At 48.3% G+C, this 60,993-nt stretch overlaps 1 protein-coding gene across 1 annotated transcript; it reads right to left on the reverse strand.

Moving 5' to 3' along the window:
• Positions 1-24,163: 24,163 nt before the first annotated feature.
• On the reverse strand, positions 24,164-46,555 carry umodl1 (uromodulin-like 1). The gene is made up of 18 exons (XM_042333997.1): positions 46,357-46,555; positions 43,618-43,718; positions 42,504-42,690; positions 41,050-41,190; positions 39,027-39,143; positions 37,769-38,026; positions 36,052-36,180; positions 34,757-35,014; positions 32,443-32,565; positions 31,578-31,835; positions 30,666-30,794; positions 30,094-30,351; positions 29,225-29,347; positions 28,210-28,467; positions 27,071-27,417; positions 26,145-26,284; positions 24,846-25,076; positions 24,164-24,368 (listed from the first exon to the last, which is right to left on the reverse strand). The coding sequence occupies exons 1-18, from the start codon at positions 46,553-46,555 to the stop codon at positions 24,164-24,166; spliced, it is 3,462 nt and encodes a 1,153-aa protein (XP_042189931.1).
• Between the last annotated feature and the right edge of the window lie 14,438 nt (positions 46,556-60,993).

Consider the following 60,993-nt stretch of genomic DNA (forward strand, 5'->3'; position numbering starts at 1 on the left):
AGCTTAAATCACTAGATGTGGAAATTCTTGGGTAAGATAATGCCGATATTGTTGATGACACTCAGCTAACTGATAATTCAGCTGATGTGGAAATATGTGTTGATGAGAATAAGGTGATTATTTTTGTTTTTGCAGTTGACAGTGTTTGGCTGGAGGTTGAATGAACAACAAAAACAACAAAATTACATTTGTATAGCGCCTTTCAGATCGGGAGGGCATCCCAGACACTAGACCATCAGTATTTTGAACCCAAGCTGGGAGTCGAAATTGGAAATATGGAGGGCAGGGGGGCGTGCAGAGTGATCGAATGCAATGTCATTGCGGAGGCGTCTTAAAGAGGTGAGGGAGGGGCGATACAGATGGACTGTGAGATGTATTTCCAGAGGTTGTGGGCAGAGTGGCTGAAGGCTCACCAACCATTGGTGGGGCAGGCGATGTGGGGAATATGAAGCAGGCCGGAGCCCACTGTATTTAGTGAGTGGGCAGGTTGTTAGGGGGATAGGAGGTAGGGGGAGAAAGGGCATGGAGGGCTATAAACTATTGAGGATATACCTAAGGTCAGGGTAGTAGATGAAGAGACATTTGTGGCTGTTTCTGAGGATGCTGAAGATACTGAATTAGATTTGACCTAGTAGATGTACCTTCATTTGCTGTAGATGAAGCTGAGGAAACACTCTCCGTAGATGTTGACCCAATTGATGGAGAAGTACTGGCTTCTACTGAGGATGCTGATGTGGTGGTACTTTCCCCAGATGTACTAGTCTCTGTTGATTCTGTGAAAGAATGACATTTTGTTGAAGCACAAGGTTTGCTAACAGGAAGAGAAGTGACTGGTATCATTACTGAGTATGTGAAAGATTATTGAAAGTGGACAGCAGTATTTCTATATCAACCCAGTTGATGGAGAAGCATTCACTCCTGCTGTAGATGGGGATACGGTAGTACTTTCTGTTAATGCCAATTCACAGTGTTTGGCTGGAAGTTCAATGAACTAATGAGGAATTACCTGAGGTCACGGCTGTTCTTGAGGACATTGAAGATATTGAGTTAGATGTTGACATAGTAGATATACCATTATTTTCTGCGGATGATGATGAGGAAGCACTTGTTGTTGATGTGGTGGGCGTGGCAGTGCTAGGGGTGTCGGTGGTGGGAGTGTAAGTGGTGGGGGTGTAAGTGGTGGGGGTGCCGGTGGTGGGCGTGTAACTGGTGGGGGTGTAACTGGTGGGGGTGGTGGGGGTGTCGCTGGTGGGGTTGTCAGCTGTGCTTCCTTCGGTTGATAAACTGCTTCCTTGTGCAGGTGTGGAAGCCTCTGTTGGAGAAGTTGTGCTCACTGAGGCATTGGATGATACGTTGTTTGTTTCTTCCGTTACAATAGATGTTATTGCATTTTGTGTTGTACTTTCTTGCACGGTTGTGGAGCCTGTAACAGAAAGTCTAGGTCTTTGACCATTTTCAGCACTGAGGTACACTTTAGGATTCCCTTTATATTGTAATAATAATCCTTGCCTTAGATATAGCGCCTTAGCACATCTTTGAGAAGTCTCAAAGTGCTTCACACAATATACTATAAAGTATACTTGGTGGGCGAAATGTGGCAGTGACCCACAAACAGTCATGGATTGAGTGACCAAATCATTATTGTTTTTATGTAAGAAAATTGCAAGCGATTATGACCCCTGGAAAAGTGATGCACCAACCAACTACCAATTGATTCCTACTTACTGCTATGTAAACAGAACAATGTGGAGTAAGGAAACTTGCCCAACATTTCGCCCTGCCGGGAATCGAACCCAGGTTTCTTGCTTGCAAGGCGACTGCTCCAACCGTGAACTTTATCTATCTTTCTTTTAATCAATCCTATTGATTCCGCTTACCTGAGTATCCTCTTGCTGGGGCAGATTATTCCGGTTGGTAGAATTCTTTCCTTGGAATAGGAAAGTTGTGGGTTCAAAACCCATCGCCAGGACTTGGAGTCTACGTTGACACTCCAATGCAGTACTAAAAGTTGTATTACATTTTTGGAGGTGCCTTCCTTTGATTGAGACCCTAAACCTCTGTGTCTAGAATTGCTTCCTGACCTTGGTTTTACCCATCTGATTTTTCAGCCAATGCCCCATTTTGTAATGATCTCTCTACCAGAGGGAAGAGTCTTCCACTGTCTAGCCTGTTGATTCCCTTCATTAAACTCCTTTATCAGATCACCTCTTAAACTGCTCTTCTTTAAGGAATATAACCCCAGTCTACCCAGTATCTCATCGTAGACCTCTTCAGCCCAAGTATCCTCCTTGGTCAGGAGGTAAGCTAGGTCTTTTTGGAGCAGAACTGGTTCCAAGGTAACATGCCTAGCAATGGAATACTGGAATTTAGTCAGCCTTCTGTGGTGATCTCGATAGTCCGGTTCCTGAGCCAGCACTCCAGGGCACTGCTGATGACGACCTTACCAACCTGCACCGAATACTTTCCGGAATTAGGTAAGCAGGATGCATTAGGAATTAGGTAAGCAGGATGCATCCCTCCAGAGAGAGAGAGAAAGAGAGAGAGAGAGAGTGCACATTCCATTCCAACAGTGACCAAATTATTATTATTTTTTATTTGATGGAAAAACCTCAGTTCCCCTCTGTGCTTGTTAAAGTGGGTATTGAAGATCCCACTGCACTACTTGAGAATAGAAAGAAGTTTCAGTTTCAATTCCAGTCTATCGCTGGAATTTCCATGTAAAGGTGGGATACACGGAAATCTCAGTTTGGTTTGGATACTCTTAAGCACGGGAAGGGGTTTCTGCATGTGTAAGTCACCCGGCTGACCAAAAGAAAGCCCAAGTATTAATCAATTCTATCGTATCAAAATAATGTTAAAATGGTAACAATCGTTGAATTTAATATAGCACCTGATCACATCATTTAAACTTCTCAAAGATCTTCACGCGATTTACTGAGTGACCACGTATGTTACAGGCAAATGCAACAGCCAATTTGAGCATTTCAATGTCCATGAAGTGAGTGACTAATTTTATTTGACAGATTGTTGGCCAGAACAGTGAAAGAAACTTCTTTCTATTCTCAAGTAGTGCAGTGGGATCTTCAATACCCACTTTAACAAGCACAGAGGGGAACTGAGATTTTTCCATCAAATAAAAAATAATAATAATTTGGTCACTCAATCCACGAATGTTTGTGAGGCATAGCTGTGCCATGTTTTGCCCGCAAAATATATGGTCAATTCACTTCACAGTATATTCTGTGAAGCACATTAAGATGCCTTGAAGACATGACAAGTCGCTATATCAAATGCAAAGGATTATTATCTCATACAAACAACAGCACCTCTGACAATTCAACGTGTATTGCTTATTATGTATTGGAGTGTCAGCCTAGCTCTAGATTATGAGTTCAAAGTCCCAGAAGCTTCTGACTACCAACGGAGCCAGGCAGACACCAACCAGTCAATACAATCTCATCAAACAATGAAAATCAGTGGTTAAAAATCCAATGCAATCTAATTAAAATATGAAATCAACATTTAAAATCAGAACAATCTCATCAAAAACTATCACATCAGATATTAAGTTTCCTTATTCCACACGACTCTATTAACTTAGTAGTAAGTAGAAACCCAGTTGTTATTCGATTGACATATCGCTTTTTGGGGGAATAATAATCCCTTTTTTAAATTAAAATAATAAATAATAACAATTTGGACACTTAATCCACGACTGTTTGTGGGACACTGCTGTGCTCAATTGGCTGCCACACGTTGCCCAGGAAATACACGGTAAATCCACTTTCAATATACTCTGTGAAATGCTTTCAGACTTCTTAGCAAAGTGATAATGCAAGAACTATATCAAATGCAAGAATTATTATCAATAATAAAACAGACAATATAGATAGAGACTCACATAAGTTCAGCAAGGCTAAAGTTAAGTAGGTAAATGTCTTAAGTCCCATCATGTTCATCTTTGAAGTTTCTCACTACACTGACTCTTCTGATTGCTAAATTGTTTGGTTAAACTTCTTATTTAAATATCAGGTTATCTCATGAATAATAAATACTCTCATAACAGATGCAGAAATTGAATGCAACTTATTCCGATAAGCAACAAAACCAGTTTCATCAATTGGAGTTTACATACCTGAAGGGCGTAGAGCATTTGAGACGAAAAATGCTCTGGAAACAAATGCGAAAACAATGTTTCATTGTGCTTTCAACTCACAATCTACTCACAATCAACTACAATGAAGAACATTGTAATTGATATTGCACTTCATCATATCAGCCAAATGACTCAAAGCATTTCACAGAGTTTTTCTGCAAAGTGCAATGAGTGTGCATTTTTGCAATCAAATTTGACAGCGAATTTGCATACAACCCGTGTCCCACAAACTACCATGAAGTGATTTAATTTGGGGGGATTATTGACCATCCCCCAAATGGAGTCCAGTGGCATATTGGTTAGAGCACTTTCCTCGCAAGCGAGAGGACCCGGTTTGATTCCCGGACGGGGCAAAACATCAGGCAAGTTTACTTATTCAACAACAACGAGAAGTTGCATTTATATGACGCCCCTCATGCAGGATAGTGTCCTAGAACACATGAAAGTGGCGGAGCACGACCCGAGCCAGGGGGGAGGAGGAGGTGACCATAGGCGTGGTGGAATAGGAAAGTCTTCAGGCGCAACCTGAAAATGGGGAAGGAAGGGGCAAGGCGGAGGGATAGAGGAAGCGTGTTCCAGAGATTCGTGGCTGATTGCTGAATGCGCGGCCACCAGTGGTGGAACGGAGGGCACGGGGACATGCTGAAGGCAGAGCCAGTCGAGCGGAGGCAGCGGGTTGTGGGTTGGGGGGTAAGCAGGTCGGAGAGGTAGGGAGGTGCTCGTGCATCAAAGAATTCAAAAACTAGTATGAGGATCTTGAAATTGACGCGTTCGGTGATGGGGAGCAGTGGAGCTTGGCTGGAACTGATGAAGATATGGAGTTTAGGTTGGGTGAGTATGGTAGCGGCAGAGTTTTGGATCAGTTAGATCCTGTGCATGGAGGATCTGGGGAGACCAGCAAAGAGGGCATTTCAGAATTCCAGTCAGGAGGTGCCGAAAACATGGACGAATGTTTTGGCTGCGACCGGGGTAAGGCACGGTTGGAGTTGGGCAATGTGGCAGAGGTGGAGGAAGGAAGGACTGCTGTGGGTCCGCAGCTGACGCCTAGGTTGCACACTGGTTTGGTAAATCTGAGGGATAGGCCGGCGAGGTTGAGGAGGTCAGACCCGGAGGATACAAGACATTGATGAAAACCAATAAATACGGCTTCTGTCTTGTCAACATTGAGTTGTAGAACATTTTCGCTCGTCCAAGTCCTGATGTCCACGAGACAAGCAGAGAGAACATCGGTGGACCTGGAGTCACAGCTGAATGAGGAGAAGTAGATTTGAGTGTCATCCGCATACATGTGGAAGTCTGCGGATGACATTGCCAAGAGGGAGATGAGGACTCCACATGCCTCTGTTTACCTAGTAGTAATTAGGAACTGTTTTTTAGTTGATTGGAAATCGCTTTCCGGGAATAACAATCCTTAAAAAAAAATTATCTGGTCAATCAATCCACAACTCTTTGAGGGACACTGCTGTGTGTAATTGACTGCCACATTTTTCCCACAAAACAGAGTCAATTCACTTTACAGTATATTCTGTGAAGTGCTTTAAGACGTCTCGAAGACGTGACAAGGTGCTATATCAAATGCAAAGAAGGAAGGACCAGGACACTGGAAAGAAATGCCCTTCTCTTTTCAAATTGCGCCTTGGGATCTTTAACATCCGCCTAAACAACAACAACTTGCCTTTATATAGTGCCCTTCACGTAGGGTAATATCCCGGAGTGCTTCAGGCAGTGGGGACTTGGTTTAACGTCTCATCCAAAGAATGGCATCTCCAAACAATACAATGCTCCCCTCAGCACTGCACTGGAGTGTCAGCCTAGACTGTCAGTTCAAAATGCTGATTTGAGGCTTAAATCCACAACCTTCTGACTCAGAGGCAAGAGTACTGACAACTGAGTCAGGGTGACATTTCAGATTTATAATTGCTCTCTGTTTCTCACTTGCTCCTATAACTGCTCGGTCTCTCTCTCACTTGCTCACTCAGTTAAATGTATTTAACGAACACGTCAAGAAAGAATTAGGGTGATGACAATCAATGTTCCTTAACAGATCTGAACTGGGGGAGAGTCTGGATTCACTTTATTTATGTAGTATTTCAAAGCATGCAAAATTGGGCAAATTGTTGGAAAATGGAATCCGCACTCTCTCCCCAGAGGGACTCATCTGCAAGGGGGCTATACTGCTTCATTCACTTGGCCCAGCTCAGAGTTGGTAGTAGTCTTGACTCGGAGTCAGGCACTTCCATCAATAACAAGTCTGCACTGAGAGAGGTGTGTAAGGCACTCTGGTCACTCTCTGTTCAAGAACAACAAGGTTCCAATACAGGTTGGAAAGCTATGACTCATAAGACATCCAAACAATTCCCCTTCATGGCTCCGAGCTTCTGAGCATGGAGTAAAAGTGTTTCTTTTGGCCCATGGCTAAAATCTGGAACCAAGCAGTGAGGTGGATTGTGGTAAACATGGGAAGTCATTGGCTCCAGCTAACACTAATTTATTCCATTTATTATTCTAAAGGGATTAGGTAATGCAGACCATGATAAGCTGTTTTATCTTGCACTGAATAATAGAACCAGAGTTCATGACCTGCGATTGAAGGAGGGTAAATTCAGAACAAATCTGCAGGAACACTACCTCAGTGAGCGAGTAGTAGCCGTTTGGGACAGACTCTCTAGGGAGGCAGTGGAAGCAGAAAGTGTTGATTCTTTCAAGAACAAATTAGATAGATTTCTGTTAGGAAATAATATCTCAGGATACAATATGTAGTTTGCAACATGACATGTACATCGGACTACCAGAATGGTGGAGGCGAATAGGTTGGATTTTGGTCGTCTTTCGTCAAAGTAATTCTTATGTTTTAATATACTGACCTATAGGGAGAGATAGCTCCAGTCTACGCTGAATTGTCATTAAGCAGCCTGGAGGTGGAATTGGTTTCACAGTGGACACATCTATTAGCCAAAGCCCCTCACACGACGATCTGCATTAAATAGTTGGTGTTGAGTAAGACTGGTATTGGAGTTGGATTTCTGCTTCATCAAAGTGGCTAGGTCCTGTTAACCATTGTAAACCAAAGTGTGGTGGTAGGTAAACAAACAGTGGGAAAGCTTGTCAGGCAATGCTCTCAATGGCAAGCTATCCGTTTTTAGCTAGGTAAACTCTAATGCCCACTCTGGGATTCCCAAGTCTTGGTTCTCAACAACCTACGCCTGATACTCTCTGGGAGTAGATAAAAACAAACCGCATTTGTACAGTGCCTTTCATGTTGGGAGGACGCCCCAAGGCATTGGGCAGTCAGGGATTTGGAACTGAGCAGGGGGTTGGGATCAGGAGCGGTGGAGGGCAGGGAGGGTACGGGTAGGAGGGTGATTGAAGGCGCGGTCGAAGAGGAGGGTAAGCAAGATGCATCTTTGCAAAATGCAGTTCATTCCAGACACAGGAAGATTTCCATGTTGTGGGTACACACGTGAAAATCGGAGTCTGGTTTGAATGCTCTTAAGCACAGTGATGGCATGTGTCAGGTCACGTGTCTGACCCCCAAAAATTCAAGGATCATTATTTTTGAACTGTGATGAGTTCTTCAATCCAGTTCTAATTTGGAAGCCGGTTTCTTTCCAAAAGGTGGTGTAAATGGGCTTTTTCATATAAGGATGGAATTGAAGGATTTTTCCACAATGGTGAAAAGAAGTCAGGAACGCCAAAGAAAAATACATTTTATCGAAAGATCTTTGGAAAAGGAAAATCTGTTTAATAATAATAATAATCCTTGCATTTGATATAGCGCTTTTCACATCAGGAGGACGTCCCAAAGTGCTTCACAGAACACACTGTAAAGTGAATTGACTGAATATTTGTGGGCGAACGCGGCGGCCAATTGCGCACAGCAATGTCCCACAAACAGTCATGGATTGAAAATGACCAATTTATTATTGTTTTGTTTTGGAGGGATTATTATTAGGCTCTGTGTGGAGTAAGGAAACTTGCCCAAGGTTTCGCCCTCTGCCTGGAATTGAACTCAGGTCTCTCGCTCGCAAAGCGAGTGCTCTAACCACTGAGCTACAGGACTCTACGTTTAAAGTCAGGCTTTGTCGCTTGTGAAATGAATTGAAGTAGTTCAGCATCCTTTACCAGTGATCTTGCATTTTAAGATGAGATGGTCTCAAATGTTAACAATAACAACAACAATTTTCATTTATACAGTGCCCCTCAAACAGGATAGCATCCCTGAGCACTTGCCAGTGGCGGGGCATGATTCCCAGCCGGGTGTGGGGAGGGGTGAGGTCAAAGAGTCTTCAGCCACGACCTGGAGATGGGAAAGGAGGGAGCAAGGCAGAGGGGTTGAGGAAAAGTGCTCCAGAGTTTCAGGGCATAGTGGCTGAAAGTGCGGCCACTGATGGTGAAGCGGAGGGCATGAGGAACAAGCAGGAGACCAGAGCCAATCATGTATTCTTTTGAGTCTCTGCGTAGGAATAATAAGGTATACACAAAAGGCAGGGCAGTGAGGAGAGATGGAAGGCTATGAATAACACAAATGACCGATGTGACTCAATCATATCGATATATTTTGCATGCAACAGAGATTGACGTAGTTTGACTGTAAAAATATCTCATGAATCTTTTTTGCCCTTTGCTTCTTTCAATATGATTTCCCTTTAAGATCTCTTGATAAAACATTTTGGCACTTGTTACGTTCCTTGAGATGCCAGAGATTGAGGTTGATTCTGACATATAGCCAAATGCAGCTAAAAAAAAACAGCTAACCTGTCATTAAACTGGTTCCGCCAAACAAGATGAAATCTGATTCTTTCGGTTGGATAGGCGTTGCTGGTGGGGCAGGAATGGAGCGAAATTCCTTCACTTTCATTTTGCAAAGCTGAATGTTCAAAAGCAATAATAATGCAGTAGTAATAACAATCCTTGCATTTGATATGGAGCCTTATCATGTCTTCGAGACATCTAAAAGTGCTTCACACAATATACTGTAAAGTGAATTGGCTATATATTTTGTGGACAAAACCTGGCAGCTAATTGCACACAGCAGTGTCCCACAAACAGCTGTGGATTGAGTGACCCCAATTTTGTTTTAAAAAATTTTTTTGAAGGGATTATTAGCCGCGGAAAGCGATCTGCCAATTGACTAACAACCGGGTTCCTACTTGCTAGGTAAACAGGCGTATGGACTAAGGAAACTTGCTACGGTTTTGGTTTGCCCAGGAATTGAACCTGGATCCTCTCGCTTGCGAGGCGAGCGCTCTACATGACTCCACAAGCAACACCAAAATGCAGTCATTGTAGGCGTTCACACAGTCACCCCACCATTGGCGGGCGGGCCTTCAGTCACTCGGCCCCCACACTCTGGAACTTCAACCTGCAGTCCCTCCTCCTGACTCCCTCCCTTGCCTCGCCCCCTCCATTACCTCCTTCAAGACCCTCCTCTTCGACCGTGCTTTCGATCACTCTCCTTCCACCCCTGCCCTCCACACTCTCCGATCCCGACCCCCATCTTGGGTCCTAAACGCTGATTGTCCAGCACCTTGGGACGTCCTCCTGACGTGAAAGGCGCTATACAAATGTCATTTTGTTATTGTTGTTGCAGCATTAACAGGAGCTGAAGGGGCAGATTCGCTGCTCCTTGTGAGCCGTTTGCCATTCTGAATCAGAAAGCTGTTGGTTCAAGCCCCGCATCAGGACATGTCGTGCAGATGACACTCCAGCGCTGTGCTGGGGGAGCGTGGGATTGTCAGAGATGGTATCTTTCAAATGAGACATTGAACCGAGGTCTGCCTGTTCACGTGGATGTTAAAGATCCTACGGCATTATTCGAAAAGAGAAAGAAATTTCACTCTCCCATTATCCTGGCCAACAATCCCCCAAATAAAAATTGGTCACTTGTTCCATGACTGTTTGTGGGACATTGCTGAGTACAAGTTGGCTTCAGTACCACTTGCTGATATTCTATCAGATGCAAGGATTATTTTTAGTATTGTTATTGGGGAACGCTATACAAAAAGCTCTCAGTAAATTCAAAACCTTGAACAACACCAACTTCTACTTATATAGCGCCCTCCACACAGGGTAGCGTCTCAGAGCACTGAACAGTGGCGGAGCCTGACTTCGAGCCAGTGGGGGGAGGTGACCGTAAGCACGGTTGAAAAGGAAGGTTTTCAAGCAGGTGTTGAAAAAGGGGAGAGAAGGGGCAAGGTGGAGGGATTGAGGGAGAGTGTTCCACAGTTCATAAGAATTAGGAGCAGGAGTAGGCCATTCGGCCCCTCAAACCTGCCCCGCCAATCAATAAGGCTGATCTATTCTAACTCCATCTACCTGCCTTATCCCCATATCCCTTAATCCTTTTACCCACAAGAAATCTATCAATCTCAGTCTTGAATATGTTCAAGAACTGAGCATCTACAGCCCTTTGTGGCAGAGAATTCCATAAATTCATGGCCTTCCCAACTCCTCCCTCCACAGGCTGCAGATAATCCAAAATTCTGCAGCCCGTGTCCTCTCCCGCACCAAACTCCGTGACCCCATCTCCCCCACTCGACTCCACTGGCTCCCTATCCTTCAGAGGATCCAGTTCAAGATCCTGGTCCTCACATACAAAGCCCTCCATGGCCTAGTCCCACCCTACCTCTGCAACCTCCTAACCCTCTACCAACGCGCCCGTTCCCTCTGCTCAGCCGTCTCCGGCCTCCTCCACGTCCCCCGACCCACCCGCCCCACCATTGGCGGGAGAGCCTTCAGCCACTCTACCTGCAACCTCTGGAATTCCATTCCCCAGTCACTCCGCCTCGCCCTCTCCTTAGCCTCCTTCAAGTCCCACCTCAAAACTCTCATCTTCGACCATGCCATCGGACGCCCCCCTTCCCCTCCCCTCCCTTCCCTTCCCCCCCGAACCCCAGCTCGGGTCTGAAATGTTGTACTCTGTCCAGCGCCTTGGAACGTCCTCCCAACGTGAAAGGCGCTATACAAATATAATCATGTTGTTGTTGTATAAATTCACTCCCTCTGAGTGAAGAAGTTTTTCCTCAACTCATTGCAAAAGGGCTTACCCCTAATTTTAAGACTGTGACCCCGGTTATAGTTCCAGGGCATGGTGGCTGAAAGAGCGACCTCCAATAGTGGAGCAGAGGGTGTGAGGGACAAGCAGGAGGCCGGTGCCAGTCGAACGGAGGGGCTGGGTGGTGGATTGGGGAGTGAGGAGGTCGGAGAGGTAGAGAGGTACCAGGAAGTGAATGGATTTGAACACGAGTGTGAGGATCTTGAAGTCGATCTGTTTGGTGATGGGGAGCCAGTGGAGCCTGGGCCAGACCTGGTGAGGTGAGGGTATGGAATTCGATCTGGATCAGTACACTGGCAGCAGAGTTTTGTATGTGCTGGATTTTTTGAATAGTGAAGCTGGGGAGACCGTCGAGCAGTGCGTTTGAATGATCCAGGTTAACCTTAGTCTTATTCCTTTAGCAAATTCTTATGTTCTTTTCATAATAATCTGTGTCACGCTTCCTGATATCATTCTGCCTCGCCTTTTAAAAGTATTCAAATCACTTTGATTGCTGTCCACAAAAATCCCCGTCCATGCTGTTGTATTTCAATTGACTCATTTATGCAAATATGCCTACAAATAACATTTGTATAGCACCTTTCACATCAAGGTCCTGGACAGTCGGGGATTTGGACCCAAGCTGGGGGTCGTGACTGGGGAGAGTGGATGGCAGGGAGGGTAGAAGGGTAGTCGAAGGCGCGGTCGAAGAGGAGGATTTTGAGATGCGCCTTGAACGGAGCACGGGAGGGAGCGAAGTGAAAGGATTGTGGGATGGAGTTCCCTAGTGTGGGGGTAGAAAGGCTGAGGGCCCAGCTGTCAGTGGTGGGGTGGGCTGGGTGAGGGATGTGGAGCAGGCAAAACAGGCTGCTGAGTGGAGGGAGCGGACAGGTTGATATGGGGTCAGCAGATCACAGAACTAGGAAGGGGCAAGACCGTGGAGGGTCTTGAAAGTGAGGACGAGGATCTTGAACTTGATCCTCTGGGGGATGGGGAACCAGTGGACTCGGGCGAGGGTGAGAGTGATGGGGTCCACGGAGCCTGGTGCGTGAGAATACATGAGTTGCAGATTTTTGGATGATCTGCAGCTTGTGAAGGGAAGAGTTGGGAAGGCCGATGAGGAGGAAGTGACGAATGCGTGGGTGAGGGTTTGGGCAGCCTGAGGGGTGAGGAAGTGGCGGAGTCTGGCAATGTTGCGGAGGTGGTGGTAGGCAGTGCCAGTCATGGTGCGGATGTGGGGGAGAAAGGACAGTTCAGGACCAAACAAGACACCCAGGTTCCTGACTGGCTCAGTGAGGTTGAGTGTATAGCCGTGGAAGCTGATGCTGCCAGCACCTGAGGTGCGGAGGCGCTGGTGTGAGCCAATCAGGAGGGCCTCGGTCTTGCTGACTTTGATTTGGAGAAAGTTGGCCCTCGTACAGAACTTGATGTCGGACAGGCAGTCGGACTTGATGTTGGTCAGGACGCCAGTAGACAGGAGGCAGAGAGGTAGAGTTGGGTGTCATCCGCATAGATGTGAAAATTTACCGCATGTCTACGGATGATGTCACCAAGGTGGAGCATGTAGAGAGTGAAGAGGAGGGGACCGAGGACAGATCCCTGAGGAACACCATACGAGACGGTGTGGGGGCTGGAGGAGAAGCTGTTTGCTGCGACAAAGTGGAGGCGGTTTAGAACCTGAACCAGAGCCATAATAACAATAATAATAATCCTCGTATTTGACATAGCGCTTCTCATGTCTTCTCGACGTCTCAAAGCGCTTCACAGAATAGACTGTAAAATTGAATTGGCCGTATATTTGTGGGGGAAACGCGGCAGCCAATTGCGCACAGCAGCGTCCCACAAACAGTCATGGATTGAAAATGACCAATTTATTATTGTTTTGTTTTGGAGGGATTATTATTAGGTGTGTGGAGTAAGGAAACTTGCCCAAGGTTTTGCCCTGCCGGGAATTGAACCCAGGTGTCTCGCTTGCAAGGCGAGCGCTCTAACCACTGAGCTACAGGACTCCACAGATCTCCACTCTACAGGTCTCCACTCTACAGGGCAGCACAGAAACCCGATTGGAAGAGTTCATGGAGGGAGTGAGAGGAGAGAAAAGAGCGAAGCTGGGAGGCAAGGTCCTTGAATAGGAAGGGGAGATTTGGGATGGGCCGATACGTCTGGAAACGAATGAGGGATTGTTTCCCCAATGGAAGGTATTGTATTGCATATGGCATTAATTTTCCAAATAAGGCTGATGTGACTGATTTAGGGTGTACAATTAGTATTGTCAGTGTTTTTTCTTCCGTGGTGTTACAGCATTTCAGTTTGATGTATAATTAATGCTGTGTAATTAGGTTTTATTTGCATCTGCAGAAATCTGTACTAAAACTTCAACCTAACCCTGGCCATGGATTCAATGAACCATAAACTGGAGCCTACCATGCCCTGTGGGGAATCTCAACACTGTTAAACATTACGATTTAAGGTCTGATTTTCTGGTGAAGAATCTTAACTGGCACTTGTGGAGTCCTGTAGCGTAATGGTGAGACCGCTCGACTCGCAAGCAAGAGGACCCGGGTGCGATTCCCAGGCAGGGCCAAACCTTAGGCAAGTTTCCTTACTCCACACGCCTCTGTTTACCCAGCAGTAAGTAGAAACCCGGTTGTTAGTTGATTGCCGGATCGCTTTTCCGTGGGTAATAATCCCTGGGCTGGGCGAACGCGGCAGCCAATTGCGCACAGCAATGTCCCACAAACAGTCATAGATTGAAGATGACCAACTTATTATTGTTTTTGGTTTTGGAGGGATTATTATTAGGCTCTGTGTGGAGTAAGGAAACTTGCCCAAGGTTTCGCCCTCTGCCTGGAATTGAACTCGGGTCTCTCGCTTGCAAAGCGAGTGCTTTAACCACTGAGCTACAGGACTCCACTGATGGGGCGGTGGCTGGAGATTAGGGATGGGTCCAGGGAAGGTTTTTTCAAGATGGGATTTTTCTGATTTCCTACTAACTAGCAGTTAGCAGGAAACCAGTGGTTAATCGATTTGAGTATCATTTTTCCAGGGGTAATAATCCATTCAAATTTTTTTTAAAATAATAATTTGGTCACTCTATCTACGACTGCTTGTGCGATACTGCTGTGGGCAATTGGCTGCTGCATTTCGCCCTCAAAACATGCAGTCAATTCACTTTACAGTATATTCTGTGAAGCGCTTTGAGACGTCTCGAAGATGTGATGAGGCAATATATTGAATGCAAGGATTATTATTATTATTATGATTGCATTTGCTGGCAAATATAGTGATTACATTTTACAGTGAGTGCTTTGAGCATTCTTTGCATTTGTTATGTTCTGGATTCACTGGGATGGCTCAAATGCTACAGCCATGTTAATTTAGCTCGTCACTGAGAGATTTCGGAAAGGAATGTCTGTAATTATAATTACGTTTCACTTCCTTAAAGTTACGGGAAAAGGTTGCAAAACGTAACCCAAGGCTTGACAATTAGATTCTTTCGTAGATACAGCTCGTGATGGAGAGCAGAAGAATTTGCAGTCACATACGTCAGAAAAAGTCAGAGATTGCACAGTATACGACTTTGTTTTCAGGACTGGTGTTGTCAGATCTGGCCAGACATGAGAGCAAAGGGAACGCAACTACTGAACCTAAAACATAACATTATGGGCTGTGGAGGGGATTGGAGTTAGGGAAATAAAATTTACCCTCTGCAGGTCGACGATCTGACACAGCAATAGCAATAATTGTTGCATTTACAAGACCTCAACACTTCGAAGTGCTTCACAGGATATTATAATAATAATCCTTGCATTTGATATAGTGTACCCCCCGACCCCAGCTCGGGTCTGAAATGCTATACTCTGTCCAGCGCCTTGGGACGTCCTCCCGACGTGAAAGGCGCTATACAAATGTAATCTTGTTGTTGTTGTTGTTGTCTTAACACGTCTTCGAGACGTCTCAAAGCCCTTCAAAGAATATGCTGTAAAGAGGATTGACTGTGTGGTTTGTGATTGAGTGACCAAATTATGATCTTTTCAAAAAATTTTTGAAGGCATTATTACCCCTGAAAAAGCTATTGAATTAAACCTCTTGAAATGCAGCAAGGTATTGCACACAGCAGTGTCCCACAAACACTCGTGGATTGAGTGACCATTTTTTTTTCCTTTTGGAGGGATTATTATCCCTGGAAAGCGATCTGCCAATTGACTAATAACTGGGTTCCTACTTACTGCTCGGTAAACAGAGGCATGTGGGGTAAGGAGACTTACCTAAGGTTTCGCCCTGCCCGGGAATCAAACCCAGGTCCTCTCACTTGCGAGGCGAGCGCTCGAACCACTACAATACGGGACTCCAAGTGTGTAGTGATCTGCGTTGCAAGATCGGTTTGGGTGAATAGGGATGCCATCTGTGGTAAGTATCTCTCCAGAACACACATTACAACAACAACAACAACAAGATTCCATTTATAAAGCGCCTTTCACGTCAGGAGGACGTCCCAAGGCGCTGCACAGTTGGGTCATGACCCGAGCAGGGGGGAAATGGTCAGGGTGAGGGGAGGGAAGGGAGGGAGCGAGGAGGGGGAAGAGAGTCGAGAGGGGAGCTGAAGGCACGGTCAAAGAGAAAGGTTTTGAGACCGGCCTTGAAGGAGGAAAGGGAGGAAGCGGCGAAGGCACTGGGGGATGGAGTTCCAGAGCCTGGGGCTGAGAGGCTGAAGGCCCGACCACCGATGGTAGGGCGGTTGGGGCGGGGGACGTGGAGCAGACCGGAGCCAGAGGAACGGAGGGTACGGGCAGGTAGGTAGGGGGATAGTAGGTTGGAGAGGTAGGAGGGAGCAAGGCCGTGAATGGCCTTGTAGGTGAGGATGAGGATCTTGAAATCAATCCTCTGGGGGATGGGGAGCCAGTGGAGGCGAGCGAGGGTGGGAGTGATGTGGTTCCGAAGCCTGGTGCGGGACAGTACACGAGCTGCAGAGTTCTGAATGACCTGCAGCTTGTGGAGGGAGGTGGCGGGAAGGCCGGCGAGGAGAGAGTTCCCATAGTCCAGCCTTGAGGTGACAAAGGCGTGAACCAGGGTTTCAGCAGCGTGAGGGGTGAGGTAGTGCCGTAGTCTGGCGATGTTCCGGAGGTGATGGAAGGCGGTGCCAGTTGTGGTGCGGATGTGAGGGAGAAAGGACAGCTCAGGGTCGAACAAAACGCCGAGGTTCCTGACTGGCTTTGAGAGGTGGAGAGTGCAGCCTTGGATGCTGATGGTGTCAGCGCCTGAGGTGCGGAGGCGCTGACGTGAGCCAATCAGGAGGGCCTCGGTTTTTCGCACGTTGAGCTGAAGAAAGTTGTCTCTCGTCCAGGACTCGATGTCGGACAGGCAGCTGTCAGGACATCGGTGGTCGTGGAGTTGAGAGTAGAGGAGGAAAGGTAGAGTTGGGTGTCATCCGCATACATGTGGAAGTTAACTCCATGTCTGCGGATGATGTCACCAAGGGGGAGCATATAGAGGGGACCAAGGACAGAGCCCTGAGGGACACCACATGAGACAGTGCGGGGGGTGGAGGAGAAGCCATTCGTCGAGACAAAGTGAAGACGGTGAGAAAGGTACGACCTAAACCATTCAAGGACAGTGCCTTGAAGGTTGAGGTGGGAGGACAAGCGGTGGAGTAGGATAGCGTGGTCGACCGTATCGAATGCTGCCGATAGGTCGAGGAGGACGAGGAGACAGAGGGAGCCCTGGTCACAGATGGTCAGGATATCATTGGTGACCTTGACCAGGGCAGTTTCTGTGCTATGGGCAGCACGGAAACCTGACTGAAGGGGTTCGAAAAGAGAATGGGTGGAAAGGAAAGAGCGCAGTTGGGAGGCGACAACTCTTTCCAAGACCTTGGAGAGAAAGGGGAGGTTGGAGATGGGCCGGTAGCTTGATAGCTGCGACGCATCAAGGGAGGGTTTTTTCAGGGTGGGCGTGATGATGGCAGTTTTTAATGGAATGGGGACAGAGCCAGAGGAGAGGGACAGGTTGATGATGTCAGTGATATGTGGGGCAAGAAAGTGGAGCTGGGAGATAAGGAGTGGAGTGGGGATGGGGTCAAGGGAGCAGGTGGTTGGTTTTAGGGATAGGATGAGTTCAGTGACAGAGGGTGGGGAAACGGGTACGAAGGTGTGTAGGGGAGGATGGGTAGGAGTCGGAGTGTGGGAGGGAAGGGGTGGGTGGTGGGTGGAAGTTGGAGGGGAAGTGACCGCGGAGCGGATTCCCTTGATCTTGGATTCAAGGAAATCCAGCATCTCCTCGCAGTGAAGGTTGGAGGAGATGACCTGCGCGGGGTGGCGGGGGGGACGGAGGAGTCGGGTTGTGGTGGAAAACAGTAGCCTGGGGTTGTTCTTCGCCTCCAGGATTATCCTGGAGTAGAAGGACGACTTGGCCGAGGCTAGAGTGGAGCGGTAAATTTTGAGGAGGTCCAGCCAGATTTGTCGGTGGACCGTTAGGCCAGATTTGACACAGGTGCGTTCAGCAGCCCGCACCTGGCTTTTCAGTGAGCGGAGGTGGGTGGTGTACCAGGGGGAGGAGCGGGAGTAGGAGACAGTGCGGGAAGTGATGGGGGCAAGAGTATCGAGTGTGGAGGAGAGGGTATTGTGGAGGAGGGAGAGAGGAGAAGAGGGGTCGGTGAGGGTTGAAGGCCAGAGGGAGAGGAGTTCAGAGGACTCCAAGGCATCGGTTAGGGATTGTGGGGGTAACTTCTTCCAAGGGCGGTAGAAGATGGTGGTGGGTCTGGTGGAGGTGGGGAGGGGGGTGGAGGTGGTGAAGGAGATGAAGTAGTGGTCAGAGATGGCCTTGTCGGTAATAGTGACATCCGAGACACTGAGGCCCCGGGTGATCACCAAATCGAGTGGGTGGCCGTGACTGTGAGTGGGGGAGTTTATGTGTAAGGAGAGGTTGAGTGAGGAGAGCAGGGAAGAGAAGTCTGTGGAGATGGAGCAGGAGGGGGTGAAGTGTAGGTTAAAGTCGCCCAGGATGATGAGGCGATCGGAGCAGAGGCAAAGAGATGTGAGGAGTGTTGAAATGTCAGAGATGAAGGTGGGAGAGGTTTTAGGGGGCCGGTAGAGGAGGAGGATTTTAAGGGAGAGGAATGAGGGGTGGGAGAGGGTGAGGTGCTCAAAGGAGGGGAAAGAGCCAGTGGAGTAGGGGGATAGGGCAAGTGGTGTCCTTGAGATAAGGGCAACACCACCGCCACGGCGGTTGGGGCGGGGGATGTGGTGGGAGGTGTAGCCGGGTGGCGTGGCCTCCGTGAGGGGGAAGGTGTCGCCTGGGGTGAGCCAGGTTTCTGTTAAGGCCATGATATCAACGTTCTCATCAAGGATGAGATCGTTGATGACCAGGGCCTTGTTGCAGAGGGAGCGGACATTTTGCAGTCCGATGTGGAGGGAGCGGTTGACAGAAGGGTGTGTGGGAGGGGAGGGGGTCCAGGTTGTGAGGCAGGGGTGGGGGAATGGGGATGAGGGAGGAGAGGTTGACTCCCCGGGTCTGTGTCCGGGGTGGGTGGCGAGTGTGGTGGGGAATGGGGCAGTCGGTGTGGCTGCTGCTGGACAGCCAACGCCGAGTGCCGCGGTGAGCCCGGCGGAGGATTCCCAGGCTGGAGCAGAGGGAGGTTGTGGGAGGGTCAAGTGGGGATAGAAGACGAGAGGGACGGAGAGAGAGGAGGAGAGAGCGGGAGAGATGCAGAGGGGGGAGGGTTTGGGGGGAGAGAGGAGGGGGGCGGGAGGGAGGGGGTGAGGGGGCTCGGTTCAAAGCGGCAGCCATAGTGCGCACGCGGGGACCAGGAGCGAGCGGTCAGGTGGATGGCATTTCTAGTTCCTCGGAACATTACTAGTTCCTGGGACGCTCCCCATCCCACCCCCTCACCCCTGATAAACCTGTTCTGGCTATCTCGATGCATCTGAAATTATTGTTCTGGGTTCACTTTTTCCAATGCCTCAAAGTGCTTCGCAGGATCTTATGTAAAGTGTAGTGACTATGTATTTTGTAGGCAAAATAGGAACATCGGAACAGGAGTAGGCCAATCAACCCCTGTTCTGTTATTCAATTAGATTATGGCTGATCTCCAATTACTCGCCTTTGCCCCATGTCCCTTGATACCCTGACCTGACAAACATCGGTCCACCTCAGTCTTGATCCAGCATCCACAGCTTTTTGGGGGAGAGAGTTCCAGATTTCCACTACACTTAGCGTGAAAAACTGTTTCCTGATTTCACTCCTAAATGGCCTGGCTCTAATTTTAAGATGATGCCCCCCCTTGTTCTGGATTCCCCCAATAGATAGAAATAGATAGATGTTTGAGGAGTTAATCTGAAATAAGTGATAGTGAGCGTGGGAGATGTGAGCGTGACAGTGGGATTAGACCAATTGATGTGAAGAAAAATGACACAAATGATTTTAATTAGAATTTAATTAGAAAAACTCCCTGTGTGTCTGTCCTGAAATTGTCCTTTGCAACTCTAAACCTGTGCCCGTTTCTTCTACAGTGAATCCTAAAGTACTGATTCAGGTTTACTTTCTAGGTTCAATCCCATATAGAATGTAATACACCTCTATGAGATCCCTTCTTGAATCTGTTGAAAAAAAACAGGATTTTCACCCCCAAATTGCAAATGGGAGCATATCTCCTGCCCCCATCCTCACCCGTTGCCCCACCACCAAATCGCCCAGGAATATGTTGAACAGAAAATATGATTCAAAATTGATCTTACAAACTGCAACAACAACTTGCATTTATATAGCGGCCCCTCACACAGAGTAGGGTCCCAGAGCACTTGACAGTGGCAGAGCCTGACGTTGAGCCGGGGGAAGAAGGAAGATCACCATAAGCAACGGTCAAAGAGGAAGGGCTTCAGGCGCGACTTGAAAATGGGGAAGGAGAGGGCAGAGGCGAAGGGATTGAGGGAGAGAGTTCCTAGCGGCTGAAAGCGCGGCCGACGATGGTAGAGCAAGAGGCATGAAGGACAAGCAGGAGGCCGGAGCCAGTTGAGCGGAGGTGCGACCCGAAGATGGGGAAGGAAGGGGCGAGGCAAGGCAAGGAGGGATTGAGGGTGTGGGTGGATGCGGGAAGCATAAAGGAAACGAGTGGAGCATTGGCATATCGGTGTGTGCGTTGGTACACATTGCTGCATTGAGTAGCGGGCACGTTGCGATTTCAGTAGTTGTCAAAGGCGTGGTAATTCTGCTGGTCAGGGTGGATGATGAAGGTTCGAACCCGCTTGGTGTGGACGGTCATCAGGACGAGGACTACTATCAGCAGCACAATGCTCAGAAAGACTCCCAGCACGAATAGGGCTGTCATTGCCGAGCTTTCCTCCTTCTTGTCGACCACTGGCATCACACCTGTTGTAAGACATAAACCGTGAGGATTCTAGCCAGTTCCTTTATGAATCATAATCATCACCCGATTTGACGATGATGATGTTAAAAATAATAATAAATAATAATAAATAATAATAAATAAATAATCCTTGGATTTGATTTAGCGCCTTATCACGTCGTCGAGACGTCCCAAAGCGCTTCACAGAATATAATAATGATAATAATAATCCTTGCATTTGATACAGTGCTTTTCACCTCTTCTAGACATCTCAAAGCACTTCACAGAATATACTGTAATGCGAATTGACTGTAAATTTGTGGGCGAAATGCGGCAGCCAATTACGTACAGCAGCGTCCCACAAACAGTCATGAATTGAAGTGACCAATTTAATTATTGTTTCGTTTTGTTGAGGGATTAATATCAGGCGTGTGGAGTAAGGAAACTTGCCTATAGTTTCGCCCTGTGGGGAATCAAACCCAGGTCTCTCACTGGTCTCTAACCACGGAGCTAGAGGACTCCTACTGCAAAGTGAATGGATTGTATATTTTGTGGCTGAAATCCTGCAGCCATTGCGCACAGCAGTGTCCCACAAACGGTTGTGGATGGAAGTAACCAAATTATTTTTATTTATTTTTGGATGGAAATCTGCCAATCGCTTAACGATCAGGTTGCTGTTGAGACACCGTCCGGCGTGGAGGGCGCTATATAAATCCAAGTTGTTGTTGTTGTTGCTGCTGTTTACTGCTGGGTAAACAGAGGCATGAGAGTAAGGAAACTTGCTTAAGGTTTTTCCCTACCCAGGAATTGAACCCAGATCCTCTCGCTTGCTCGGCGAGTGTTCTACCCAATATGCTACAGGATTCCACCATTAATATTAATAGATTTCAACTGGTATGAACATGAACCAGCAAAAGTGACATCAAGAAACAAAATCACAATAATCTGGGATTCACCAGTCCATACAGACAGGACAATCAGCTGTAACAGAACAGATATTATATTAGAGAATCAAATGGATTGTACATGGGGTGTTATTGATATGGCTCATTTCAAGTGATTACAATGTGAACAACAACAACAACAAGATTACATCTGTATAGCGCCTTTCACGTCGGGAGGACGTCCCAAGGCTCTGGACGGTGTACAGCATTTCAGACCCGAACTGTTAATTTAAAACAGACATTGTTCCTATGCGTAGTCATACTTCTTGGCAATCTCAAACCATACCCTCCTTGTTCTGCTGACACGATGTGACATAGAAGCGATGTTCTGGGCTTAGTCTCTTAATCTTGAAATCTTGTATACACACCTTGTATGACTCCTGAATGAGGGCCAACTTTCTCCAACTCAACATCAGCAAGACTGAGGCCCTCCTGATTGGCTCGCTCCAGCACCTCCACACCTCCACGGCTGCACACTCAACCTCACTAAACCAGTCAGAAACCTGGGCGTCTTGTTTGACCCTGAACTGTCTTTCCTTTCCCACATCCACGCCATGACTGGCACTGCCTACTACCACCTCCGCAACATTGCCAGACTCCGCCACTGCCTCACCCCTCAGGCTGCCCCTCAGCCACACATTCGTCACCTCAAGGCTCGATTACAGGAACTCCCTCCTCATTGTCCTTCCCAACTCTTCCCTTCACAAGCTGCAGATCGTCCAAAACACTGCAGCTCGTGTATTCTCGCGCACCAGGCTCCGCGACCCCATCACTCCCACCCTCGCCCGACTCCACTGGCTCCCCATCCCCCAGAGGATCGAGTTCAAGATCCTCGTCCTCACCTTTAAGGCCATCCATGGCATTGCCCCCTCCTACCTCTCTGACCTGCTGACTCCCTACCAACCTGCCCGCTCCCTCCGTTCATTGGGCTCCGGCCTGCTCCATGTCTCCCTCCCGACCCGCCCTACCATCGGTGGCCGGGCTTTCAGCCTCTCTGCCCCCACACTCTGGAACTCCATCCCACGGTCCCTTCGCCTCACTTCCTCCTTTGCCTTCTTCAAGACCGGTCTCAAGACCCTTCTCTTTGACCGTGCCTTTGGTCTCCCTCCCACCTCTCTGCCTTCCCTCACCCCTACACCACCCCTCCCCCATGCTCAGGCCCCCGACATCTGACTGTTCAGTGCTTTGGGATGTCCTCCCGACGTGAAAGGCGCTCTATAAATGTCATTTTGGTGCTGTTGTTGTATACAATACAATACAATACATACTTTATACAGTGCCTTTCACATTGGGAGCTTGACAATTCTGGCTGGGCACCGGCACTAAGAGTGAGAGCAGTGAGAAGGGAAAGATGACCGAAAAGCATGGTCAAAGAAGTTTTGAGACGTACATTGAAAGAGGAGGGAGGCAGCAAGTCAGAGGCATCTGAGAATAGAGATCCAGAGAGCGGGTGCCAAGAAGCTGAAAGTCCGTCTGCCGAGGGTGGGGCAGATCAAGTGGGGGACGTGGAGTAGGTCAGTGCAGCCGAACGAATGGAACGACCGAGTTAGTAGGGGTGAAGGTCGGTGTGGGGGTAGGGGGAGGGATAGAGATAGAGTAGGGGCAAGGCCTCGGAGGGGTGTAAAGTTGAGAATGAGCACCTTGAACACGATCCGCTGGGGGATGGGGAGCTGAGCAAAGATATGGGGGTGATAGGCTCGCAGGCTCTGGTGCAGGAGAAGACACGGGCTGCAGCCTGTGCAGCGGGAGAGTTGGGGAGTGCACAGTGTTAGTTGGCATAGTCGAGGCCGGTTGTAATAAATGAGGGTCTCGGTTGCCCAGGTTGATAAGAGGTAGTGGTGGAGGTGTCTAATAGAAGGAAGGTGCCCTCTGACACGTCTCTTTTTAAGTCCAATAAGCCCAATAAAAATCACTCGTCACTTACCATCATTACCCAGGCAACGAAGAGGCCCAAACGTCACCTCGCTTTCTGCCACGACATCCACTGCATTCTCCAAGGATCGCAGACCGCTGCACACCTGTTCAGACACAGAATGGTGTTAAATACAACAGCTTTTATTAATGATAATAATTGACCAGTTGATCAAAACTGGTGGGGTCCTGTAGCTTAGTGGTCAGAGGACTCGCCTCACAAGCGAGAGGACCTGGGTTCGATTCCCGGCAGGGCAAAACGTTGAGTAAGTTTCCTTACTCCACACGCCTCAGCTTACCTAGCAGGAACCCGGTCATTAGGCGATTGGCAGATCGCTTTTCCTGGGGTAATAATCCCTCCAAAATAAGAGGTAATAGTTTGGTCATTCAATCCACACCTGTTTGTGGCACACTGCTGTGCGCAATTGGCTGCTGCGTTTTGCCCACAAAACAAAACAATCATTTTATAGTATATTCTGTGAAGCACTTTGATACGTCTCGAAGATTAGGTGGTGATGTTGAACACGATAAGTAAAGACTGATAGAATGATTCAATGGGCTGTGGTCACATGTGTATTCTCAATCGCACAATAACAGAGCTAAATTCAAGTGCCTGTCTGACCGACCAGAAATATGTGGACAAACATGATCTTGTAGACTTTCAGAGTCTGGGCTTGCGCATACCTATGCCTGATAATCTCTGGAGTTAGGTAAACAGGGTGCATCCCTCAGGGAGGGAATTTGGAATGCTCAGTCTTGTCCGGATACACTTACCCACATCAGAAACCCTTCTGACAAGAAAAAACTCTCATCGTCATACATACTGGTTTGCATGTGGCATTGTTGGTTTCTAAGCAGATCTGAGCCTTGCAGTGTAAGTAGCAGAAAGGCATCTGAACGACCGAAAACATTTTCAGACTGAATCTCGCTGAGGTGGAGTTTCCGTTTTCAAGTACCATCGCCTGTGTCTCTGGAACTGGGCACCTGAGAGGAGAAAAGGGGAAAAGGGACAAGTTACAGGGGAAAACATTGGCAAATATTGTGGGAAACAGGACATCCGCAAAACTGGAAAAATTTACCATCCTTTGCTCCAGTCGACCTTCTGTGTTTGATTGCTCGTTGGTCACTTTGGGCTTTCTATCCCTTTCCTATCCTACCGCTTTGAAACGCTGATGCGTTTCATATCAAAGGTGTCATATCAAATACAAGCATAATTATTAATAAAATTATTTTTAAATTTGGAGTCCTGTAGGGTATTGGTTAGAGGACTCGCCTCGCAAGCAAGAGGACCCGGGTTTGGACCCGGGTTTCGCGGGGCGAAACCTTAGCCAAATTTCCTTGCTCCACGCACACACCTCTGTTTACCTAGCAGGAAGTTATAACAACAAGTGATAAGGAGCTACATCAAATGCAAGGATTATTATGATGATTATATTGTTCTCCCGAAGCCGTGCGTCTTACCTGTTTCGAATCAGAGCATGTGTGACCTCATTGACTGAATCATTGGCCGGGGATGTCCAGCACTCTGCCAAGACCAGCCTGGCCCTGCTGTCCGAAGCCTCGGTGGACAGATGAACGACCAACTCCTTGTTCGATGTCAGGATGGAATCATTCGCCAGCGGTCGGTTCCCACTGAAGATCTGAACGTGGGTCACGTAATTCCCCCAACCGTGCACATCCATTACGTTCATCCTTTGAACAAAAGGTTCCAGCCGTTAAAGTGCTTCGCTGCCTGAAATCTAAACCTTGAAAGGCATGAGGGAGCAGTGGGGATGGAGGTCGTTCGGGAGAGCGGAATAGGAGGGACGCGGCTTGTGCAGTGTATAAACACCGGCAAAGACTGGTATGGCCGAGTGGCTCGTTTCAGTGCTGCAACATCCTATGTAACTCCAGCGCCCTCGCCTCGCAAGGGAGAGGACCCGGGTTCGATTCCCGGGGTGTATGAAATCCTAGACAAGTTTCCTTATTCCACACAACTCTGTTTAGCTAACAGTTAGTAGCAACCCGGTTGTTGGTCGATTAGCGGAACGCTTTCTGGAGGTAATAATACCCCAAAAATTGTTCACCCAATCCACAACTGCTGTGTGACTGCTGTGTTTTGCCCACAAAGTACACGGTCGATTCACTTTACAGTATTTCCTGTGAAGTGCTTGGTGACGTCTCAACGACGTGATAGGGCACTATGTCAAATGCAAGGATTATTAGTCTCATTATTATGAGGATGGAGGAGGTCATTAGGTGCTGTAGTTTCTATGTGGTATGATGGCGGCGTGAATATAGCGGCATAAAAAGAGGGGAATGTTTCGATGACACAGAAACCCAAAGTGCGCAAATTTAGCTTTCCCCACGTAACCTCGCAATGTCTGTAGTGGGGTAAGATGTACAGCATTTCATACCCCGTTAGGCACAAGGAATGCATTACGAAATGTTGCAAACTTCGCCCCGTTCATGTGCATCAGAGTTCCTCATGTCTGCATAAAACCTACTGAGATGGGGCAGCGTGAGCAGACCAGGCCAACCCATAACAATGCAACTCGGTTGATAATTCCACTGGACATTTAAGCCCATTTGACCTCCCCTCTTCCCTCCTACCCAACTCGCCCCCTGCCCTTCATAGTATCAAGCTGTCTATTGAACCATGCCTGGTACCATGTTTTGGAACTCTCTCCCTCAATCCCTCTGCCCCCTCTTTTAGATCACGACTGTCGACCGTGCTTACGGTCATCTCCGCCCTCCTCCCAGCGCGGCATTGTGCTTTACCTCTTCTGGTTGTCGTTAGCAGACAAGAGGTTGTTGTCAAACATGCACATCACAGGCACCTGGAGGTCACCGCCAGCAGATGAGGCGTCCGAGGAAGGAGCGTTATGCAGTGTGGTTCTTACCACTGTGTGGGTGCCATTCTGCAATTAACACACGTCAGCGACGTGAGTAAACCCGGAATAATACATGCTGAACAATACCTTTCGCCCAGAAAATACACAGTCAATTCACTTGCTGGCGAAAGGTTCATTGACCTGAAATGTTAGCTCACTGTGTTCTCTCCATAGATGCTGCCTGACTTGGTGAGTGTTCCCAGCGACTTCTGATTTCATTTCACTTTCCACTGTACTCTGTGAAGCGCGTTGAGACGTCTCGAAGATGGGATATGGCGCTACACCAAATGCAAGGATTATTATTTATTTTACCAACCCGTCCGCACCCTCTGATTGGCGGGCAAAGCCCTGCTCCATGCCCCCTCCCCCCTCCCACCGCCCTGCCCGCCCACCATTGGCAGACCGGCCTTCAGCCTTTCTGCCCCGATCCTCTGGAACTCCATCCCGAATCCTTCCACCTTGCCCCCACCCTTGCCTCCTTCAAGGCGCATCTGAGTACCCTCCTCTTTGACAGTGCTTTCAGCCACACTCCCACCTCTACTTTCCCGACCCTCCAATCCTCTTGATCCCAATCCCCAGGTCGGGTGCAAACCAGTAACTGTCCAGCACCTTGGGACATCCTTCCAATATGGAAGGCACGAGATAAAGTTGTTGCTGGGAAGGGTGGGTGAAGCCTGGACGCTGGGACTCATTTCAGAAACATCTTGATGCTGTGATGGGAGAACAGTAGGGGTGGGTGTCACATACATGACATTCCTACTTGGGAGAAAGTCCCACAATGTCCCGCAATAGGTCATGAAGCGAGCTCTTTACCTGGAGGATAGCTGGCCTCGACACAGGGATAAAGCCCCCGATAGAAAGTAGGGTCAAAATTCTGTTTGAAACAAAGCTGCTTACGTCTGATAACCGAGTGGCACAATCGGTCCATTCCACTCTGAGGGCCACGTGGGTCAGGTTAGCGACGCTGTGGTTGCACGGCGGCTCCCCCAGATACAGAGAGGATTCGGGGATGTCCATCTCCTCCAGCCACCATCTCGGCACCGAGACCGAAATCTCGTGGGCTTTGCAGGTCACCGTCACCGATCCCACGACCAGTTTCGCAGCAGCTGGCTCGGACGCCGAGGTCTTCGTGCCCGGCAGTGAGGGAGGAGCAGAAGGTTCTGCGGAAATAGCTTGTTAGTTCTACACCATTCTTTAGTTCTGACCATTATTTTTGTCTGACACATGTCAGACCCAGAGGTTAAGAGTATCCAAACCACACTGAGAATCCCTTGCATCCCACCTGCACATTGGAATTTCAGATAGTTGGAATGGATTGCACTCTCCCTCTCCCTGGAGGGACACATCCTGCTTACCTAATTCCGGAAAGTATTAGGCACAGGTTGGCAAGGCTTGGGGGGGACCCCAGAGTGTGCGCTGGGGTAACTGCTGGAGTCTAACCAGCTAAAACTGCTTAGCTTGCCATTGAGAGCACAGGCAAGGTTCCCAATGCTGTCCAGCTAGGACCACCCGACCCATTAGGACTTTGGCTTGCAGGGTTAACAGGAGCTGAGTGGGATGACTCCTGGCCTCCAGTGACTGGTCTGCCCTCCCCAGGTCCTGCCAATGAGCCAGGCCGGGGCTGTGCTGTCATGCGCAGTGCCCCGGAAATACTGCGGACCCAGCCGGCTCATGAACAAGACTATCGAGACCGCCACAGAGGGCTGCCTCGACTCTGACACTCCGCTGCCCGATATGTCATGTCGGAGTAAGTTCAGCTCCAAGGAAACTCGGCGAAATTCCTCTCCCTCGTGCAGGAAGGGACACGAGCTGAGGAGCTCTGAATGGTGCGCGGCTTGTGAAGGGAAGAGGCGGATAGTCCAGCCAGCAGGGAGTTGACGTAATCTTGCTTGTCTGCGGCTCCTTTCTGTGTGCCACATCGGCGGAAATGTTTCTTGGCCCTGCCCTGTTACCTGTTGTCACGCTGAGCTCTCTGGCCGCGCTCTCCTGCTCGCACGCTCCGGAGGTGACGCTGACCGTGTACTCCGTGCCCGGCTCCAATCCTGACACCGCCCACTCCAGCTCGGGGGTTTGTGTCTGGCTCACCGCCCTGCTGCTCGCTGACACCCGCACGGTAAAAGTTCGCTCTTCCCTGGTGTCTGTCGTCCAAGTGACTAGAAACCCTCTGCTGGTGACAGCGGACGCTGTCAGGTTTACAACCGGGGATGGAGCTGCGGGGAAAGACCAGCGAATTAATGAAATGGGCGCTCAGCGCAGGGCAGGACAGGGCAGGACAGCTAGGATGGGCAGCTCAATTTCTAGTGTGAAGAGCAGAGTCTAGCACCCTCTACCCCCCGACAATAGTATGTGACAGAAAAATGGGTTGATATTATAATATATAATATAATAATCCTTGCACTTGATATCGCGCCTTAGCACGTCTTTGCGACGTCTCAAAGCGCTTCAGCTTCACAGAATGTAATGTAAAGCAAACTGACTGTATATTTTGTGGGCGAAATGCGGCAGCCAATTACGCACAGCTGTGTCTCACAAGCAGCCGTGGATTGAGTGACCAAATTATTATAATTTTTTATTTGGAAGGGATTATTACCCCAGGAAACGCGATCCGCCAATCAACTAACAGTTGGCTTCCTCCTTACCGCTAGGTAAACAGAGGAATGTGGAGTAAGGAAACTTGTCCAAGGTTGCGTCCTGCCTGGAATCGAACCCAGGTTCACTTGTGAGGCGAGCGCTCTAACCACTGAGCTACAGGACTCCACGTGAAACAAGCGCTCGTTTGAATCCTCAAACATTTGATTCGGAGGCGAAAGCGCTACCAACTGGCTGACACACAAATGTTAGGTGGACGCAATGAAACTAAATGCCAGTCCTCACGAATGGGGGGGATAACAGCAATAATAATAATAATAATAATCCTTGCATTTGATATAGCGCTTGTAACAAGATACAATGCACATCATTACTTACAGCACGGAGGCACCTCTGTATATGGAAAGGTGGCTTGGAATCCAAATTTGTTCAGGTAGACGGTCATTGTAGAGACAGGTTCAGCGTTGGATGCTCTGGCTGTGCTGCTACCTGGAGTGGGTTCTGTCCAAGTATACATTTGACAACATTAGGTGGCTGTTTACAGGACTGGCTAGCAAGGAATAATAATAATAATAATAATAATAGTTGCATTTGATATATCGCCTTATCACGTCATTGAAACATCTCAAAGTGTTTCATGGGATATACTCGAGTGCTCCAACCAACACGCTACAGGACTCCACAAACTCTACGAATCCAGAGGACACCCGCTCTCACATCAGTCAATAGTAGCTGCTGCGTCAATCATGAGGTGGATGGGTTATTGTGAGATTCTATCACACATTTGTTAACTAGGAGTGCTGTAGCATAATGGTTAGAGCACTCGCCTCGCAAGCAAGAGGACCTGGGTTCGATTCCTGGATGGAAAGATTCCTTACCCCACACGCCTTTGTTTACCAAGCAGTAAGTAGGAACCCGGTTGTTAGTCAATTGGGGGATCGCTTTCTGGGGGTAATAATCCCTTAAAAAACATATATATATATGTATATGAATATAAAAAATTTGGTGATTCAATCCACGACTGTTTGTGGGACACCGCTGTGCGCAAATGGCTGCCGCGTTTCTCCCACAAAATATACCGTACATTCTGTGAAGCACTTTGAGACGCCTCGAAGAGGTGAAAAGGCGCTCTATCAAATGTAAGGGTTATTATTATCATTATTATTATTATTTTCAATATAGATCTTAACTTATTTGTCTGTGTCGATCCTATCACAACGTAAATATCCCGAGCCCTGCCCTGTTACCTGTTGTCACGCTGACCTCTCTGGCTGCGCTCTCCTGCTCGCACGCTCCGGAGGTGACGCTGACCGTGTACTCCGTGCCCGGCTCCAGTCCTGACGCCGCCCACTCCAGCTCGGGGGTTTGTGTCTGGATCACCTCCCTGCCGCTCGCTGACACCCGCACGGTAAAGGTTTGCTCTTCCCTGGTGTCTGTCGTCCAAGTGACTAGAAACCCTCTGCTGGTGACAGCGGACGCTGTCAGGTTTACAACCAGGGACGGAGCTGCGGGGAAAGACCAGCAGGTTAATGAAATGGGCGCTCAGGGCAACACAGCATGATGCCACGGTCATCCCAATCACATGAGAAGGGCAGATGAAGAAGACCCTTTGGCCCATCTAAACTCATCCTTCCAGAATACCTGCCCTCCGACCCTCCCAATACAGCATCGAGCTGTTTCTGAAATGAATCCACTATCACGGCCAATGCACTTTACAGAATATTTTGTGAAGTGCTTTGAGACGTCTCAAAGACGTGATGAGGTGCTATATCAAATGCAAGGATTATTAATAAATATATATATATGATAAAGCACGTACAGCAGGGAGGCTCTTCGGTGTATGGGAAGCCGATGGGGAACCTGGAAGTGTTGGGGTAGATGGTCAGAGTGGAGACTAGACTTGACCTTCTCGGGCCCGACGCACCAGTTACAGCCTCCATTGTGATTTCTGCCCAAAACAAAAACAAAATGGGTTAATTTACCCCCGAACTCATGCTTATTATTTATTAGAATTATTAGGATTATTATTGAGTCTAACACAGCACCTTTCAAGCTGGGAGGACATCTCAAAGCTTTCACTGTGAGGTTGAGTGACCTCGTATTTACTGGGCCAACGGACACAACAGCCAATCTGCGAACAGCAATGTCCCCTCAAATAGCCGCGAAGTGAATAACTAAATTTTATTTGGGAGATTGTTGGCCAGGACACCGGGAGAGAGAGAAACTCCCTTCTCATTTCGAGTAGCGCCGCGCGATCTTTAACGTCCACTCGAACGGTCAGACGGGAACCTCGGTTTAACGTCTCAACCGAAGGACGGCACCTCCGACAATGCAGCACACACCGCCATTGGAATACGAGCGTAGACTCTAGGAGTTCCACGTAGTCTGCATCCATACAATTGTTTTACGAACGTTTTCTTTACCTCTTAATTTGCATAATTCATTTTAATCTCTTAATTAATCTTAATCTCTTAGTTTATATTACATTCGATTCATTTCTTAATTTCCTTTTCGACCGGGCCTTCGGTTTCCCTTTCCCTGCAAACCTCCTGAATCCCAATCCCCAGCCCGGGTCCAAATCCCTGATCCCCCCCCCCTCCCCAGCCTGGATCCAAATCCAGCGCCTTGGGACGTCCTCCCCACGCGAAAGGAGCTGCGTAAATGTAACTTGTTGTCGCTGAACATCGAACGTCAATCGCTCAATCTTCCTCAACGCTGTACTCTTTCTTACCCGTTGTTACGATCACTTCTGTAGCCGCGCTCTCCTGCTCGCACGCTCCGGAGGTGACGCTGACCGTGTACTCCGTGCCCGGCTCCAGTCCTGACGCCGCCCACTCCAGCTCGGGGGTTTGTGTCTGGCTCACCGCCCTGCCGCTCGCTGACACCCGCACGGTAAAGGTTTGCTCTTCCCTGGTGTCTGTCGTCCAAGTGACTAGAAACCCTCTGCTGGTGACAGCGGACGCTGTCAGGTTTACAACCAGGGACGGAGCTGCGGAAGACAAGGAGTTGTAAAAAGGAAGGCTTGTGTTTATACAGATGTGGAGTCCTGCAGCTCAGTGGTTAGAGCACTTGACTCGCAAGCGAGAGGACCTGGGTTTGATTCCCCGGGCGGGGCGAAACCTTGAGTAAGTTCCCTTACTCTTCACGCCTCTGTTTAAGTAGCAGTAAGTAGGAACCCGGTTGTTAGTCAATCGGTTTTCCGGAGGTAATAATCCTTTAAAAAAGATTCAATTAAAAAGGATAATAATAAGTTGGTCACTCAATCCACGGCTGTCTGAGGGAGACACTACTGTGCACAATTGGCTGCCGCGTTTCGCCCGCAAAACATACAGTCAATACTTGACAATATATTCTGTGAAGCGCTTTGAGACGTCTCGAAGATGTGATAAGGCGCTGTATCAAATGCAAGGATTATCAAGGATTGTTAAACACTGTGCTGGAGCGTCAGCCCACACCTTGGGTTCAAGACCCCACTTGAGACTTGATGCCGCAACCTTCTGACCCAGCAAGGAGAGCGCTACCGATGAAGCCAGGCTGAGACAGACGTCTGGATGAGCAGCAAGAATGTCCGTGTAAACACAATCACTGGAACTTACAGCATGCGGAGTCAAAGCCAGCTGGGAACCTGGAGCTATTCAGGTAGATAGTCATGGTGGAAACAAAGCCAGTGCTCGACAATCTGGAGCTGGAGATGGATGTGAGGTGACTCACGAAGGTTTCTGTCAAGAAAATAAAATCAGAGAGTTTTACTGGTCATTTACAAACCAACAAATGTTCACACAATCACAAGAGAGTGGAGTTTTGTGGCGTGTTGGTTGGAACACTCGCCTCGCAAGCGAGAGGACCCGGGTTCGATTCCCGGGCAAGGCGAAACCTTAGGCAAGTTTCCTTACTCCACACGCTTCTGTTTACCCACAGTAAGTAGGAACCCGGTTGTTAGTTGATTGGCAGATTGCTTTTTTGGGTATAATAATCCCATAAGAAAAATTTGGTCGCTCAATCCATGACTGCTGTGCGCAATTGGCTGCTGCATTTCGCCCACAAAGTATACAGCATATTCTGTGAAGTGCTTTGAGACGTCTCAACGATGTGATAAGGCGCTATATCCAATACAAGGATTATTATTCCAATGTAGCGTTGAAGGAAACACTGCATTGTTGGAGGTGCCATAACATGACCATCTGAACTGACTGCAAGGTGACATACTTGGCAATGGAATGTAGGAATGGAGACAGCCCTCTGTGACGTTCTCTAGTCCGGTTCCTGAGCCAGGAGGATTTGTAGTATCCCAGGGCACTGCTGATGACAGCACAGCCCAGCCTGGCTCATCGGCAAGACTTGGAAGGGCAGAGCAGTCAATGGGGGCAGAGAGTCATTCTAGACCCCTTTACCACCCATTTGGGCTTTGGCTCGTAAGGTGCTGAGCGGGAAGCTTCGCCCAGTGTTCATCACATTGCTTTGGATTGGCACTGGATCTCTTCCCTCATTGCTCCCACTGAGAACTCCCAACATCAGCTACAACCAGGCGTCGCCTACCGGTCGATCACCGCTCGGTGGCGCTGTCGAAAGTGGTCAAAAAGACCAGAGGAAGGAGCAATAGAATTGTATAAATATTTAGCCCCATTGAGAACGAAACCAGATTCACAAAGTATTTCATGTATCTGGAAATAAAAATATAAACGTTTCTGTTTAAACCGCAGTAAATCCTGCATCGGTCCTTCTTGTTTTTATTGAGCACATGTGAGATGTCTCCTCGCGGCGATCGACCAGTTGGAGGCCCCCGAGCTACACCGTCACTCGGGAATCCCGTAGTGTAGTGGTTAGAGCACTCGCCTTGCGAGCGAGAGGACCCAGGTTCGATTCCCAGGCAGAGCGAAACCTTAGGCAAGTTTCCTTATCTTCCCAAATCTCTGTTCACCTACTAGTAAGTGGGACACCGTTTGTTAGTCGATTGGTGGATCGTTTTCCAGGGGTGATAATCCCTCAAAAACAAATTGGTCACTCAATCCACGACTGTGGGACAGTGCTATGCACAATTGGCTGTCACGTTTTGCCCACACAATGCACGGTCAATTTACTTTACATTATATTCTGTGAAGATCTTTGAGACGTCGCGAAGACATGATAAGGCGCTACATCAAATGCAAGGATTATTATGATTATTTTCACACAGAGGCTGCCATGTATACTCTCTGTGGCAACTCACCAAATCATGTGCCGAATTTGAGATAGTGCCTTTGACATCCAAATCTCTCAAAATGCTTAGCGGCAATTACTTTCACGATTTGTGGCGATTTGTAGGTAAACATAGCAGACAATTTGCATACAGCAGTGAGGTCCCGCAAAAGCTATGCTGCATTCTCCTATGTTGCCAAAGGGATCTTTGGTGTCAGCCTCAACAGGAAGATGGGACTACAGTTTAAGATATCAGCTGAAGGATGGCACCTCTGACAATGTAGAGCTGCTGACAAAGCATCTTAGGTTCCCCAACATATCTAATTAGTTGTTCTGTTCGGTTACCTGCTCCTGTGAACCCAGCAAGCCAAAGCGCTGACAGGTAAGGTGGTCCTAGTGGGAAAGCTTGCCAGACAGTGCCATCGATGGCAATTATGCGGTTTTAGCTGGTTTGACTCCAGCAGTTACCCCCAACGCACACTCTGGGGTCTGTCCCCAAGCCTTGGTTCTTGTCAACCTGCGCCTAATACTTTCTGGAATCAGGTAGGCAGGATGCATCCCTCTGGGAAGAGAGAGAGAGAGTGTGCATCCCATTCCAACAATCTATCTCTGGGTTTTCCATGTGTAGGTGGGATGCATGGAATTCCCAGTTTGGTTTGGAGACTCTTAAGCACGGTGATGGGTTTGTGCATGTGTCAGACGTCTGACCAAAACATTTCTTTTTTCCCTTGTTACCTGTTGTCACGCTGAGCTCTCTGGCCGCGCTCTCCTGCTCGCACGCTCCAGAGGTGACGCTGACCGTGTACTCCGTGCCCGGCTCCAGTCCTGACGCCGCCCACTCCAGCTCGGGGGTTTGTGTCTGGATCACCTCCCTGCCGCTCGCTGACACCCGCACGGTAAAGGTTTGCTCTTCCCTGGTGTCTGTCGTCCAAGTGATTAGAAACCCTCTGCTGGTGACAGCGGATGCTGTCAGGTTTACAACCGGGGACGGAGCTGCGGGGAAAGACCAGCGAGTTAATGAATTGGACGCTCAGGGCAGGACAGGGCAGGGCAGGACAGGCAGGACAGGGCAGGACAACTAGGATGAGCAGCTCAGACATCTCAAAGTGCTTCACGGAATATACCGTAAAGAGAATTGACTGTATATTTTGTGGGTGAAGCGCGGAAGCCATTAGCCCACAGCAGTGTCCCACAAACAGCCATGGAGTGAATGATCTAATTTGTTTTAAAAAATTGGGAGGGGTGGGAGGGGGGGTAACATAACCTCCGGAAATCAATCCTCGGGAATATAACAAGCGGTTTCCTACTTGCTGCTAGATAAACACACAATTGGAGTAAGGAAACTTGCCTAAGGTTTGGCCCCGTCCAGGAATCAAACCCAGGTCCTCTCACTTGCATGGCAAGTGCTTTTGGGACTCCAATCTTATTCCCAATATATACATCATGCTGAACTTCCAGCTGTGCTGTTGTTCCAATCGAGGGAACAGCTGACGAATGACAGACTCAAGAGCTTCCCTCTATTTTGTAGAGCTGGGCTCAAATATTCATCTGGAATGGTCCGCTTTCAGAGACCATCTCAAAACGACAGGACCCGTGAAGGGCTGCTGTTCATTACCAGTGGTTCACGTTTGCACCTCACTCACCACAGGATCTGTCAGGTTGAGGTAAGACAGGAGGAAAATGACTCCGTGGTATTGAGTTTGATGACACCTTGCTTATCTCAGTGTAAGGCGTGGAACTAGTGGGCAGCCCTCCAGGTGGGAGAATTTTGAGACCTGGCACTTTGAGGCCACATTTGAGGCTTGTGGCCACATTTTTTCTCATTTTTCACGTTCTTTCAAATTGTGACACAATAATTAGAATTTNAAAATACTCGCCCTTACAATTGATCACAGGATTTCCTGTAAAGTGTAGTGACTATGTATTTAAAGGTTTCGTCCCGCCCGGGATTCGAACCCTTGCAAGGCGAACGGGCGAAGCTCTACGCTATGGGACTCTGATTAAATAAGATTAAATAGACTATTACATACAGCATGGAGGCACGTATAAGTATGGGAAGCCGGGTGGAAATCTGGACGTGTTTAAGTAGACGGTCATAGTAGAGACAAGGCCATTCTTGGACGTTCTCTGGCTGGAGGGAACAGCATTGGCTGCAGATTCTGCAATAAATATACAGGAGGCTTTAGATGCGGTTATACGATTCAACAAGTGGGAGAGACTAAATATACTTATTGCACTTCAAACAAGATTGAGGCCAGGACTCTGGAACTATTTTTTTGGACAGTCGGACACATGCGGAAACCCATCAACCACAGCAATAACAAAAGTACATTTGTATAGCGCCTTTCACTGTGCTTAACAGTATCCAAAACAAACTGAGAATTCCATCCGTCCCACCTGCACATGGAAACTCCAGCGATAGATTGTTGGAATGATATGCGAACATTTTCCCTGGACGGATGCATCCTGCTTACCTAATTCCGGAAAGTATTAGGCGCATGTTGGAAAGATGTAAGACTTAAGGACCCCAGAGTGTGCGTGGGGGTAACTGCTGGAGGCTAACCAGCTAAACCCACATGGCTTGTCACTGTCTGCACTAGTTGAATAAACAGCTCAATACTGCAAAATTATTCAACAATAACAAATTTATCTAGCGCTTTCTACATCGGGAGGACATCCCAAAGCGCTGGATCCAGGAAGGGCTAGGATTAAAGCTGATATCGGAGATGAAAGGATATAGCTGTGAGGAGAGGCTGAAGAGCATTAAAACTCTTCCCATTGGCACAGAGAACATTGGAGAGTAAGGTGATAGAGGATTTAAGATTATGAAGGTGAATGCAGAAACCCGATTGCACACAGCAATGTTTCACAAACGAATGACCAATTTTATCTGGAGGGTTGTTGGCCAGGACACTGGGAGAGAAACTATCTTTTTTTTTTTGAGTAGTGCCATTAACAATGCAAACCACCCTCCCCCACTCCACCAACCTCCACCCCACCACCCACCATTTTACTGAAATGTCATCTTAGACTATGTGAGTTCAAGTCCAGCTGTGGGGTTTGAACCCACAACCTTCTGCCTCAGAGGCAAGAGCGCTAACCACTGATTTGCTGTGAGAGCAGCCAAATGGGGGACATTTCACGGAGAATTGGACAACAGAGGAAGGAGATCTAAGGGGACGGTGATAGAATTGGGATTAATCCAAGAAGCCAGGCTTCTTGGAGGAACATAACCCAGGCACAAAATAATGGGTTTAGATAGCTTCCTACTGTGTCATTGATACCTATGGTTTCTCAATGAGCCAAAGGGCTTTCTTCATCAGTAAACAATGTATAAGAATGTACGAATTTGCTAGACGAAGCAAGACTGAGGTCCATCGAGTTCGCTGTCCACCATCCTGGCATGTCATGTCCCAAACAATATACTGTATCCCGAGAAATTAATCAATCTAATTTGCTCTTGAAAGAATTGACACTTTCTGCTTCCTCCGTCTCCCGAGGGAGACTGTTCCACACGATTACTACTCCCTCACTGAGGCAGTGTTTCCGCAGATTTGTTTTGAATTATCCCCTCCCGCTTTCAATCACAGGCCGTGTCTTCTGGTTGTAGTGTTCTGGGCAGGACAGAAGAGCTTGTCATGGTCTACGTTATCTATAATCCCTTTAGAAACTTAAAGACCGTAATCATATCGTCCAGAAGTTTTGCATCCACATCGGCGGAAGTGTTTCTCGACCCTGCCCTGTTACCTGTTGTTACGCTGAGTTCTCTGGCCGCGCTCTCCTGCTCGCACGCTCCGGAGGTGACGCTGACCGTGTACTCCGTGCCCGGCTCCAATCCTGACACCGCCCACTCCAGCTCGGGGGTTTGTGTCTGGCTCACCGCCCTGCCGCTCGCTGACACCCGCACGGTAAAAGTTCGCTCTTCCTTGGTGTCTGTCGTCCAAGTGACTAGAAACCCTCTGCTGGTGACAGCGGACGCTGTCAGGTTTACAACCGGGGATGGAGCTGCGGGGAAAGACGAGTGAGTTAATGAAATGGGCGCTCAGCGCAGGGCAGGGCAGGGCAGCTCAGTCAGGAGCGTGAAGAATACAGCGTCAGAGGGAGTTCCCTTTACTACGTGACAATATTGAGCAAAACAGACATATGGCGTGCCATGCGATATTTATCACCAGTGACGGTCATCACTTCAGGTGCTATAACCACAATTTCCACCTTGAACTGCAGTCACAACATCTGAGCATTTCTGGGGAGTTTCAGGGTGGCTCGAAAATACCTCCTACCCACCCCCCAACTGGGACCTAAGGACGTATTGGTTAGCACAATCGTTCCACAAGCGAGAGGACCCAGGTTTGATTCCCGAGCGGGGTGAAACCTTAAGCAAGTTTCTTCACTCCACACGCCTCTGTTTACCTAGCAGTAAGTAGGAACCTGGTTGTTAGTCGATTGGCGGATTGCTTCCTGGGGGTAATAATCCCTGATAATCCAGAATATAAATAATAATAATAATTTTTTTAAGGGATTACCACCGGAAAGAAGCAACTCAATCCACGACTGTTTGTGGTCGCTGCTGTGCTCAATTGGCTGCTGCGTTTCACCCACAAAATACACAGTCAATTCACTTTACTGTATATTCTGTGAAGGGCGTTGAAATGCCCTAACAATGTGAGAAGGCGCTAAATCAAATGCAAGGATTATTATTATTTTAATAATAATAATTATTATCTTAATAATAATAATCCTTGCATTTGTTACAGGCTTTCACATTGGGAGGATGTCCCAGAGTGTTTTACAGGATTTCATGTGCAACAGAGTATTTGTGTTTGTAAATACGCAGTAAATAAATACTAAGTAAATAAATACCCAGTGTTTGCAAATACCCAAAAACTCAGTTTGGCTACAAATACAACAATACAAGACCCTGAAAACAAACCCAATACATAAATCAGATTCTGTGACAGTTGCACAGAAACAGAGTTGAGGAGAGGTAGACAGACAGGTCACGTACTGCAGCCTTGTTCAGGTGGAGCAAAAGCTGGAGACCTTTTCAATTCAATGAGGGCTGAGGTAATCCCATCCTTGCTAGATCGTGTTGTCTTAGAAGGCGGGACTGTTGTGCTTACATCTGCGAAAGAGAAAGACAAGGATGATCTGGCCAAACCCCTTTGCCTGAGACGGATTAAATACAAACGGTAGAGTCTCAGAGACCCAAATTCCAGCTACTCTTACCATGCAGCACCTTTTTTTAAAACCATAATAATATTAATAATAATAATAGTCCTTCCATTTGATACAGCGCTTTCCACGCACAGAGGGCGTCTCAAAATGCTTCACAGGATTTACTGCAAAGTGTAGCGAATGCGTGTTTTCCATGCAAACGCGGCAGCCAATTTGCAAACGGCAAAGTCCCACAAATGGCCAATTTCATCTGGTGGTATTCTTTTGGGGGGCGGGTGGGTGGGGGTCAGCCGGGTGTCTGACACATGCCGAAATCAATTACCGTACTCAAGAATATCCAAACCAAACTGAGATTTCCATGCATCCCACCGACACATGGAAATCCCCGAGATAGATTGTTGGAATGGATTGCGCACTCTCTCCCTGGAGGAACGCATCCTATTTACCTAATTCCGGAAAGTATTAGGCGCAGGATGGCAAGAGTCAAGGCTTGGGGGTTGGGCTGAGGAGGTGTTGTTGACAAGGACACCGGGAGAAACTCCTCTTTACAGATTGCGCCACAGGATCTTTAATCTCTACCTGAACAGGCAATACAGGGAACTTTAGTTTTGAAGTCTGATCCAAGGGTCGGCATCTCTGTCAATGCAGTGCTCCCACCAGGACTGTACTGGAGAGTTCAAAGTTTTGATGCGGGGCTTTTTGCATTCCAGCTTTAAGGTGGTGGAAAGTTGTGGAAATTGTGGAAAGTCCTTCAAATCATGTCTCGTTCCCCCATTGTACACGTACACACACACACACACACACACACACACAGAAAGCTACGCACTCTCTAGGGGTGAAATCAATAAGTACTTTTTCACATAAAGGGTAGTGGAAATCTGGAACGCTCTCTGGATCCATTAAAACTTTCAGCACTGAGATGGATAGATATTTGTCAGGTCAGGGTATCAGGGTATATGGGGGAAGGGCGGGTAATTGGAGTTGAGGTACAGATCTAATAGAATGGCGAAACAGGCTCGTGGGGCTGAATGGCCTACATTGCATTGGCACGTTGCCCAAATACACTTCTATGTTTCTCTAGTGAAAGGATCTAAAATAAGGATCATGTACTAAAGCAGTGTATTAGGGCAACACCTTAAACCCTAACCCTAAATAATCCTTGCATTTGATATACAATACAAAATTACATTTGCATCGCACCTTTCACGTCGGGAGGATGTCCCAAGGCGCTGGACAGTCGGGGATTTGGACCTGAGTAGGGTGGGGGAGATTGGGTTAAGGGATCCGGAGGGCAGGGGAGATAGGAGGGTGGCCGAAGTCACGATCTAAATGGAGGGTCTTGAGACATTCTTTGAAGGAAGCAAGGGAGGGAGAGAGGCAAAAGGAAACTAGGATGGAGTTCCAAAGGCTGGGGGCGGACAGGCTGAAGGCCCGATCGCCGATGGTGAGGTGGTGTAGGCAGGAGCCTGCTGCCAATATGGAGCGGACAGGTTGATAAGGGGTTACCAGATCACGGAGGTAGGAAGGGGCAAGGCCGTGGAGGGCCTTGAATGCGAGGATGAGGATTTTGAACTCTCTCCCCTGGGGGATGGGGAGCCAGTGGAGCCGGGCGAGGCTGGGATTATAGCCCCTAATCACGCCACTGAATATACTGTAAAGTGAATTGACTGTGTGTTTTGTGGGTGAAACTCTGCAGCCAATTCCGCAGAGCAGTGTCCCTCAAACAGTCCTGGGTTGAATGACCATTTTTTGGGGGGGAGGGATTTTTACCCCCAGAAAGCGATCCGCCAACCGACCAAGCCTTCTCCTGTGCTGTAAGTGACTGCGGATCTGTTATCTCTGTGAATACTGACCTGTGCATTCCCTGCCTCTGCTGGAAGGCTGCCTGACTGTGAAACCCTCCTGGCACGTGCAGTTGTGAGAACCGTCTGTGTTCACACACCTCGCTCCCCCCGAGCACGAGTTCAGGGCCACTTCGTCACATTCGTTGACGTCTGCGGATCAGATCAGGCGGATCAAGAATCAGCAAACAGGTTCTCCCCTGGCACCAAAAGGTGTGTTTGTGGGTGTGTGCCCCCGCGCGTGTGTGTGTGTGTATATGAGTGGGTGGGTGGGGATGTAAGGCGGTGTTAGTTATGTAACAGAGAGTCTCATTTGTGATATTTCTTAATGGGTTCCTTAATGACAAAGTGTCGGAATAGGGTTCCCATGGGCCGGGGGACGGTGGTGGGGAGGGGGGAATCAAAATGACGGTGGTGACAACGACGACAAAAACCTGCAGTTATACGGTGCGTTTCACAGGATAGCGTCTCGGAGCTCTGTACAGTGGAGGTTGGATGGCGAGCAAGAGAGAAGGGGGAGTGAGAGGCGACCGTAGGCGCGGGAGAAGAGCGGGATTTAAAAATAGATGGACGGTGCAGCGAGGAGCGGTGGACATCACCAGGAGGTCCAGAGATTAGGGCATAGTGGCTCGTGGAACGACATGATGAACGTCTACTTAATGGAATCAATCATTATCATCGTCTTCATTCCACCTCCACCCCCCAATGCCCCCCCACACTCCCCACCCCTCGATTGGAGGGGTTCATAGAGGGAATGGCAGGAAAGAAAAGAGTGAAGCTGGGACGCGACAACTCGTTCCAGGGCCTCGGAAAGGAACGGGAGTTTGGAAGTGGGGCGATAGCTGGCGAGTAGTGATGGATCCAGGGAAGGTGTTTTGAGGATTTGGGTGATGACAGCTATTTTATAGGGGTGGGAACAGTGTCAGTGGATAAGGAGAGGTTGATGATGTCCGTTAAAAGAGGGGCCAGGAGGTGGAGATAGGACGTAAAGAGAGGGGTGGGGAATGGAGTCGAGGGAGCAGGTGGTGGGCTTCATTTTTGAGATGATGGAGGTGCCTGCCTTAATAGCAAACTGAGAGTTCCAGGCATCCCACCTACACATGGAAATCCCAGAGTTAGATTATTAGAATTGAATGCGCACTCTCTCCCTGGAGGGACACATCCTGCTTACCTAATTCTGGAGAGTATTAGGCACAGGTTGGCAAGAGCCAAGGCTTGGGGACCCCAGCGTGTGCGTTGGGATATCTGCTGAAGTCTAACCAGCTAAAACCACATAGGTTGTCATCGAGAGCACTGTCTGTCAAGCTGTCCCGCTGCTGGTCCAGCTGGGACCGCTGTACCCGTTAGGGCTGTGGTTTGCAGGGTTAACAGGAGCTGAGTGGCGTTGTCACCACTGCATCTTAACACAGCATCAGGCTTTAATGCATCACAAACATACCTCCCCCACCACCCGGGTCATTGTGTACCTTCGGCCTCCAACTGGCAAACTTCGGCCACAGTTATCAGAAGCTTCTGGAGGTTCTTGGTCACGTTGGTCAGCGAAACGGGAGGTCGGGTGCCCAGCAGGAGCCTGGAGCGTGTCTTGTGCGTGCTGTCCCATTGTGTCTCAATGTGGTACACGGAGGCGTTCAGGGGATACAAGGCACCGGTCACCTGAGGAAAGGGCAGGTGTCATACAGCTGGCCAAGTAGCAAACCAATAGATGCAATCACACATGAGGGATCATTCAGCAGCTTAGCACGTCAAGGGCTAAACCTTCAGTTCTTATGCCCCTGACCTCTGGACTGCCTCCTTCGACCGTTCCATCTTCCATCTCCCACGCTCCCCATTTTCTGGACAGTGAAGGACAGTGAAGGATCTGCACCTGAGCTGAAGGTTGGAATCAAGAGGTGTGGAGAGCAAGGGAGGGTGGAGGTGGGAAGATGACCAAAGGCCCGCTCAAAGAGGACGGTCTTGAGACGGGCCTCGAAGGAGGCAAGGGAGGGGGCGAGTCGGACGGGCTCCACCATGGAGTTCCAGAGGGTAGGGGCAGAAAGGCTGAAAGCCTCACCGCCGATGGTGGAGCGGTTAGGGAGTGAGCGGACAGGTTGGTAAAGTTTTAATAGGTCGCAGAGGTTGGGAGGTGCAAGACCATGGCACACAGCAGTCCTCACAATTCAAACCTTTTTTTTTTTGAAAGTCAGTGGGTGTCTGACACACACGGAAACCCATCACAATGTTTATAAGGATCTCCGAACCGGACTGAGAGTTCCATATATGTATGTCACCTACACATGGAAATGTCCCTGTGTCTGGAATGGAATGCGCACTCTCTCCCTGGAGGGACGCACCTTGCTTACCTAATTCCTGAGAATATCAAGCTATGTGGGTTCTCGCTGGTTAGTCTCCACACCTGCAGAGCGAGAACCCACATAGCTTGCCATTGGAAACATTGCTTTGGCGAGCTTTCCTGTAGCTAGGAGCCATGAGGATTTTGGTTTGCAGGGATTAACAGGAGCCGAGTGGGAAGACAACCCTGCTCCCAGTGACACAATTGAACAAGTACGCACTGAAATAACATGAAATGAACCGTTTACTCACCACTGAGTGCAGAAATCTTAGGTGGTTCATGAGGTCCAGCTCTGCCTTCTCTCTAACGTCTTGCTTGATTTCAATCAGCAGGTGGAAGTAACCTTCTGCCACTGTAAGAGTCAAGTCGAGACATGCAACAATAAAAAATAAAAAAACCGTTGCTTTTGACTCAGCGACCGTAACGTTCGAACGTCCCAAAGTGATTTACAAGCAATTGTAATTAAACGTGACAACTAATTTTTGGGGGCGCAATTTTTTTTTTTTTTGAATCGTTTTAAAGAAAGATGCCACAATCAAGGGACCGAAGAAGGAATTGTACTCGGGTCCTCTCGCTTGCGAGGCGAGTGCTCTAACCCGTACTCTACAGGACTCGACTACAAAGCTTGTAGATGACATCTCTGGGTGTGAACTCTACTGCTAAAATAAAATAGCCCAGTGTTACCTGCTGGAATGGGCGAGGTGCACACTGATTCTCCTCTGAAGTTGCAGCACTTGTGCAGGTCTGGGCAGTCAGTGTCCCACCAGCACGTGTGGTTGGACCCACCACTGTCTTCGGTTGGACACTTCCCCGGATGTGAAGCGAAAACAGTAACCTTGTCTGAGGCTGAAGGAAATTAATGATAGTGACAATAATATTTTGCTTATTTGATACAACCCGTCTGTAACATCAAAAAGGTCTCAAAGCACTTCACAGGGAATTGCTGTCAAGTGCCGTGTCTGTACAAATAGTAAACGTTAACAGCAACAACTTGCGTCCTCTCTGCCCAGCCGCCCCCACCATCGGCTGTCGGGCCTTCAGCCTCTCTGTTTCCTCTGGTGGGGGAATCCAGAACAAGGATAATCTTAAAATTACAGTTAGGCCAACTCTCCTGCTCTCTCCGCTCGGCGGACTTCACATCTCTCATCCTGCCCACCCCATCATCGTCAGTCGGGCCTTTATACGTTCTGCCCCTGCTTCCTGGAACTCCACCAGGAGTGTCCCTTCAGGTTCACCCCTTCCCTGAACTCCTTCAAGGTCCATCTCAAGACCATCCTCATTGACCGTGCTTTTGGTCATTTTAGACATGAAGCTGTAACCATGTCATCTGTAGCGGCAAAGTTGATTTGTCACTGCAAATCTGTGTGTGTGTGTGTGTGTGTGCACCCGCAGGGTGGGGGGGAGGGATGTCAAATATCTAATGATCAACTAGTGACTAATCTCCCAGGGGAGGGTTCAGCTGGGTGTGGGTCGGTAAGTGGAATCTCTTTGCGACTGGGCTGGTACGAAGATAACATGCCTGGCAATGGAATGTCGAAATCAAGGCCACCTTCTGTGGCAGTCTTGGTAGTCCGGTCCCTAAGCCAGGTAGGTCCGCAGTATTCCAGTATTCCAGGGCACTGCTGATGACAGCACAGCCCAGCCCGGCTCATTGGCAGGACCTGGAAGAGCAGTCACTGGGAGCAGCTTCTCACTCCGCTCCTGTTATCCCCTGTAAGCCCTTTGGCGAGTAGGGTGGTCCTAGCTGGAATCAGTGGGAAACTTGTCTCTGCTCTCAATGACACGCAATGCGGTTTTAGCTGATTAGACTCTAGCAGTCACCCCAATCAACGCACACTCTGGGCTCCCCAAGCCTTAGCTCTTGTCAATCTGTGACTAATACTCTCCAGAGTTAGGTGAGCGGGGTTTGTCCCACTGGGGAGAGATAGCGCCTTCTGTTCCAAACAGGGGAAATTTCTGTGTGAAGCTGGATCTTGGTAGTTTGGCCCAGACGCTCTTAACAACAACAACAAGATTCCATTTATTGAGCGCCTTTCACGTCGGGAGGACGTCCCAAGGCGCTGTACAGTTGGGTCAGGACCCGAGCAAGGGGGAAATGGTCAGGGTGAGGGGAGGGAAGGGAGGGAGGGAGCGAGGAGGGGGTAGAGATTTGAGAGGGGAGCTGAAGGCATGGTCAAAGAGAAAGGTCTTGAGACCGGCCTTGAAGGAGGAAAGGGAGGAGGCAGAGTAGCGATGGTGGGCGTCAGTCCACCCGGCTGAACCGCCAGAAAAAAAAGGTCTTTAGGCAGTGGAGTTAAATGGGTAGCTCTCACTGAGAGCCAGCCAGACAGCAGGGGCCGAACGAATAAATGTTAACAAAGCTTGCATTCGGTACAGCGCCTTTCACATCAGGAGGATGTCTCAAGCTCCCTACTCGTCTCAAGTAACGCCGCAGGATCTTTAATGTCCACCCAAACAGTCAGACTGAACCTGGGTTTAACGGCTCATCCAATCGCCTGCACCTCCGACAATGCAGGGCTCCCCCTCCCCACCCGCCCTCGCCCCCCACTCCCCCACCACCACCCCCAACCCCACCCCACAGACACAGGCACACACCCACACCTTGGGCATTGCATTGGAGCATCAGCCAAGGTTGTGCGAGTTCAAAGCCCCTACGTGGACCTTGAACTCACAACCTTTTGACTCCGAAGCAAGAGTGCCACCGACTGATCTAGGCTGACACACAAATGCCCCCCACCACGCTCCCCTCCCACTCCCACACCCCCACCCTCAACACACACACACCACCCCACACCCTTCCTCCATCTACGTTGCAGTTTTATAATCATAATAACAAGCCCTGCATTTGATACAACACCTCATCACGTCTTCGAGGTGTTTCAAGCCCTTCACGGAATATACTGTAAAACAGATTGACTGTATAGCCTGTGGGCGAAACCCGGCAGCCGATTGCGCGCAGCAAGTGTCCCACGACCACATCCTGTACTCACGCAGCACACAGTGATGTCCAAGCTGCTCATAGCCTTGGCAACAGTCCACTCGGCTCTCCATGACTTCGACGTCAGTCGTTCGCTGCAGGGTCCTGTAGACCAGCTTCGGGCAGACCTTCCATGGGCACCAACCCCCACAGGAGTTGTAGGTGGTGAAGGACTTCTGATAGGTCACCGTCCTGGTGACGTTCACCTTCATGGAGCGCTGGCATAAGTTGAAGGAGTATCGAGAGAGTCCATTGTCTGAGACCGAAGGAGGGAGGGAGATGAGGGAAGGAGGAAGGTTGGGAGAGAGACAGGAAAGAATAGGGGAGGAGGAGAGGGGAAGAAATAATACGCAATAATAATAATCCTTGCATTTCATATAGCATCTGATCACGTCTCAAAGCACTTCGCGGAATATGGCTGTGTTGTCTTTAATGTGGTTTGACTGTGTATTTTGTGGGCGAAATGCGGCAGTCAATTGAAACCAATTGCACATAGCAGGGTCTCACAAACAGTGGTGGGTTGAGTGTCCAATTTTTTTTTGAGGGGAGGGGGTGGGATTATCAGCCCTGGAAAGCTAACAACTGGGTTGCTACTTACTGGTTAAGTTGGTGGCAAACCTAAACTTGCCTAAGGTTTTGCCCCAGCCCAGGAATTTAACCCTCGTCCTCTCGCTTGCGAGCTGAGTGCTTTAACCAGTACGCTGTGGGATTCCTCCAAAAGGAGCCAAGAAAATTAAGAACCTATCCCCCAGTTTTGTAACCCAGCCTGAAATTTGGCTCGGATTTTCAAAGTGTGCACAACACACACGGAGTCGTATTTATGATGTGATGCTGCCCTTTGCTCAGGGTGCTGTGGGATGTGGGTGGGGGGGTGGTGTGGGGTGAGGCGGGGAGGATGGTGGTAAGTCAGACTGACCGGCTATGGGGTCAGCCAATACACCCCATTGCTTTGCTCCGTTGGAGGTGTGGTTTGGGGGCTCCATTAACAGCCAGGAAAGCAACCGACTCAGTGGCGGCAGTCCACCACCACCAGCAAGTGAAGGACCATTTGGTATGTAGAATCTGGAGTCCTGTAGGGTGTTGGTTAGAGCGCTCGCCTCGCAAGGACCTGGGTTCGATTCCAGGGTAGAGTGAAACGTGGGCAAGTTTTCTTACTCCAGATGCCTCTGTCCACCTAGCAGTAAGTAGGAACCCGGTCGTTAGTCGATTGGCGGATTGCTTTTCTGGGGATAATAATCCCTTCAAAAAAAAAGAAGAATTTGGTCACTCAATCTGCAACTGTTTGTGGGACACTGCTGTGCGCAATTGGCTGCCGCGTTTCGCCCACAACATGCAGTTAATCCACTTTACAATATATCCTGTGAAGCGTTTTGAGATGTTTCAACAACGTGATAAGGCGCTCTATCAAATACAAGGATTGTTATTATCCACAATATATTAATTATCAGCATAATTGCAAGGCTATGGTCTTATATTACGGATTAGGTATCAGATTCCCCTCAGTGAGAATGCAGCAACTCAAGGCTCCCAGTTATGTGCTCTCACCAGCTGAACCCCAGCCTGTTATTCCCTCTCAGGTCCCATGTAATGACATGAACTCCTGGGGCTCCTACTTTAGCAGTTCGTAATTTCTCCTGCTTAACAAACCTTTTTATTTATAAGAACACTTAACATTTTGATACATCGCCTTATCACGAACATCTCAAAACGCTTCACCGGATTTACTGTAAAGTGGTGTGACTGTGTATTTGTAGGCGAATATTCCACAAAGAGCCATGAAGTGAAATGATCAATTTTTTGTTAAATCAAGAGAATTGTCAGCCAGGACACCAGGAGAAATCCCCTTCTCTTTTCAAATAGAGTCGTGGGACGTCCACCTGAACACAGGCACAGACGGGACCTGGGTTGACTTGAAACCCATGCCAACACCTTTAAGTCATCTTATCTCAGTCAGTAGCACTCTCGCTTCCGAGTCAGAGGTTTGTGGGTTCAAAGCCCCCAATTGAGGACCTTGAGTTCACAATCCTGGCTGATAATCCAATAAAACCCAGGGAAAGTGCTGTATTATATACTCCCTTGCCTCCTTCAAGGTCCGTTTCAAGATCCCTCCTCTTCAACCGCGCCTGTTGGCTCTCTCCTACCCCTCCACCCCTTCTGATCCCAACCCCCAGCTCGGGTGCAAAATGGAGGGGACATGAAAGGCGCTATGCAAACGTAATTTGTTGTTGTAATGCTAAAGGTGCCACCTTCTAAATGAGACTTTAAACCGAGGCCCCTTTTGTTAGTTCAGTTAGTTGTTGATGATACTAGAAAATAGAAGGGAGGTTCCACTGGTGTCCTGGCCAACAACCCATCTCCCCGTTAAATTGGTCATTCACTTCATGTCTGAATGTTGTGAAATAGCTGTGCACAAACTCGCTGCCACATTAGCCTACAGAAAGCAATCAGACAGCAGCGTGAAGTGCTTTGAGACACTAGCATTTCATGTTGTCGAGATGTCTTTAAGACGTTTTCACAGAATATACTATAAACTGAATCGACTGTATATTTTTGGGAGGTGAAACCAGCACAGATTGCGCACAGCAGTGGCCCACAGGCAGTCGTGGATTGAGTAACCAAATTATTATTATTATTTTTCTTTTAACGGATTATTACCCCGGAAAGTGATCCGCAAATCGACCAACTTAGTTTCCTACTTAGTGCTAGGTAAGCAGAGGCGTGTGGAGTGAGGAAACTTGCCTAAGGTTTTACCCTGCCTGCGAATCGAACCCGGGTTCCTCTCACGTTCGAGGTGAGTGTTCTGACCACTATGCCACTTTGACACATACAAGCAGGAGGTTACTCACAGGCGAAGAACTCGTCGTTGCTTCCCTCGGTATCTGTGGCTTGCAGCGCCAGAGCCAGCAGGGAAATACTTAATATCCTGATCATTATCCCGGCTTGCCGTGTCCCGAAATGTTTTCCTGGGACGCTCTCTCGTTCTTTTCCGTCAGTCAGCCATGGATCTGTGAGTAAATAGCTGGCAGGTTTCCCCCTCTTCTCTCTTTTCTCCCTCTTTCTTACTTTATCTCTCTCTCTCTCTCGGTCCTAAAAGACAATTATTTTTCAACGAAGGAAACAGCAGCCTATCACCTGAGGGGGTTTGCACCTGTGCACTCTCGTTCCTTTGTTCTAACACTTACCACCTCCTTTCCCCCCAACCCCCCCCCTCGCTCCCCCCACCACCATGCACCGCCTTCTCTCCGCTCCGCCCCTCAACCCACACCAACCCTCTTTTCATAATCTTCCACCACCTGCTTCACATGCCCCTGTCTGTCTGTCTGTCTGTCTGTCTGTCTGGTGGTGTATTTTTGTGCTCCAACTGTCCTGCCCCAAAGTTTCCTTCTTTTCAAAATAAAACCGACAAGTTATATTTACACAGTGCCTTTCACGTCGGAAGGACGTCCTAAGGGCTGGACAGTTAAGGCTTTGCACGCGAGCTGAGCTGGTTGGTTGGCATTAAACATACACTGCAATAAAACATCTCTCGTACCCGTCATTTTCATTGCTTCAGCAAATGCAGGGCGGGCCTGTTAGAACCTGCCCTGGTTGAGTGTGTTTTCAGTGTCCAGCCGTGACTAGACAGCTTCCACGCCCACAAAATAATAACAATCCTTGCATTTGATGCAGAGTCTTATCACGCCTGTGAGACGTCTGACCAAAATAGTCAATGACTGAGCCACTGACTACCTTCAGGTCACACAGCTGACATCAATTCATAGAATCATGCATGCAGAAGAAATTATATGTCAAAGCGCTTCACAGGGCAACTGTGGTCAAGTGTAGCGACTGTGTATTTGTAGACAATCTTAAAAGCCTATTTGCACATAGAAAATACTCTCTGCTCCGCCCCTTGTAGTATACATAGTAGCTCCCACAATTAGCCTTGAAGTGAATGATCAATTAATTTAGAGGATTGTTGGCCAGAAGAAGATCCTTTCTCTTTTCCAACAGGACGACAGGATCTTTTAATGTCCATCTGAACGAACAGACAGGAACTAGGTGTAACGTCTCATCCAAAGATGACACCTCCGTCAATGCAAGGCTCCCCATCCCCAGCACTGTGCTGGAGTGTCAGTCTAGCCTGTGAGCTCAAACTCCCCAATGTGGGACTTGAACTCACTGCCTTCTGGCTCAGAGGCGAGAGCGCTACTGCTGTCAACACAAGTCCAGTCACACGTTGGTGCAGATTTCATTCCAGTGCTTAATGAGGAGTCCCGTAGAGCACTGGTTAGCCCACTTGCCTCGCGAGCGAGGACCCGGGTTCGATTCCCAGACAGGGCAAAACTTTTGGCAAGTTTCTTACCCCACATGCCTCTGTTTACCCAGCAGTGAGTAGGAACCCAGTGTTTGGTTGATTTGAGGATCGCTTTTCCGGGGGTAAAAATCCCTTAAAAAACTAACAATTTGGTCACTCAATCCACTTAACGGTACATCCCGTGAAGCGCTATTGCGACGTCTTAATGACGTGATGAGGAGCTATATCAAATGCAAGAATTATTGTTATATTCCAGTGCTTAATGATGGCTCAAATGGCTTGTTATGCCGAACAGCCTTTCAGCGGCAGCCTAATAACAAAGCCTCCTGGGGCCACAGGTGGTGCCACTAGGGAGCGGGTACCAGGGCATCATCAGTGCGTGGCAACCGACACCATGGCAACTCCTGGCAATAGGACCGGGCTCAACAGCAGCGACACAACCGAGCACAACTAAAGAAGGATATGAAGAAGGTGTCATTTCAAAGCAAGAACCCTCCATAACACACACACAGCCTTGGGACGCCCTCCCAACGTGAAAGGCACTATATAAATGCAATTCTGCATTGTCAGAGGTACCGTCCTTCACACGAGAGGTTAAACCGAGGTCCCGTCTGCCTGTTCAGGTGGACGTTAAAGATCCCGTGTCGCTATTCGGAAAGAGAAGGGAGTTTCCCTCTCTCTCCCAGTGTCCTGGCCCCCCAAATAAAATCGGTCATTCACTCCATGGCTGTTTCAAGGTCCAAATCCTTGACTAATCCAATGCCTTTGGACGTCCTCCCGACGTGAAAGTGCTATATAAATGTAAATTGTTGCTGTTGTTTGTGAGACACAATCAATCCACTTTACAGTATATCCTGTGAAGCGCTTTGAGACGTCAAAGATGTGATAAGGCGCTGCATCAAATGCAAGGATTATATTCATTATAAAGGAAACTCATTCAGGCGTAGAATGTTTTGCCACATGTGGCTACAGCAATTAAAAGGGAATTGGATATGAGTGGGGGGAAATTCCCGAAAGGTTATCACAACAATAATGCTCCTTGCATTCGATACAGTGCAGTAATCTTATCACATCATTGAAACTCACAGTGTTTTATAGGATTTACTGTAAAGTGTAGTGACTGTGTATTTGTTGGCAAACGCAGCAGCCAATTTGCACAGAGCAGCCATGAAAGTGAGTGACCGATTTTATCTGGGGGATTGTTGGCTAGGACATAGGTTTTGAGTTGTGCCGTCTGATCTTTAATGGCCACCTCAATGGGCAAATGGGGCTTCAGTCCATCTGGAGGACGGCATCTCTGACAACCCAGCACTGCACTGAAGAGTCAGTCCAGACTGAGTGAGTTGAAAGCGCCGACTTGGGGCTTGAGCCCACAACCTTCTGACTCAGAGGCGAGAGCCGACTGAGCCAGGCTGACACTGAATATAATGGGTCAGTTGTTGATTCAATTATGGAGTCCTGTAGCTCAGTGGTTAGAGCACGCACTCGCCTCACAAGCGAGAGGACCTGAAGTTTGATTCCCGGGCAGGGGCAAGATGTTGGGCAAGTTTCTGGGGCTAATAATTCCTTTAAATAAATAAATAAATACATAATTTGGTCATTCGATCTACGACTGTTTGTGGGATGCTGATGTGCGCAATCGGCTGCCGCGTTTCGCCCACAAGATATGCAGTTAATTCACTTTCCAGTGTATTCTGTGAAGCACTTGGAGACGTCTCGAAGGCATGACAAAATGCTATATCTAATGCAAGGATTATTGTTCTCAGTGCACTGTGTAAAACAAACGGAGATAATGTAACTTTGTGAACACCCTGCGATTGTAGTTGCTCTCTCTCCGGCCAGTAGGTGCTGACAACACTCATCTCTGAGTATCCATTGAACCTTTCCCTTGGAAGAAGCAGCAATTCTAGTGGCTGAAGGCACGGCCGCCGATGGTGGAGCGGAGGACTCGGGGGAACGAGGAGGAGGCCAGACCCGGAGGAACGAAGGCAACGGGTACTGTTTTGAGGAGAGAGGAGATCAGAGAGGTAGGGGGGATGCAAAGGAGTGGAGGGATTTGAATACAAGGGTGAGGATCTTGAAGTCGATCCTCTCTGGGATAGGCAGTCAGTGCAGTCTGGCGAGGACTGGGGTGATCGGGGAGCGGAGTTTGGTACGGGTGAGAATACGGGCGGCAGAGTTTTGAATGATCTGGATTTCATGGATGGTAGTGGATGGAGACCGGCGAGGAGGGCGTTAGAGTAGTCCAGCTGAGAGGTGACAAAGGCGTGGACCAGGGTTTTAGCGGCTTTCGGAGAGAGGTATTGGCGGAGACGGGCGATGCGTCGGAGGTGGAAGAAGGCAGTGCTGGTGAGGGAAGTAAGGAAGTGGCAATGAATTAGGGTAAGTCAGGTCACAGCTGGGACAAGTGGTTAGGTTTGGGCTACATTACAGACAGGATGTCAAGGCGATGGACAAGGATCAGCCACAATAGCAAAAACGGCACAAGACGAAGGGACTTTGGGAGGATTCCTTGAGTAGTGGATCTGCAGCTCAGTGGTTAGTGCAGTCGCCTCGCATGCAAGAGGACCTGGGTTCGAATCCTGGGCAGGGCGAAACTTTGGGCAAGTTTCCTTACTCCACACACATGCCTCTGTTCACCTAGCAGTCAGTAGGAATCAGTTTGTTAGTCGATTGGCAGATCACTTTCCCAGGGTAATAATCCCTTAAAAAAAATTAGTCACTCATTCGACAATGTTTGTGGGACACTGCTGTGCGCAATTGACTGCCGCGTTTGACCCGCAAAGGGCTTTGAGACGTCTCGAAGGTGCGATAAGGCGCTATATCAATAATAATAATAATAATAATAATCCTTGCATTTGATATAGCGCTTTTCACGTCGGGAGGACGTCCCAAAGCGCTTCACAGAATATACTGTAAAGTGAATTGACTGTATATTTGTGGGCGAACGCGGCAGCCAATTGCGCACAGCAATGTCCCACAAACAGTCGTAGATTGAAAATGACCAATTTATTATTGTTTTTGGTTTTTGGAGGGATTATTATTAGGCGTGTGGAGTAAGGAAACTTGCCCAAGGTTTCGCCCTGCCTGGAATTGAACTCAGGTCTCTCGCTTGCAAAGCGAGTGCTCTAACCACTGAGCTACAGGACTCCTTGCATCAAATGCAAGGATTATTATTATTATAGCGGGATGGTGTAGGCAGGGGAAGGCGGGAGTGAGATTATCTTGGGATTTGAATGTCACGACAAGGATTTTTAGCAACAGTAAATACGCTAAGCTTAACCATGGCAGATTTCACGCTTGGGTGAAATAACACTCCAGAGATAACCCTCAATCCTGGGTTGGAAAAGTACTAAGGCAACTGTTCCCTGGATCCGTGTTCAGCTCCGTTCCCTAAAGCCCTGTTTACAAAGCTTATCAACCAAGGAGCAGAACAGAACAAGCAGCAGCACCCGAATCTAAGAGGAACCCAAGACAGCAGCCCTGTGGAGTAAAGAGGGCTGCGATCGATACAGCCCTTATCGTAGCAACGTCTCAACGTGCTTCACAGGATTTTACTGTAAAGTGTAGCGACTGTGCATTTTGTAGGTGAACACAGCAGCTCTCTTGCAGCAACAACACATTGTACTTACACAGCGCCTTTCACATCGGGAGGAACGTCTCAAGGAGCTGGACAGTGAAGGGTTGCAGTCAAGAGGGGTGGAGGGCAAGGGATGCTTGACTGAAGGCGCGGTCGAAGAGGAAGGTCTTGAGACGGGCCTTGAAGGAGTCAGGGGATAGAGTGAGACAGGCAGAGGTGCTCTGGGATGGAGTTCCAGAGGTTGTGGGGAGGGGGTGGTGGGGGTGGGAAGCAGAAACTGAAGGCCTGATGGTAGAGAACAGTAATTTGTTGCTGTTGTTCTTGTTGAATTGTGATGTACAGGTGAAATAATAGAGCCGCCCGGCTGGGTTCTTCTTCGGTTCGGCTGCTAGAGTTGAGGGCCAACTCTGGCCCGAGTTACAGCGAGACCGACTCGCAGTCACTTACCGGGAGAAACTCCTCTCTCTTTTCAAGCAGTGCCACCTGAACAGGCACCGACTGGGCCTCGGTTTTAGCGTTCTCACCCGAACGGCAGCACTGACAATGCAGTTCTCTCCCTCCCTCCCTGGGTAACTGGACTCGAGTGTCCACTTCAAGTCCCCAATGTGTGTGGGGTGGTGGAAGGGCTTGAACCTTCTGGGCTATGTTCTAAGCACCCAGATGCACTGCTGACTGAGTCCCCTATGGCTCAGCTAACAGGGGTCTGCTGCAGGTCCTCCACCCCACCACGTCCACACCACCATCGGTGTCTGACCTTCAGCGAATATCCCCCCCTAAACCTCTGGACCTCATGGAGTCCTGCAGCGTAATGGTTAGAGCACTCGCCTCGCAAGCGAAAGGACCTGGGTTCGTTTCCTGAATGGGGGTAAACTTAGGCAAGATTCCTTACTCCACACACCTCTGTTTATCTAACAACAAGCAGGAACTCGGTTGTTAGTCGATTGGCGGTTTGCTTTTCCGGGGATGATAATCTCTAAAAAAAATATGATCACTCAATCCACGACTGTTTGTGGGACACTGTTGTGCGAAATTGGCTGCCGCATTTCGCCCACAACTTTACAGTCAATTCACTTTCAGCATATTCTGTGAAGTGCTTTGAGACGTCTCAATGAACGTGATAAGGCACTAATTCCCTGCCTCTGTCCCTCGCCTCACCCCCTCTCTGTCTACCTTTAAATCACACCTTAAAACCTGTCGCTTCCACCACCCCCTATGGTCACCTCCTCCCCTCTCTTCCACCTCACTCAGCATCCGACCCCTCTATCTTGAAATGCTCCGAGACGCTATTCTACGTGAAGGGCAAGTTGTTGTTGAGCCATAGATGATACTAATATAATATCATGTTGCATTTGATATAGCACCTATCGCGTCATTGAAACGTCTCATATGATATACTGCAAAGTGGATGGACTGTGTATTTTGTGGCTAAAATGTGAGAGCCAGTTGTGCACAGCAGCGTCCCACAAACAGCCATGGAGTGAGTGACCGATTTTATTTAGGGGATTGTTGGCCAGGACACCGGGAGAGAGAGAGAAAAATGTCCTTCTCTTTTCGAATAGCGCCGCAGGATCCTTAACGTCCGCCTCAGCTTAGATTATGTGATTCCATGTCCCGAGGTGGGGGCTCGAACCCACGACCTTCTGTCTCTGGGGCGAGAGCGCTATCACTGAGCCAGGCTGACACACGCTGAGGCAATTAATATAAAAGACTGACCAATAATAAAAAGCAAAACAAATAAAAATTAAACATTTTATTAGTCAGTCGGAATATTAAACATGACCTAAGGTTCGCATTAACTTCCACAAACACCCCCCGAGCCCCCCCCACCCCCCGAAAAAAGCCACACCCTCAGACACTTGCACCTGACTATTAGGTTGAATGATGCTTTCCAGTGTTGTTTCGCGCCAATTTGGGAATGAACGGGGAGAAGTGGATGGTGATGGTGGGGTGGGAATTGGTAGCTCAACTGGACAGTGGCTTACAAGCCCTTAATGTGACAGTGTCCAGCGGAGGCTGCCGACAGAGGAGATGTTTGAGTCTCGACAAGCTGAAGGTGATCCGGCTGATCCACGACTGTCGACGTCCCACGTACCCCAGCAGGTTGCCAAGAAGAACCAGGAGTACGATGGATCCCACTGTAATGAGCATCACCACGCCCAGGTCTGGCCCTGCAACCAGAGAACACACATACCACACACACACACATACCACACACACACACATACCACACACAGACACACACACAGCCACCCAGTCAGAGAGGCCATCGGGAACCTGTGTCTAGAGTTACGCCATTTAAAGTGATAATGGCTAGAAATAGTTATAATTATAATAATCCGTGCATTTGATGTAGGAGCTTATCACATCTTCGAGACGTCTCAAAGCGCTTCACCCAACACACTGTGAAGTGAACTGACTGAATATTGTGTGGGGGGAAACACAGCAGCCAGTATATATATATATATATGTTTGTCTGTATATAGTATATCCTATGACGTGAAAGGCACTATACCAAATCTTAGGGTTATTATTAAAAAGTAGGACCACAGCAATGAATCAGCTACCTGAAGTGCGCAGAGTAAGATAATACCTCATGGAGTTGAGCAAAAGTGCTTACCTTCATATTTATCTGCGAGCTTCATGACAGTGATTGGACTAATCTCAACACAATTGTCCTGTGAAGTGCAGGTATTCACTGGAACAAAAGCTTTCCTCACCTGTAAACGATAATCATACAGTACTCGGAGATAATAATATTGTTATTTAATAAGTATACAATCCCCTCTCAAGATTTCCATCTTTGACCGAGTCTTTGGTCATTTTCCCACCCTACCATCATCACCAACCATTGGCCTCCACCACCCTTAACAAGAATAATATTAATAATAATCATTGCATTTGATACAGCGCCTTATCATGTCTTTGACACGTCTCAAAGCACTTCACAGAATATACTGTAAATATACTGAATTGACTGCGTATTTTGTGGGCGAAACAAAGCAGTTAATTGCACACAGCGCTCATCCACAAGCAGTCTTGGATTGAGTGACCAAATTATTATTTTTAAATTTTTCTTTATATTTAAGGGATTATTACTCCCAGAAAAGCAATCCGCCAAATAACTAACAACCGGGTTCCTATTACTGCGAGGTAAACAAAGCAGTAAGGAAACTTGCCCAACATTTTGCCCGGCCCAGGAACTGAACCCAGGTCCTCTCACTTGCAAGGCGAGTGCTCTAACCAATATGCTACAGGACTCTTGACTCCAACCCATAGCTCGGGTGCAAACCCTTGACTGTCCAGCGCCTTGGGGCATCCTCCCAACGTGAAAGGCGCTATATAAATGGTTGCTGTTGTTGTTGTTGTTACTCCTTACATTCGATGTAGCATCAATTCATGTCAGTGAAACATCTCAAAGCACTTCGCAGGATTTTAATGCAAAACGAGTCATGTTGAAGCAACGTCACACAAACAGCTGTGAAGTGAATGATCAATTTTTTCAAGGATGCTGAACCTAAGAATCCGAAATTTATACAACATTTCACATTGACGTGGAGTCCTGTAGTGTATTGGTTAGAGCACTCGCCACGCAAGCGAGTGGACCCAGGTTCGATTCACAGACAGGGCGAAACTTAGGCACGTTTCCTTACTCCACAAGCCTGGGTATACCTAGCAGTAAGTAGGAACCCGGTTGTTAGTCGATTGGTGGATCACTTTCCGGGGATAATAATCCGAAGAATAATTTGGTCATTCAATCCGTGGGTGTAACGTGGCAGCCATTTGCACACAGCAGTGTCCCACAAACAGTTGAGGATTAAGTGACGATTATTTTTAAGGGATGTGATCCGCCAATCGACTAACAACTGGGTTCCTACTTAGTGCTAGGTAAACAGAGGAGTGTGAAGTATGGAAACTTGCCTAAGGTTTCATCCCGCCTGGGAACTGCTTCACAGTATATAATGTAAAGTGGAGTGACTGTAGTTTGTGGGCGAAATGCACAGCCAGTTGTGTACAGCAGCATCCCACAAACAGTCATGAAGCAAGTGCGCACTCCTAGTTGTTCTGGTGCTGTGCATTCTATGTATTTATAAAATCATAGAATATTACAGCACAGAAGGAGGCCATTCGGCCCACCGTGCCTGTGCTGGCTCTTTGGAACAGCTACCAACTAGTCCCACTCCTCCGCTCTTTCCCCCTATCCTTGCAAATGTTTCCTCTTCCATGTCCTATCCATTTCCTTTGTGAAAGATGTTACCAAATCTATTTCCACCACCCTTTCAGGTCAATACATTCCAGACCGTAACAACTCTCCGTAAAAATAAATTCTCATTTCCATCCTGGTGCTTTTGCAAATTATCTTAAATCTATGTCCCCTGGTCTCCAACCCACCCACCAGTAGAAACAGTTTCTCCTTATTTACTGTATCAAAACCCCTCATAATTTTGAACTCCTCTGTTAAATTTCCCCTTAACCTTCTCTGGTCTAAGGGGAACAATCCCAACTTCTCGAGTCTCTCTCCATGTAACCGAAGTCGACGTGAATACTGTAAATTAGACCTGAGGAACTCGAGAGAAGTCCTCATCTCACTCACGTCTTCAGAGCAGGAGCAGAGCTTCTCGGCACAGACCTGAAGTTCACACTTGAGGATCGTGGAGTTGCTTAAGGCATTGGCTGTGACCGAGAGCTGTAGCGATGGGGAGTTTCCATTGGGAAAAACAGAGACCCCATCAGACACTGGACACCTAGGAAGAGAAAGACATCTCAAGTAACTGGGGACTCAGGAACAGACTGACAGTCTCGCTTTACATTAAAAAGATGGCGGATTGGGTAAAAGTTCCGGGATCCAGTGACAATAGCAATCCTCTGGTACACATAATAATAATAATAATAATAATAATAATAATAATAATAATAATAATAATAATAATAATAATCCTTGCACTTGATATAGCGCTTTTCACCTCGGAGGACGACCCAAAGCGCTTCACAGAACACACTGCAAAGTGAATTGACTGTATATTTGTGGCGAACGCGGCAGCCAATTGCGCACAGCAATGTCCCACAAACAGTCGTAGATTGGAAATGACCAATTTATTATTGTTTTTGTTTTTTGGAGGGATTATTATTAGGCTCTGTGTGGAGTAAGGAAACTTGCCCAAGGTTTCGCCCTCTGCCTGGAATTGAACTCAGGTCTCTCGCTTGCAAAGCGAGTGCTCTAACCACTGAGCTACAGGACACAGTGCCTGGCATGTTGGAAGGAGGTCTCAGAGTCTTCACACTCTCATCACCCAGAGAGTAATAGATGAAGGTTGGCAAGAGCCAAGACTCGAGGAACCTAGAGTGTGCGATGGGGATAAGTGCTGGATGGTAAACAGCAAATAAATGCAACACAGCTTGCCATTGCCATTGGAACCCATCACCGTGCTTAAGAGTACCCAAACCAAGCTGAGAATTCCACGCATCCCACCTACACGTGAAAACTTCAGAGATAGATTGTCGGAACGAAATGCGCGCTCTCTCCCTGGAGGGAAAGTATTAGGCGTAGGCCGGCAAGAGCCAAGGCTTGGGGGACCCCAGAGTGTGCGTGGTGGTAACTGCTGGAGTCTAACCAGCTAAAACTGCATTGCTTGCCATTGATATTGCTGTCTGGCAAGTTTTCCACTACTTGTCCAGATGGGGCCAACCAACCCGTCACGATGTTGATTTGCAGGGTTAACAGGAGCTGAGTGGCATGACTTGATGCCCCCGGTGACTGGCCTGTCCTTCCAAGTCCTGCTGATGAGCCAGGCTGGGCTGTGCTGTCATCAGAAGTGCCATGGAATACTGTGGACCCGCCCGGCTCAGGAACTGGATTACAGACTGACACAGAGGAGTGTCTCCATTCCGACATTTCCGATACTAAACTTGGAGCCAGTTCAGCTTCAAGGACATCCTGGTCATTTGACATCCGGCAAGCGCTGGTTTTGAGCCCTCACCAGGAGGCTCTGTGAACTTCCTGATGGGCCACACAGCTCAGTATGAATTGCGTGAGAGTATAGTCACCATCTTCCTGCCCACAGTTCCATGCACATCCCTCCCCTTTCAGCGATAGCCAATTAGATAAATAGCCAAAGTATACACCTTACATTTGGTATTAGTGCCTTTCACATCAAGAGGACGCCTCACAGTGCTTCAGAAGATGTATTGAAAAGTACAGTGACTCATATTTTGTGGGCGAATGAAACAACCATGGAATGAGTGACCAATTTTATTTGGGGGATTGTTGGCCAGGACACTGGGAGAGAGAAACTCCCTTCTCTTTTCCAATAGTGCCGTGGGATGTTTAATGTCCATCTGAAAAGGCAGATGGGATTTCGGTTTAATGTCTCGTCTGAAGGACGGCACCTCTGACAATGCAACAACCTCCCGTTGTGGATCTTGAACCCACAACCTTCTGACTTAAGATGCGAAAGTGCTACCGACTGAGCCAGGCTGACATAATCTGGAGGTTTTGGGGGCCAGGACACCAAGAGGAACTCCCTTCACTCTTCTAACAGTGTCACAGGCTCATTCAAGCAAGAGGAGCCGGGTTCCATTCTCAGGCAAGGCGATACCTTAGGCAAGTTTCCTTTCCCCACACGTCTCTGTTTACCCAGCAGTGAGTAGGAACCCAGTTGTTAGTCATTTGGTGGATTTATTTCCCAGGGGTAATAAACCCTTCAAAAAAAAATGCAGTCACTCAATCTACGATTGGTTGTGGGACACTGCTGCGCTCAATTGCCTGCCGTGTTTGG

This window comes from Callorhinchus milii, unplaced genomic scaffold, assembly GCF_018977255.1.
Source record: "Callorhinchus milii isolate IMCB2004 unplaced genomic scaffold, IMCB_Cmil_1.0 Scaffold4, whole genome shotgun sequence".
NCBI classification, from domain to species: Eukaryota; Metazoa; Chordata; class Chondrichthyes; order Chimaeriformes; family Callorhinchidae; genus Callorhinchus; species Callorhinchus milii.

What these genes read in the sequence shown, in the direction of transcription:
- umodl1 (XM_042333997.1), bottom strand. Translation starts at nt 46,555, where the DNA reads ATGAAGGTGAACGTCACCAGGACGGTGACCTATCAGAAGTCCTTCACC. An exon ending in AGAACTCAGCGTAACAACAG is followed by an intron (nt 36,181 to 37,768) that starts GTAACAGGGCAG and finishes TATTTATTGCAG; the next exon opens with AATCTGCAGCCAATGCTGTT. An exon ending in AGAAGTGATCGTAACAACGG is followed by an intron (nt 30,795 to 31,577) that starts GTAAGAAAGAGT and finishes TGTTTTGGGCAG; the next exon opens with AAATCACAATGGAGGCTGTA.